Raw genomic sequence first — 72,089 nt, forward strand, 5'->3', positions numbered from 1 at the left:
ATCTACAAGATATCTGCCTAAACACAACAACAAATTTTCCAAGTAGTTTCCTTAATATATGTACGAAAAAAATTCCCAACTGTACTTAGTTGTGTTCTTACTAAATCCCACCCCATACAAAATCCTAAAATAAAAAAGGGAGTCTTTTAGTATTACCAACACTTGCGATCATAATCATCTTCATAGGGTGCGAGGCGTCATACAAGGAAGATTAGATCAAGATAAACATGGAAGCCTCAACTAAGAAACACCCATGACCTGCTGGTGTAGGTGCATTTTACAAAAATGCATTAGGAAAATTATTAAAGGTATTATATAACACTACTGCTGGGATGACTAATACACTCATGAAGAAAACTTGGGGGCTATTATTGGTTACAAGAACTATAGTTCAATAAAAATGGCCCAAAGTGTAGTTCACAACTAATTCAACCACGTTGTTCCATCTTATGCAACTCCTAACAAAGGGATCGCAGATGTTATAATATATATAATTCAAGATATCGAAGCATAAATGGTAAATGGTAATACATATAACAATGTATTATATCAAGCATAAGATGTAGCATGTTAGCTCTGAGGGTACGAAGGGTTAGTATTTATAGGGATCATGGATACAAACCCTCATGATCTAGTACATCGTTAAGGCTGCGTTAATATATTATACCTTGTCTTGGAAGACTTTGTTCAGTTGTTGGTTTTGCCTTTTAGCCTGACTGATGTCACATGTTAATATTAATATCCATATTCAGCCATTCTTTTACTTTACTAGAAAGAGTGATAGAGGAATAAAACTGATGCGGATTGTTTCCAGATGAGTTAGATTATGTCTTTTGATCTTTATTTTGGTTCGTTAATAAATGCTTAACTTACGGGTTTTTAGTATCCACACTAATAGTTTTACTACTTTTGTTTTAGTTTGAGTTTATTAGGTGAATCATCACAAGAAGTGTGAAAATCGTTATCAATGAACTAAAAAGTGAACTACTCCAAGTGTCTAAGTGTCCAGAGATAATAAAAAAGTGTAAGAAATGTAACAATAATAACAAGAATATCGAAAACACTAGAACGACCATAAATAATAAAACGGACATTCAAATCTATGATCTTGTACCATGTAGAGAACAATAAGACGATTCAAACACTAAAAGAATGAGGTCATTACGAGTTCAAATGAAGAAGTTATGGCAACACAACCGAGACAAGAAAAAAGTGTCTACAACTCTAAAGTCGGCATGGTTTCGACTATGGTGAACGTATCATTATTTGAGATATATAATTTGTGTATTTTGGTCTATAAATTTGACATGGTTCATAGGAAATCGACCATGCTGACTGTAGTAGCTCTCCGAAGAGAGATTTTAAGATATTTTGGTCCCAAAGTCGGTATGATCACAAACTCCCACAAATTTGGATATATCATTATGACAGTTTGTTGTAAATATCAAGTCTGAATTTTCTGTTTTGAAAATTATAAGTTGCATGAATCTCTAACTTTCATTGCTCGTATAAGTGTCGCCATAGTGATTTTTGAGCGCGTATAAAAGAGTTTTAATGAGAATACATATGATGGTGATAGTTTGGAGGTGAAAATGCGGGGGTACAACAACCACACCCAACAATTCGCTTGGCAATATGAGAGGACTTACTCCAATACACTTTAAAGAGACTCAACTATACAGTCAGACTCAATCTTTAGAAAAGTATATCAAAGAGTTTATATCTCTATCTCTCAATTCAATCTACAATCATCAAATAGAAATTTGCGAGCCCGATTGAATATCGGAGTAGTAATTTGAACGGTACCAAAGACCAATGTTCAAGGGTAAATCAATTTCAATAAACAAACAAAGGTTAGATTTCCTAATTGATCGATTCAACACACAACGTGTGATATTTCAATTATATAACAAAATATAATGCGGAAAAGAAATAACACAGACACCGGAATTTTGTTAACGAGGAAAACCGCAAATGCAGAAAAACCCTGGGACCTAGTCCAATTTGAACACCATACTGTATTAAGCCGCTACAGACACTATCCTACTACAAACTAACTTCGGTCTGGACTGTAGTTGAACCCTAATCAGTCTCACACTGATTCAAGGTACAGTTGCGCTCCTTACGTCTCTGATCCCAGCAGGATACTACACACTTGATTCCCTTAGCCGATCTCACCCACAACCAAGAGTTGCTACGACCCAGAGTCGAAGACTTGATAAACAAATATGTCTCATATAGAAAAGTCTATTGGAATAGATAAATCTGTCTCTCACAGAAATACCTATGAGTTTTGTTCCGTATTTTGATAAATCAAGGTGAACATGAACCAATTGATAAACCGGTCTTATATTCCCGAAGAACGGCCTAGTATTATCAATCATCTCACAATAATCTAAATCACATGGAAGCGAAACTAGATATTGTGGAATCACAAATGATGAGACGAAGGTGTTTGTGATTATTTTTTATCTTGCCTATCAGAGATTAAATCTCGAGCAAATCTAAGATAAGATAGTACTCAGACGATAGAATCGGGCAAGATCAGAACACACAACTAAAGAGAAGATAGTTGGGTCTGGCTTCATAATCCCAATAAAGTATTCAAGTCGTTAGCCTACAGGGTCTCGTGAGAAACCTAAGGTTAAAGGAGAATCGACTCTAGCTATGCAACTATTAACACACAGAAGTGTGGGGGATTAGGTTTCCCAGTTGCTAGAGTTCTCCTTTATATAGTTTTCAAATCAGGGTTTTCAATCTAAGTTACCTTGGTAACAAAGCATTCAATATTCACCGTTAGATGAAAAACCTGATTCAACCAAGTTAATATCTTTCAACCGTTAGATCGAACTTAGCTTGTTACACTCAAATGAAATTTACCCTCATTTAGGTTTATGTAACCGTACCTAAAAGTGTACACCATGTTGACTCAATAATAGTTAGCCGAAGTTAGCCATATGAAAACTCTCATATCAACCTTATTCATCTTAACCATAACTAGTTCAAATGAAACTAGTTAAAGAGTTGTTCAATTGTTATATTCTCATAAAGTATACAAGAACACAATTGAAGCAAAATCGGTTTGATTCACTCGAATCAATTCATGAACATTATAGCCACGGTTTGCAAAGATTGTATTCCTTATTATATAAATGTTTAAGTTCATGTACAACCGATTTTAGAACTTTAACCTTCAAGTATGGAAACGGGTATGCATACTTGAAATAAGAGACCAAGATTGGGTTTCGCTAGTACGCAAACGGGTACGCGTACATCCGATCCCAGCAGAAATATTCGGACATGAACCTTACGCCAATACGTACTTAGGTTCCCAGATTTCTCAAGCCAACAGGTACGCATACTATGGATCCCGGATATAGATTACATATGTGCAAGAGTAACAACATTTCATATCCAATAATGGTTAAGTGTTTTAAACTCTTATTTCAATCATTGAAACTTTCTTAGAGGATGACAATAGCCATTTTCACACACTTTAGCATCAAAGTAATTTTCAAGTTATTGAAATAATCATAACGAAACATTCCAAGTCTACACCAAATGATTATATCACACAAACCATGTAAGATGTTACTCGACAATTTTCACATGATTATCTTTTGACTTGTTTCAAGCATATAAGATGAACTTGGTCGAAGCGAAAGCTTGCCAACACATATTCCGAGAAATATGTAAGCGAGTTAAACTCAGCTCGAAATCTCAAATGTGTATAATAGAAAACTATATCGTAACACGACTTATGTCTCAATATAGGAGATAAAGTAGAAATAGACTTTCCAAGTGATAGATGAGTTTCAGTCTCCACATACCTTTTGTTGATGAAGTTCCACAAGCTCTCCTTAGTATCTCTTCGTCTTCAAATGATGAACACCGTGAAGCCTAAGGCTCAACTACACAATCTATGTCATAGTCTGAGACATCTATAAGTAGACTAGAAATCAAGACTTATAGTTTTGATCACTAACATTGACAAACATGCTTGAGATAGCAACGCATGCGAGTTCGACTGAGAAGTGCTCTAACAGGAGGTAATTCATTTTTAAATAGATATGAACTAACCCAAAGGATATATATATATATATATATATATATATATGATATTTGATGTGAATCATGTCTCATATAGGGTGAATAACTTTTTTGTTGGACCCAAAAGTTCATTAGTCTTGTTGTTTGATTCAGATGAGACACAAGTCTTTTAACTTAATTAGGAGTCATGAACTTCGCAATTCTACTCCCGTCTCTTGTTTTGAACTTAAGATGTTTTTATTTTCTTATTAATACGCTATCTATTTAGTTTGTATATATAGTTGTATAAAGTGAAAAATTAATAAACATGTTTGTCGTGACTTGTGGTAGAAACTGAAGAAACAACGAAATATGATAGTTATGACTCCTTTATTACCATGTTCTGGTAGTTTAAATGCTCTTAAAGATACCTCACTAGATCATAAAATTGTTTATATGAAACATTAAGGATCTCTGTTCGTTGTCAGGAAGAAAATAATCTTACATCATATTGTTGTGGTATTCTTTTCAAAACCGATTAGTCTATCTTTCTGTAAATACTTTTCTTGGTTGAAATTCTTTCCCTTTATATAATTGCAACATGTACAGAGGTAGTCTCTGTTTTTTACTTATCTAAAAATAAAAACATATGGATTAATGGTTTATACTCATGCATCAACACATCCAACACCATATTGGTATCCTTATTAATTTTCAAACTAGGACCTATTATAGTAGATGTTGAACTGGGCTAAAAGACAATTGAGAGATAGGTATGAACTTTTACAACGGGAATAAAACATAGCCTTTGGAGGTCACCTTATAGCCGACGGTCTTTTGCATGAATATATACAAAATCACGCTTGCTAATCGACGTGATTCAACAAATTTAACAATTTGCTTATATATCCTTATCAAGTTTTCCCAAGAAAAATAAAATGTATCAACCCCAAAAACACGGTTCTTTTTATCATTATGGAGTGACGCTTTATCTATTCTCATACCAATAAAAGTAACAAACCCATATTTTGGTTTTCCTTGGGGCTAAATAAAGTTAGAAAAACCGGTAAAAAATATGTTAGTTTTCCAGTTCACATCTCTTTCATCAGATGACGAAGAACAATCCCACCACCACCACCAACGAAACTCCTCATTCTACATATTTAAATATCAAACCCTAACAAAACCAACAACTTCAAATTTGTAAGAATTCCTAAATGATTCATCTTTATTTCCATTTCTAGCTACCAATACCTAAAATCTTCATCAACCTCTAAAAAATAAATCGAAAAACGCTTTGAAAGCCTAAAACATTTATTCAAGTTAACCTCTCATTTAATCCATCTTTACCTTTAGATGATGATTTCGACAACTTCATGAACCATTTGATGTCTTTAGTTGGGATGAGACTGGGATGGTCAGATGCAACATTTGTCTCTCAAAATGTTATCCGACCGTTCAAATCTTAAAAACCCCTTCTATTTTGTATTATACTATGGCCGGACATAAACACATTTGTGTAAGTATCCAGTTGTTTTGTATATAATTTAGCTGGGTATTCCTCTTTTATAAACATTTGGCATTTTATGGACACCCACATCCACCGATTGTTTAATGAAGAACATCAACCTAGAATTGATATATGTGTTGTGTCCATAGATTCTTGTTCGATGATCTTATATGATTCCGCCAAAATTCAAAATTTTTTAAAAAATCAAATATTTGCATGTACGTATATAACCCTCGATTCTCTAAAAAGGTCTATTTAGTAAGTAATATTTACATATTTTCTGTGTTTTTCGTAAGTGAAGAACATCAACCCAGAATCGGTCTACGAGAAAAAAAATATCCACCGATTCTTGGTTGATGTTCTTAATATTTTTTTTAATGTTTTTGTGATCAATTAACATTGGCTGATTTCTGGGTTAACAAGATCAAATATCAATTAATCGACAGAGTTAACACTAGTTAATCATGCGGAAATTAACCATTAAAGAAAATAGTTGGTTAAGAGTTTTGAGTTTAGTTCAAAATAATCATATTTTTTCTTCTAGTGATAGGCCCAAATAAATTCCATAGACCCCAAACAAGCCACAAAAATTTGACTATTTCCGCATTTTTGTTGGATTTTCCCCAACGTGATCAAATTAAATTGTACCCCCAAATATGTCCTGCTTTGTAATTCACCCACTCATAAATCACAACAATTCAGACCGATCAGCCTTTGCAACATAGTATATAAAGTGATATAAAAAATCCTGGTAAATCGCATACGCCCTCTCCTACCATTTATAATTAGTCCATATCAGAGCGCTTTCGTCCCCCAAATATTAATACATGGTAACATAACAATTGCTGGAGAATTATTTCATCACATTAAAACATCAACCCTCACCAAAAATCCAAAAATAGCCCTTAAGAAAGCTTATGATAGCTTAGATTGGGGCTTAATTAAAACAACATTCACAAAAATGGGATTTCCACCCATATTTGTAGATTACATTATGTTGTGCATCAAAACTGTTCCCTACTCAATTAACATTAATGGTACCCCTCACGGATACGTCACCTCTACAAGAGGCATTTGACAGGGAGATCCTCTATCTTCCTATATTTTCATGATATGTGTGAGAATCCTTTCGACCAACTGGGGAAATATGGAAGTCCAAAATCTTGTAAATGGGCTAAATATATCTCAAAAAACTCCACATATTTTGTATCTAGTGTATGCGGACGACCTCCTAATTACTAACAAGGGATCGCATGAAAGCAATGACCACCTCAAGAGACTTCTTCAATCCCACGGCTCTTCAGCGGGCCAGGAAATCAATACAACAAAATCAAAGATAATCCACCATCCAAGACTGCAACAACATCAGTTGGACGATTTTTTTTTTGACATGCCAACGTTGTCAATCCCACCAATATACCTAGGTGTATATTTCAAAAACGGGAGATATTCTAGTTACATTTTCGATCTACTGCTTCAACGATTGCCGAGAAAGGCTCAAGGATTGATGGCAAAATTCCTTACTCAAGCAGGAAGTTGGTACTCAATAAAACCTCCTTAATACCTACCTCAAACTACCTTATGCAAACACAATTATTTCCCACCCATGTTCACAAATAGATAGATCGAATCGCTAGGAATTTTTTATGGGGCCTCATCAGTTAAAAAACTCCACCCATTAAGATGGGCCAAACTAAACAAACCGATAACAATAGCGGGTCTCGACATAAGAAAAATTAGTAATCACAATAAAGTCTTGCTCATGAAACGAATCTGGAACATACACGACCAACCTAATTTCATTTGCACCCGATTATTTAATGAGAAATATCTGCAAAATCAATCAATCTTTCAGGAAAACATACCCATTCCTTCCTCCTCCATCCCACAACGGAAACAAATGGCCTCCCTCATACCTACCCTACAACAACTTATCTTTCATCGCATCAGAAACATTTTAGACACACATATCCAAGCAAATTGGATACCTCAATCTCAAAACCTTGACCCGGCCCAATACTACCCAATCCAATCAGTAGTTGATCTCATTGACCCTCTCAACAATAACTAGAATCATGAATAACTGAATCACCTCCCGCCTGCTGCTGTAAAACACATAATAAACATTCACATTCCCCCATACATGACTCCAGATAACATCATATGTCCACACTCGAAGTCAGGAAAATACACCAATGCTACCGTCTACAATTGTCGAATTCAACAAGACAACCATTACCACTCAAACCCCCGCCCACCCACCAAATTCTTGTGGAACTTACCATGTCCACCAAAAAATCAGCAATTCTTGTGGAAAGCTATCAGCGAAGGTCTTCCGACCTTTTCTATCTTACACCGCATCAACCTCACTAATTCCAACTAATGCCCCCGCTGCAACGCCAAACCAAAAATATCGGAGCACACGCTTATTCAATTCCTAATAGCGTCAGCCACCTGGAACAACATGTTATCTCGTCTATCGACAAACCAAACCAACCTCAACTCTCATATCACTATAAACAATCTAACAAACATTCCACAAATTTTGTTAGACGCTAGCCATACCACCTCTATATCAGCTTTCTGTTTTCTTTTTTTGAACCTCTGGATATCCATAAATGTATTAGTTTTTAAACAACACTATACACCCCTAACATCCTGGCACAGACATTGAAGAAACAACAGGAATTCGAATGGGAAAAAAGAGTTTTCCCCTCGGTTTTACCCGAGGACCCACCATCAAGGGCCACTTTAACAAATATCAAGGCAACAACAACAATATTAGCAGGCTGGACCAGACCGGAACCGAATTGGATAAAAAATGAACATGGATGGTGCTGTTAGGGATTCAAACGCTCAAAATGTGATGGCTCTCACTCAGCTGGTAGGAATATCTACCACGCTAATAGCCGAAAAGTGGAAAACTCTATTGGCATCAAGAACAACAACGGATGGACAATGATCAAAAGTTATCTTTGAGACGGATTCAAAAAATCTGTCGCGCTTCATAAAAACGGAGGTTGAAGCTCCGTGGTATATTGTAAAAATGGTTACCAAAATAAAACAAAGAATGCGACAAATTCCTCTTTGTGCTATCAACACAATTATAGAGAGGGGAATCAACCAACAGATTGCGTGGCAAACTTTGCTGCAGACGGAAACCAAATAGGAAATTTATCAACAACAATTTGTGACCAGACAGTTCCACACTTTCTCAACCAAATTCTATTAAATGACTATGTGAGTATAAAATATCCACAGATAATAGCTATCTAGGTCTGCTCTTTATGTTTCTCGTGGTGCGCCTACAAAAAAAAAGTTCTTTGGACTTTGGTAATATATTTTGCTCGAGTTCAAATACTTTGGCAACCCTGCCCTGCCGTGCCGTGCCGCGTGACGCTTTATCCAGTCACATCTTAAACGCAGAAAGATTAGAACCTTATTAAAATATTTTGGTTCGAATTCACATAATCCTCTCTCTCACCTCTCTCGCTCGATAATGGAGTCTCTTCTGGCAGCCTATTCTTCTTCTTCAGACGACGAAGAACAACCACCCCGCCACCAACGACGAAATTCCTCATCCTACACATCACAATCTCAAAACCTAACAAAACCCACATCTTCAAATCTCTCAGAACCCCCAAAAACTTCATCCTTATTCTCATCTCTACCAAAACCCAAATCCTCATCGATCTCTTCTCTTCCACCACCTAAAAACTCATCAAAAATCCCTCAAAAACCCAAAAAAGTTGTTCAAGTTAAACTCCCATCAAACCCATCTTTACCTTTAGATGATGATTCTGATGATGAAGAGAAAAAACCTAAAAAGAAACCACAAACTGAAACTACTTCTTCTTTGCAATCATTCTTTTCTAGTCTTCCTGCTCCTAAAAATTCTCTAGGGTTAGGTTCTGGTCAGTCTTTAGGTGGTGGTAGTGGTAGAAGATCGACGATTGATACAAGTGTAGGTCAATCTGAATCAGTTTCGAAGGTTGAGAAGAACGAAATTAGGGCTGAACAGAATGAGATCAGGGGGTTTGAACAGAATTATGGGGAGGTGAATTTGGTTAATGGGGCATCCAGTTTTGTATCTGGGGATGATTCTAGTTCGAATTGGTATCAGAACAATGAGGGTTATGAAAATTATCAGAGTTATGGGAATTACGAGGGAAATTATGTGGGGAACAATGTGAATTCTGAAAGTGGTTATGGGCATTATGATGAAGCAGCTACAATGGCGCCAATGCCAATGCCAGTTGCTCCAGGGCCAGAGATACCGGATGTTTTTAGAAATATGGGACGGGGTAAGAGAGGGAGGAATGAGATGCCTGAGATAATTGAGGTGAAGCAGGATGATTTAACGAAGAATAGACCGAGGGAGGATCAAACTAAAACCACTGGGATCGCTTTTGGACCAGCTTATCAGGTATGTATCATCACAACACTGATTTTTCACTTTAGTTGTTTTGTTAAGCTATATTGGGATTGAAATTTCAATGTTTCGACTATGTTGATTATCATTTTTTAGTCATTGTGTTATATGATGAATTGGAATTATGATACTCCTTGTATCGGGTTAGTTATATGATGGAATAATTGGTGGGGAAAGAATTAAGTGTTGTGCTGTAGAGGGATGTTCTCTGGTAAATCAATGTAGTGTTTCAGTTTCGTTTAATATTTTTATGCGTAATGGTGTAGTAGTGTGGAGCAAATTCTAGTTCAGGAAAATCACTACACATGCAATTAGAGTTTAAGGTGTTATGAGTTGATGTTTTTATAGTTAAGGTTAGAGATGTACTTTGAGTCCAGGGGGTGAAGATTCGGGATAAAAGCGACCTTATTACTTTTGAACGATGTATATACTTCGTATTTAGTTCGCATTAGTGATACTAATGAAAACCGTCGTTCAGTAATGGAGAATATAGAAGATACTTGAGAAGCTGAAGGTAGGATATCTGTCAAGAATGGTTACTTTAATGAGGCGCCTATCGAAATCTCATTTTAGAAGCTCCAGATAGTCAATATTTGTCAACCATCTGAAATTTAGTGTAGTTGGAAACATGGGCTTATTTTTCAGAATTTTGTGGAGGAGTGGTTACACTATTAAACCCTTCCATGCCCATGACAGACAATGTTTAGGCTCTCTACTTCCCAGTTTAACCTATATACAGCATGATCATTTGGGGGTTTAACAACTGGCCCCATGTGCCACACACACTAAGGATTTTTCTTTGCGCAGAATAAAAAGGTTTCTGTGTGTCATCATCTGCTTAGGTATAACCTTCTGCCAACTGTATTTCCCTATGACTGGGTATGAATTTAGATGAAACCAATGTCCTTAGCAAAGTAAATATTGTTGTTCTGACTTTTAGCCCTATTAAAGTATGTTCTATTCTTTCTAGCTGGCGCACTGTTAGGAAGTTGCTTTTCTTAGCAATAATATGACATAATCTTCTTCTTGTTTTCAACTTTTACTGATAAGACATAACCCCGATCCAAATACACAGTAATGTTTGGAGACTTTGTATTCTTATTTTTATTTTATTTTCTTTTTCTCGTAACTGTTACCCGTAGAAAGATCATAGGAGTATTATTTTATTTTCCAAATACTGACTGTGTCATATTATTACTCATATCATATATATTCGTTTTCCTATATTTTTGCTATATGAGTTAACTGAAGGGGGTTCTGTTTTGCAGACTGTTTCAAGTAAGGGGAATCCTTCTAAGCTGCACAAGAGGAAACATCAGATTGGGGCATTATACTTTGACATGAAACAGAATGAGATGGCCCTCTCAGAGCGACGTTCAAAGGGATTTCTTACAAAAGCAGAAACACAGGCCAAATATGGTTGGTGACTGGTGAGTTTAGAATTGTGATGATAATCCCCACTGTAATGCTTTTAAATTACTAGGAGGAAAAAAAAAAATTCAACCTTCACTTTTATTGCCTGTAACTGCTTTGTTAGGAAAAAAAAGTTCTTGCTTGTAATAGCTTACAGTTTATAAGAGATTGATGTTTTTCTAACCCATCCTCTCAGTCTTCCTTATTATGAACATAGGGGACTTCACCATATAATGGAATGGAGCTCTTATATTTGAATTCTTAGTTTCTCGAGATGACGAGGGAAAGATTTTTTGTGTAAAAAATGCAGACAACACAGCAGTCACACTATATATCTTGATCTAATTACCATTGTTCATGTACTTGGTGTTGATTCGAGAACTGAAAATTTAAGAGCTGTCTCTCTGTTTTGAATACAAATAGTTTAGTTATTGCAATGATGTGTTCAGAAATATGTAAGATGTATGTACAGAGGATAGTGAATGTTAACTGAAGATCCCTTCATCATAGTGATGTCTTAGCACCGAAGCATAAACATCTTAGATAAAGGAAGAAAAGTATCTACACTAAAAACTCCCAATAATCTATCCTTACGTCTAAGTCAGTGAAAAGAATCACAACCAATTACCATATTCCAAACAATATGCAAATGCATAATCTTTCCGTGCTTTGGTCTCCTTATTGCGTGTGAAATAGGATCTTTAGGAGTAAGTGTGGATCTTCTTCTGCTCCATTCCGGTAGAGCTTTATTTTGTTTAGTTTTATAGTCTTCTCCTGGACCGAACTCCTGTCTGCATTCATAATATCTCTTCTGCTATTACTTAAATCTGGGATTTCACAAGCTTTTCATCTTGTTCGAATTTGCATTCTTTCAAGTGGTCGGTCCCTAGGCAATTGCCTGCAGAGGGTAGTCTTTTCAAATCTCTCACTTGCTAAACTCTACGACCCATCTAAAATCAAAACGACATCTTCTAGCTGCATTGATCGGATCTCAGACCCTCTGCTGCAACAAGCTTCGACAAAAATTCTCTCAGTTTGATCCCACGATCACCTGGCTGCACAATATTAATGCTACCCCAACTTGAGCAGTTATAAAATTTTGTATTTGAACTTGAACTTCCTACACTTTGATTTTCCACTGTATTGGAACACCATTTCCCGGGTACTAATTTATTTGATGGGCGATTCAGTATATATTTGTCGAGTTTCTGGAGCACAGGATTTGCTTCCGTGAAGCTCCCTGCGAAGGCCAGCCCACTTTCTGAAATCGTCTTAAAATGTGATACATTGAGTTCATCTGGTTCTTGCTGTTCAGGGTTCATCATAGTATACCTCAAATTAATGTTTACAGTAGTGTTTTGAAACTCATCAGAGTTGCAGAGTACTGTGTGAAAGTAGGATTCAATAGGGGAAGCTGAATTAGCGAAATACATAAGTAGTGTTCTGGGCAGATTATCCCATCCATGCACACAATACTCCATGAAATCTCTTGTAAGAATCATCCATGGAGAGCCTGTTCATGCATACAGAAAAAAGAAGACCCATTTATGTCAAATTCAGAAATTTCTTTCTACCAACTCCCTGTAAAGTAAAACTAGGAGATGCTTTACCCTCGAAGATCTTGAAAGCGTCTGGGGTTGCTCGAGTATCTGAACTTTCTGCAATTTGAGTGTTCTCTTGAAAAATGAGGTTCGCATCTGTTACAATTTGATTAACTTGCCGTCGCCTGCATTAAGAACAATTTTATGAGTATTAGAAGTTTTGGCAACTTCAGTAAATGAAACATAGCATTTGGAAAGATCATGCGCATTAGTCCTTACTGCTTCCAGTTTGTGTTATTGCTGTAATGTATGAAGTTCAGATCTTTGGGAATGAAAGTGAAAGCATGGAGAAGATCTGGCAACAAAATTTAGAACTTAATAAACTTTTAGACAAGAGGATCATAATCTTGATAGACAAAAATGAGGAATTAATTGTCATGTTATTAGCTTACCGTCTTGAGTCATAATAGGATAATCCGAAGCACTTAATGCGATAAACCAGTCCCAATCATTATTAGACATCAAAAATATTGCAGCTGCATGAAGAACTGAAGCTACAGCCGAGGATCCCATTTTATTGACCGCGTAACTTCTACCGATAACATCGACATTTTGGAAAGCTCTGAAAGTTCTTTCAGATTGAACCAAAAAGGCCAAATATTCCCTCTCGTAATTCGACGAACCCGCATCGAGGTATAAAAGATATCTGTTTCGTGGATGATATACAGATTTAAGCAATCTAAGAATCCTTTCCTTATCTCCATTGGAGCCAGAAATCAAATATGCAAAAACGGGCGGTAAACCGTCACCTTTCAACGGAATTTTATTCACATAACCAAAATCCTCGGCTGCACCGGCAAACCCATGACAGATAAACGAATTCCAGAATGCTCCAAGCACGACCAAACTTCCTGTAATAATCAGAATTCCTAATGGAAATATTGTAATCCATGCTGATGAAACTCTTGTTGTCATCACCATTCTTCGGAGAGGATTAGAGTTTCTAAACATTGACTAAACAAAGAAAAATTCAAACTTCTTCAGTATATATGTAAACAACTGTAATACCAACTGAATTAACAAAAGAGAGAGGAACGGGAGGTGAGGCGATGAGAAGAAGGTAGTTGGTTAATTAGGTTGTTTGTTAAGCTAACAAAAAAGAGATAAAGTGATGCTAATTTGGAAGCTTATTGGAATACTTAGAAAATAAGAAATTACTGAATTATTGTTAACATTATTAGTTTATTTGAATTTGCAGGCCATTAGAAAAAGACCCCATGAAAACACAAGTGCAGGTAAGACACGTCTCATGCAAGGACAATGGAATCCACATGATGAGAGGGTTTTCTTGTTTGAATCCCGTTATTGGTCAAACTTGTTGACCATCGTAGACTCACATTAGTCAAGCTTCTACTTTTCAATTTTTTAGTTACTTTTTCCACGTAAGGGAAGGATTCGATAACATGGTTGGAACGATATTATCATAATATAATATGGTGCGCCATTTTTTCTTATAAATCTAAACAACGATGAATTTGAAGCTAATTTTTTGATGACATATTACTCTTACAAAGCTCTCTATTACTACCAAAAATGAGAGTATTTCGAAGTACGAAACTTCCCCGTCTACAGATTTTAATTTCAACGGTTGATATACAAAATGGTAGATGGTGGTCTTATGCATCTCCGAATGCACTCATTTTTGGTTGGAGCGTAGAGTGTTATAAGAAGAACATGTCAACAAAAAATTAGCTTTAAATTCATTGCCGGTTAAGTTTTATGATAAAAATGACGTCAAATTGTCAAGATAATGTCATTCTAACCATGTCAATGGATCCTGCCCCTGAAATTTTTCTGAAGAAGTTTCTAGAAAAGTCGATTTCAGTAAAATGTCTGGGATAGTTCTTGGAGATTTTAATCAATTACTTTTTCCATTTTTGAAAAGAAAAGAGGGTTAGCTTTTGTAGAAGTGAGGTTGTTCCTTTAAAAAGAATTATGCATACTCAATTATTTGGGATACGATTTTACTTGGACTAATCATAGGAATGGAAGTGTAGATATTCATGAAAGACTGGACAAAACAATGGCCATAGTAAAATGGTTCAATCAATTTCTTGATCCAGAACTTAAGGTTTTGGCTCCAACAGGATTAGATCATTGCCCTTTGCTTCTACCCTTAGGTAATAAGAATAGCACATTAGAGTCTTAAGTTTTAAATCTTATGATAGTTGGCTAAAGGAGTAATGTTGTTTAGATTTAACAAAAAATCGTTGGAGCTCTTATAGTTCTAATTTTGCCGGTTCTTCAATAAGTAATTTGAACTCCTTATGCCAAGTATTATGGTGCAGGGCATTTCTTTCCTATCCCTCAAATAAAGGGAAGGGATATCACAAGGAAGACAACCTCACTGTGGTGTCCTTTTTCTCCTTTCCTACACGATACGGAAACTCAGCAGCCGTATGAATAGTGCTATACGGCTACTGAGTTTCCGTATTTTTTTCCCAATTTTTTTTTTCAATAAAGGAATATATTTGTATAGGTAAAAAAAATATTTTAGAGTAATAAAAAGATATATAATAGGTAAAAAGGAGATATAATAGGTAAAAAAAGAGTTTTAGTAAAAACAAAAAAGAGTGAAAAAAGGAAAGTTTTAAGGTAAAACTTTAAAAACCACGGAAACTGAGTTTCCGTGTGATTTCCCTTCCCTACAAGGTGGATCAGATCTGATCCACTTTGCCTTGTAGGGAAGGGATATTCCTACTCATGTAGGGATATGGGAGATCATAGTGGATGGATTTTTAGGGTTTTCCCTACATACGAGGGATAAGGTAGGGAAAAGGGGGACCATAGTGCTTGGCCTTATGAATGCCAATAAAGAATAATCAAGATATTCACAAACTTAATGAACCCCATAATAACTCCAGAAGTCAAGAAAGAGCTACTGAAAAGTTGTTTCAGCCAGAAAACTTTTATGATACTGAGGATGCGATCGCTAAACAACTTTCTAGGGACAATGCATGGAATTTAGGAAAAAGAAACACAAAATATTTTCATATGAAAAGAAGGAAAAGAAATAATGTTGATTGTCTCCTTAACTTGGAGTGAGAAGTCAAATTTCAAAAAACTGAAATTGCCTTCATCCTACATGATTACTTTGTAGATATGTTTTCGATTACATCTACTGCAGACAGTTCTAGTATATTTTTTCATTATTCTAAACGGATGTCTGCTTAGGACAATTACAGGTTAATGTTCTTTCCTACCGCTGAAAAAATATGGGAAGTAGTAAAGACACAGAAACTAGAAAAATCGTCGGGCCTGATGCATTCCCAGTTTCTTTCTTTAAGCATAATTGGACCATTGATTATGATTTTATGATTGTAGGTGTAGATAATCCACAAGGCTAGGTGGCAAGATCCTAAGCTATGATACACCAAAGAGAAAAGAGCGGCGAAGCACAGGATAAAACCAAGCGGCGCAAAGAGCATGGTATCACGTGGGTCGGACGTGATGGCCCAATAGGTGTCGGATGTGATGTGACCCTTACCCTCTGACAGGTCGGGTGAACAATCAGAAAGCACTCGGTCAGACGAAGGAAGATGGTCAAAAAAAGGAGCGAGAAGAAAGAAGGGCGACATCGTGCTAACCAGGCGATACAGACTCGACCTCTGGTGAAGAACTATCGGTCAAACCAAGAAGTCGGGCGATCAGTGAAGGTCCGATAGAGAACAACTAAAATGATGTAATATGACCAACATTGTAATTCTTTTGTATGTCGACTTTGGCCTATAAATATAAGGGCATGTCGAGAGAGAGAGGTAGGTTGTAAGGAGAGAAAAGAACAAGGCATTATACTTGAGTTGTGAGAGCTTCACCATTTGGGAAGGAGAGAACAACTTGTAACCAAAGAAGAGAAATAAGAACATTCATCCTTTCACCCCGTGGACGTAGGTAATCATACCGAACCACGTATATCCTTGTGTCTACATTTGCTTGTGTATCTTCACTTTGTGTTAAATCATCTTATACTTCGTTGGATGTAGTGTGCGGTTTTATGCCACTACATTCTGGCACCGACTAAGGGGAACGTCTATGTTCTCCGGATACCTTGACTGCATGTACCGGCAGAGACGATCCAAAAGCTCCTAAAAACACTTTGCGTGTTAGTTGATGCTAGGGGATGAACTCTGCTCGACAAAAGTCTGTTTATAATCGTTTGGTTTAAGTTCTGCTGGTATAGTTAAGTTTTTGTTGAGAAAATTGAGTTGTTAGCAAACATTTTCAGCTAGGTTGAATCTGAACAGCAGACTAGTCTTGTCTCTAGCCGAGTCTGTTTTCAGGTCTCAATTTTCTTTTTCGTAGCATCTTTCGTACTTCTCTTCATATTTTGATCTTAGTTATTGTCTTGTGAGTCCGACAGCGGAAAACTCATAAACTCCCAAGTAACATATTTGATGTATGGAGGAAGTTGTTTGAGGTTCATGTTGGCTTGGGAAAGTGCCGAAACAAAAACACGACGAATCATACATCGCTGGTGAAAGAATCCAAGGAATCAAGGGAAGACATCCCTTTGCAGTTCCAAGGAAGTGCATAAGTCTTAGTCCAGTTTTTGCCATGGCATGCTGACCTCATAAAAGTACGAATTGGGACCTTTTACCCACAAAGAACTAGGTGTTAATGATTTGGAGTCTAGGGAATGTAGGAAAAATTGTAGTTAGTGCAGAGTCGTGGTACTGAAAGCGACGTCGTGCCCTTGAAAGCGACGTAGCATGATACCCGTCTAAAAGAGACACTTAGAGTCTGAACAAGGCAAACTGGCGAGGTCATCATGACAGAGCAGAGGGAATCGTACTTTTAAAACTCAGTTTTAGTGTCAGTCACCTTTTTCTTCTAAAAACCGTACGTACTATAGAAACTTTTCAAAAATAGGTCAAAGTAAGGTGTTGTCTGTTTTCGCTGACGTAGGTAGGGACGACTCTCGGACTAACATCACACTGTGTCTGATGGCTAGAACGTCAGGGATGGGAAGAACTCTGAGGAACCATACGATCTCCGATAACAGCATGCAAGGAGGAGTAACTGGGACGAGGCGAGGGAGTAACGGGAATCCACCACCAGAGGAATCACGAGCTGCTGCAAGGGGTATGCCGACTGTGGACGAGAAGATCGATCTGGGACGAGACGGTGACCCATCGCCTCTGGAGCGAATCGCCTCGCCACCAAAGAGGGATGATCAAATATATGGACTTATTGCGTCAGACACGGAAGATGATGAGGCAGCATTGATCCTGCATGCTCGGAGACGAAACATCAGACGACAAGCTGAGTATCAAGAAGCCATCGAGCGAGAGCAAGAACGACTAAGGCGAGTACAACTAGGCCGAGAAACAACTATCGGAATTGGTCCGGCGACATCGACCCAGATACCCCCCGCAGTACCACCTCCACCACCTATGACGACGGCACCACCTCCTTCCCATCTAGGCCATCCAAATGGTCATTCCAGCCATGAGAGCACAGATCCAACACTGCTCGCGATTCTAGAAAGCCAAAGAAGGCAAGAGGCGGCTTTAAGAGATCTTCAGCAGAGGAATATGGCTCTAGAGTTCGAGAACTATCAATAACGGAACTTAAGGCCGAGGTCGAGAGGATCCTCAAGTCAAGGAACATCGAGTCACCAAGGCCGAACCGGGCAAGCACCACCTGCAGTGGGACCTAGCAATTCCGGTCGATCGGGACCACCCCCGACACCACCTGTCAGGGGATACGGACCACCCGAGGATTCATCAACATACGACGAAAGGCGAGAGAGGAACAACCAGCAGAGAAACACAAGGTCCGATAATGCGACTGAAGCCAAGCTGAGAGAGTTGGAGGAGAAGATAAGGAAGCTTTCAGGAACCGGCGAAGAAGAAAAACTCGCCGAGTTTATAAGCGAGGCCGAGAGGACCCCTTTCACCCAAGAGCTAGAACTAAGGGTTTTCCCACCTAAGTGCACGCTCCCCACCTTCCCATCGAGGTTCGACGACACGGGAGACGCAGTTGAGCATTTGAAGATGTACACAATGTCCCTAATACAATGGAAAAACCACGAGGTGGTAATGTGCAAATTCTTCCCTGCAAGCTTGGAAGGAGAGGCAAGGAAATAGTTCTACAACCTCGCACCAGGAACAGTCAACAATTATGAGACTCTAGTCGAAGTCTTCCTTGAGACATACATGCACAACAGCAAACCTCGGCCCAGGGTCAACAGGCTATTCACCTTGGCCCGACGGTTCAGAGAACCTCTCAGATCATTGACCGATAGATGGAGAAATTTGTGTACAGAGATTGGGAAAGTACCCGTCGACCAACAAATATTCGGGTTTGAAAACGCACTTGGGAGATCGGATCCCATCTGGGTAGCCATGTTCACTGAGAAACCACAAACGTTGAAAGAAATGAGGAAAATGCAAGAGCATTTCATCGCCCTAGAAGAAATCCAGGAAGAGTCAAGAGATAGAGGAGTCCAAGAAGCTAGTGCAGCGCCCGAGTCAACGTCGGACGATACTCAAAGACGGCCCGAGAAGAGACCGAGTCCGTCCGTGCGAGGAAATGGGAAGAAGGAATGGATATCTAAAGGAAGAGGCCAAGGCACGAGGCGAGAACGTACACCCCTTTGAATGCTCCACTGGAAGAAATCTTCAAAGAATTCGAAAAAAGAAGCGACATCATATACCCAACTTCAAGAGGGATACAGTTTGAAGAGACCAAGGATCACCCGGAATATTCCCATTATCATCAGTATCGAGGTCACTATACAAACAACTGTCGAGAAGTGAAAGACATCGTGCAACACCTTATTAGAGATGGTTATCTGAGACAGTTTGTCCGATATCCAGCCCAGACGATCGCAGCGCCTAATGCACCAGTCCATCAGGTTCAGATCGACAGATCCACGCAGTTTGTCAACACGATTTCGCATTCCGCCACTCAAGCGTACAATCTGAATCCCGGAATAGTGTCTAGAATCCAAAAGAGAGATCATAGTGGGAAGGAAATTTTTAGTGTAGCAAAAGATTTGCCTATGGAACCATGGATGGTGCGACCTATCTTTTTCTCGGCCCAGGATGTCCCGAAGAACGGCCAAGCTCACAGTGATCCTTTGGTTATTACCCTGCTAATCGAGGAATGGGGGGTAAGAAGGATACTAGTAGATAGTGGGAGCTCCGTCGAAGTACTCTTCTACGATACGTTCAAAAGGATGGAGTTGTCGGATGATATACTCGTCCTGTCAACATATCGTATATACGGTTTTAATGGGATGGTAGCCATCCCGAAGGGCGAAGTAACTCTAAGGGTATCGGATGGAGGTGGATACCTGGATACTTTAACTACATTCTGTGTGGTTGATGTCGCCTCGCCCTATGAAGCTATTATCGGAAGACCATGGATCGCGGGAATCAAAGGAGTGGCATCGGCCTATCATCAAAGATTACGGTTCCCAACGTACAAGGGGATAGTAGAAGTCGTAGGAGATCCACAAGCAGCCCGACAGTGCATGCAGGCAGACGCCCAGATAAATGAGGAGCGGCGAGCACGACAAAGGGGAGAGAAGAAAAAGGATAAAGAAGCCAAAGTCGCAGAAGAACTGGAAAAAGGTTATTTCGCAAGCGGTCATGGCTTACGAAGCACAAGGAAGCGAGCCTTCATAGCAATTAAATGAGACGACGCCGGTGAAGGAATCAAGACCAAACTTCTCGGCCGTGGAACCTACTCGAGAGATTAATTTGGGAACTGAAGAGGAACCAAGGGTGGTAAGGATCGGGTCCTTACTATCGGATGAACAGGTAAACCAGCTCGTGGCGGTGCTAAAGGAAAACATGGACGCATTCGCATGGAACATGCACGATATGGAGGGTATAGATCCAGAGGTATGCTGTCACCATCTAAGGATCGACCCAAGCTTCAAGCCAGTCCGACAAAAGATGAGGCGAATCGCACCAGAATTACAGGCGACCGTCGAGAAGGAGCTAAAGAAGTTACAAGAATCGGGAATAATTAAGAAATTGCACTACCCGCAGTGGATATCTAACATGGTCGTGGTACCAAAGAGAAACGGAGGAGTCAGAATCTGTATCGACTTCAGCGACCTGAACAAAGCTTGTCCGAAGGACAGTTTCCCTCTCCCAAGTATCGATCAACTGGTGGAATCTATAGTGGGGTACGAGACACTGACGTTGATGGACGGATACGTGGGGTATAACCAGATCTCGTTGTCTCCCGGGGATCAAGAACACACCTCCTTCTTCACACCAAGGGGCCCTATACTGCTACGCCAAGATGCCGTTTGGGCTGAAGAATGCAGGCGCCACATATCAGAGGTTGGTGGGCGATATGCTTGAGGACCAGATCCACAACACCATTGAGGTCTATGTCGACGATATGCTAGTAAAAATTCACCTAGCCAAGAATCACATCCGAGACCTGCGGGAAATTTTTCGAATGATGAGAGAATATAAAATGAAAGTTAACCCGACCAAATGCGATTTTTGGGTCACATCGGGCAAATTTTTGGGATATATCATCACTCTAAAGGGGATAGAAGCAGATCCCAAGAAAGTCAGAGCCATCCTCGAGATGCCGTCACCAGCCATAATAAAAGACGTACAAAAGCTGAGCGGAAGTATAGCAGCATTGGGGCGATTCATATCTCGATCGTCCGACAAATGCAAGGATTTCTTTAGCACTCTTAAAAAGGGAGAGAAATTCAAATGGACGGACACCTGTGAGGAGGCGTTTCAGAATATTAAGCTACATCTTGCAAGTCTTCCAGTATTACAAAGACCCGAGCCGTCGGAGGTCCTCACATTATACCTCGGAGCAACTTCATATGTTATCAGTGCAGTCTTAGTTCGAAATGAAAGGAACGAGGAAAAGCCCGTTTACTTCATTAGCAAGACATTGATTCCGGCCGAGAAAAATTATACAAGGATAGAACAAATGATTCTAGCGCTATCTTTCGCCACCTTGAAGCTAAGGACATATTTTCAAGACCATCGGATCCGCGTGCTCACAAAATCACCTATTGAGGCGGTACTAGACAATGCAGACCGATCTGGAAGGATCTCCAAATGGGGGGCGCAAATAAAATAGTTCAACGTTTTCTACGAAATGAGGACAACAGTGAAGGCACAAGTAGTGGCAGATTTTCCACTAAGAGACGAAGATGAGGTCGAGGATATACCCGGAGTGGAAGAAGATCGAGAAGACTCGGCCGACTTACTCGATGAAAGTAGCCCATCACGTTGGGAAGTATTCGTCGATGGAGCGTCAAACAAAGATGGATCGGGACTTGGGATAGTCTTTACCACACCAAAGGTACGAAAAATGGTCCATTCGTTTAGATTGGAATTTAAGGTGACAAACAACGTCACCGAGTACGAAGCTGCGATTCACGCCCTGAGATTAATCGTCGAGATGGGCCTACAAGATGTAAGGCTAACTAGCGACTCACAATTGGTAATCCGACAAATCACGGGAAAATATGCAATTCACGATCCAATTCTGCAGAAATACTGGGAGCTCGCCCAATTCTATATCAACCAGATCCCCAGCATCAAATTCCGCCACATATGCAGAAAAGACAATCGACACTCGGACGCACTGGCATACATCGCCTCCCAGCTCGCAGACCCAAGTGTGGAGGGAATTCGTGTCATGAGACTCCTCGCCCCATCCATACCAGAGACACCCGAGATATCTTTCGACGTGGATATCAATACGGCCGATAGATATCCAGACGGAGATTGGAGAAAGCCGATTCATTCGTACTTGGAGACAAGCGAGTTACCCAAGGGGAAACCCGAGATCAACAAGATCAAAAGCAAATCGACCGCTTATGAGTTAGGAGATGGAATCTTGTACAGAAAATCGTACTTGGGGCCCCTCTTAAGATGTTTGAGCAAGGAAGAAGGCCAGACAATACTGAACGAACTACACTATGGGGCAGCCGGAAATCACAGCTCTGGACGAAGTTCGTCAGCGAGAGCGAAAACGATGGGATACTTCTGGCCATACATGAATGATGATGCAAAACAAATGGCACGAGCTTGCGAAGAATGTCAGCGGTTTGGTAAGAAGATACATGCGCCATCTGTAACTCTAAACTCGGTGGTGAGCCCTTGGCCCTTTTCCAAGTGGGGGATCGATATCGTGGGGCCATTACATGTGGGATCGGGGCAGAGAAAATACTTAATAGTAGCAACAGATTACCTCACTAAATGGGTGGAGGCGGCACCACTAAGACATATCAGTGACAAAGACGTCTTCAGGTTTATTTGGGAGCACATCATATGTCGTTTCGGAGTACCGGCGGACATCGTCTCGGATAACGGAAAACAACTTCAGGGACAAAACATCGACCTACTATTTAACACCTACAACATCAGAAAAAGCAAGGCTACCCCCATATACCCTCAAAGTAATGGGCTGGCCGAGATCACAAACAAAACTATCGCCGATAATATGAAGAAAAAATTAGATAGAGAGTACGGTAATTGGTGCGAAGAACTCTACAATGTTTTATGGTCCTATCGAACCACTCGAAGGGAAGCAACATGGATATCACCTTTCATGCTGACCTATGAAACCGAAGCGATACTACCAACTGAAGCAATGATACCCACCACAAGAACTAAATCCTGGAGCCGAAACATATCGGCAGATCTAATATTGGCCAAGCTCGATGACTTGGAGGAAACAAAGGAGATGGCGTTGCAAAAAATGGAGAATTACCAAAGGAGATTACAACGAGAATACAACAAACGAGTTCGACCAAGAAAGTTTCAACCGGGGCAGTTAGTGTTGAAATATCTAGCCGATTGGGAACGTGACAAAAGGGGAGGTAAACTAGCGGCAAGGTGGGGAGGACCACACACAATCGTGTCTAAAGAGGGCGAGGGAGCTTATCGATTACTCAAACCAGACGGCACACCCGAGCTAAAACCGTGGAACGCACAACATATGAAACTCTATTACCCATGAGGGGTTCGAGGGAAATAGGAAAACATACTTGTCATTCATTTCTTTAAAACCGCGAGAGGTAAGAAATATGACATGAGCGACCAATGGTCATTCGTACTCGGGGAAAAGCCAGTGAGGAAGTGCCAAGGTGACTTACACTCGAATGGTCATTCGTACTCGGGGAAACGCCAGTGAGGAAGTGCCGAGGTGACTTACACTCGAATGGTCATTTGTACTCGGGGCAAAGCCAGTGTGGAAGTGCCGAGGTGACATACAGTCGACTGGCTATTCGATACTCGGGGAAGTGGCAGTGTGCAAGTGCCGAGGTAGCCTAAGGGTACTGGTGGTTTGAAGCCAGATACCAAAGGTTGTTAAGATACGATTTCTTCTCAGCCAGGTAACCTACTTATATCTGAAAGGTTACCCCCATCGCAGGTGGCCGTGACCACTTACCCGAGTTGGTTGGTCGATAACCACTCGGGATTATCGGGCCTAGACTTAGGGCGACTATAACCCTTCCAATGAATCTAAAAGATAATGATGAGATACCTCGGCTGGGACATGGCATCGGGCCCGATGACCCTCCTTGTTGAGTGTGTTCGACAGAAAAGGAACTAATAACCAATACATGTGACATTAAATGCAGATGCGTAACATAAACAACAAGATAAGGCTGAAATTATCAAGAGAATTGTCAACACAGTAGAAAAGGCGGAAATTGTCAAGGAAAATAGAAAAGAAAAAACAAGCTTGGCGACGCAGCACCCCATTTAAAAGAAGTTGTTCAAAGAAGCATGGGACAAGTGTTCAAACGAATTAAAACCCGCAACAAAGGGAAAATTAGTGGCGTAACACTACAAAAGGCGTGATCAACTCCTGGGTGGAACATCACCGGCCCCTCCCTTCCTCTGAGCAACCTCACGACGCTTTTGCGCGATGTACTCGTTCACACCGGCCTTAATCGCCTCAGCTAGCTCGCTCTGATGAGCGTTTCTCTCGTCCACAATCTGCTGAGAAAGCTTCTCAGACCTCGACTCGGCAGCTTGGAGCTTAACCTTCGTCCCACCTTTAGCCTTCTTCCACTGCTCCACCTCTTTCCCGAGGTTGTGCACATCTCGCTCCAGATCCTTAACACGTCCCTGTTCGGCTGTAACAGAGACTCACAAGCATGTTAGACAAGGAGTATAGCAGAATGCATAATAAGAACAACAAATTAACTCGATCTAAGTCCACCCCAGCATACACCCCAGAGACTTGATAGGGTTGACAACACAGATTCTAACGACTCCACGGACTTGGAAAACTCATCCTCGGCCTTAGAAAGCTTCAAAGTTAACTCATTGTAGTATTGTTCATTGAATTCATTCGAAGGGCAATATTTCTTGTGATCGCTCCACTCGGCCCTCTGACGATTATAGGACAATTGTAGCATCGATAACTGGGCTTGGGTCCACTCTAGGTCACTGGACATCTTATCGAAGTCCTTGGTCCTTTCAAGAAGATCTCGGTTGGACTTTTCGGCCACAACTTTTTCCCTCAAAATTCGTCGCCGATCTTCATGAAGATCTCGATTTTGAAGTCTAAGGGAACCATTTTGACTCTCCAGATTATCGGCTAGTAACGTTTTATCACCATCAAGTCTCTGAAACATCCCCAAGCGAGCCCGCAAGTTATCTATCTCCTCGGGGACATACTCAAACAGACGATATCTTTCCAATTCTTCTTGAAGTTGTTGGATCTCGGCCTCCTGCCGGTCTATCTTCCCATCATTGTTGCAAATTCGTTGTCGAAGATTCTCCATAAGATCTTTCTCGATATCCCATTTTCTCTTCATAAGCCTATACTCCGAAGAAGCATCTAGATCTATACTAGATATTTCGGCTAGAAGAACAATAATTGACTCAGGATATTGGTACGAAGAACTCAATCAACACAACTATGTAAAAAATATACCTTGAGCATCGGCGAGTTTGATCTCCAGGTCACGAGATCGTTCCTTCTCCTGCTGAAAAGCAGCCTCCAACTTCCTAATCTCTTGTCGGAGGAGTGCAGCCTCCAACCTCGACCGATTCAACGCCTACAAATTTCACCCCAAGACGAGATTAGCAAAGCCCGAAAACATCAAAACGAAGAGTTCAGACAAACCACTTACCAGATTATCAAAGACCGACACAATGTCAGGATACAGGGGCACGGCAGCAATCATCTGCTCATCAGTATAGTAGCCGAACTCCTCCGAGTATAAGGCGCCAAGAGAATCACACAGAGGGACCTATATGGTAAAATATGTCTGAATACTCGAGGAAGAACCAACATGCATTGGGGCCCTCTTTTGGAACGATGTTTCGGTCGGCCCCTGAGCCCCAGGCTGCACGGTAGGAGTCACAATAGTAGTCTCCAAGGGAATCTCCCCTTCTTTCTGCCCACCACCATCCTCATGAAACAACTGCTCATCCCCGAATATATCGTCCTCATCATCTTGATCGAGGATGTCGATCACGATGTCAGAACTTTTCAGCATCACTGCCTTCGCCGCCACTTTCCCCCGAGGAGGATTATGCCTTGGAACCAAACCTTCATCACCCACAGTATCAGACCCTCCAACATCTTCATCCTCGCGCCTAGGGACTTTCTGCACAAGTTTCAGCGCCAGAACACATGAAGGCAAAAAACAGGGGCAAGTACATGTACTTAGATTAAAAGCTATATGTTTGTTACCTTCCCCTGGTCTTCCTCGACCCTTGTGCCAGCGCTCCTCTTCTTGGAAATAGAAGACGATTTGGTAGGCTCGCCCTGAGGCTTAACCTACGAAAAAAAAGTAATCAATACCCTGAGCCGACACAGCAGGAATCGAAGAAAATGGAAAGAAAACAACATACCCTGTCATCATTAATCACCCAGAATAAGTAAGGCTCCGCAGGAAACTGAGGAGGAGGGAAGCTACCATGCAAAATCTGTCCGCAAACAAGTAGTGGAACCCGATCCCAGTATGGGTCATTAGTATAGCGCACACGCTTGTTGGAACCTCTCCCTAGAGGATCAACATCCAACATCAATCGTTCAGCACCATCGGGCATAGACTTCAAGCGATGAGGGCTGGCAGCAAAACCAGCAAGGTCACCATTGGTAGATGTCCCACTCCGATAGTTCACAAGGAAATTGGAGACAATATATTTGGGAGAACAGACAGATAACGATCATAGATTCTATTAACTGATCATGTACTTCATTATAATATAGATCACAAAAACAAACAAATATACATGATGACAAAACAAATAATATTTAAATATGATACATCATAAATATACATGTATATATATCTTATAAAACAAAAAGTACATCAGCGTACATAGTATTTTATAACATCTTGGTCAAACCACAAAGAAAATGGGATACAAAAAGTACACAGAGATCCAAGGACGACATTTGAATTCTATATATATTTAATAAAATAATATATTTAGTACACATGCCATCAATCAATCATTTATTTTTTTATTTTTATTTTTATTTTTTTTAATTTTAAAACAAGTTAACATTATACCAGACTAGACAAACATGTGAGAATACATCGCCACATAGACATCACAGGCGATAGATAGCTAAACATAGACATCAAAGATCTGACAGAAGTAGTATTAGACCCATAAAATCAAAGGCAAAACAAGACAGTAGATCATAATATTATAATATTATATAATACTTCACAATAGATCATAGATTTACAGAATACGCAATTACTTTTTTTTTTTTTTCATTTTTGATCTAAATCTAAAAACAGCAGGTTATATTATCGGTCAAAAATATATGAAAAAGAAAATAGATCTGTTTAGACATACCTTTAAGGACGTATCTGATTAAAACCAAAGAAGGAAAAATTGAAGTGCAGCACCGATTCCAGGGATCGTACTTTGAAAAATGGTAACCCAAAAAGAGAATTGAAAATCGCCCAAAAATAGAATTAGAAATCGGTAGGCTAAAGCATCATGTCGATAATGTGTTTGAGGAGAATTAGAGGTGAAACATGGAGAGATAAGAGGAAGAAGAAGAAGAATCTTATTATGGGATTAAAATAGAACCATTACATAGTTTCCTTTATATACAACCCTAGGAAGCTAAATGGACCACACATCCATGGGACGTAGGTCCTGTAACAATGACAACATGTTATTTGAAAGAGGAGGCATGAATTGAAGGAATACTCTCAGAATTAGTTCGTTATATACAATTGACTACCGCAACTTCGTATAGTTGAGAAAAAGTAAACTACTTCTGGTTACTCAGTTCCTTCAGTATCTATGTGGCTATAACCAATCTGGTTTACGCATTTGAACACCAATACTAAGTCCACTATCTTGAATCTCTCAACTCCTTTAGATCGTAACCCGAAATAGCAAATTACTAGATCTGTTTCAATAACCTGTTGGGATTAAGTCCTTCGAATTAATTCCACAATACACTAGTTATTCAGAGTAGAACTAAAGAAAAACAGAAAGTAAATGCAAACTAAATGAAACAAGATAGAAAGACACAAGATTTAACGTGGTTCTATAATTTGCCTAAGTCCACAAACGGCTACGATCAACTCTTATTATAGAACCACTGAAGATAGAATTACACACTTAAAAATTGATAAATTAATCACAAACTTATGACCAGCAAGGTGTTGTTACATTCTCTCAAATAACTCTCTGTGAACAAACAGTTTTACCCTAAATTCTCTCTTAAAAATAATTGTGAAAACTCGCTCTTGATTGTGTATTTCCCTTATGGATTCTACACCTATTTATATAGGTTACAAACTTGGCTTCCAATTATATGAGCTGTACTAGAAAATTAACCACAAACATAGCCGAAAAACAGAACTCCTAACTTAGCCAAAATCAAGAAACTCCATAACTTAACCAAACAGGGAAACCCTTAGAAGATTCTAGACTATCCTTGAACCTTTCTAAAACATCGATATCGACAATATCTAACAATTCTCTACATTTCTGATGTTTCCACTAAACGTAGATGATCTTCAAAACAAGTTAATCATAGCCTCAAACCTCTAGGGCTCAACAACGAGCAGTATTGATCAAGCTGACGAAACACCTCTCAAACCTGATCTTCAGAACGACCTTCGTCAACATATCTGCTGGATTATCTTCAGTATCAACCTTCAATATAAGAACTACTCCACTATGAACAACTTAAGGAACTTTATGATAGTGGACATCAATATGCTTGGTGCATGCATGAAAAACTTGGTTCTTTGCTAGATGAATAGTACTTTGATTATCACAGTTCACAATAACACTTCTTTGTATATTCCCCAAGTCTTCAACTAAACCACGAAGCCATAATGCTTCTTTAATAGCTTTCGTCACATCATATTATTCTTCCTATCCATAGTAGATAAAGCTACAATTGATTGTAACATAGACCTCCAACTGATAGGTTCCCCACTAAATGTAAAACAATATTCCAAAGTAGAACGATACTTATCTTTATCACATGCATAATCTGAACCAAAAAATCTATAGACCTTCAAACTCTGCTCTTTTTCATACACTAAACCAACATCCAAGGTCCCTTTAAGATATCTCAAAATTCCCTTCACCGCGTACCAATGTACTCTCCTAGAGTTATCCATACAAAGACTAACTAAACCAATTACTTGGGCAATATCTATATGAGTATAAACCGTAGCATACATCAAAGACCCTACCACATTAGCATATGGAATCTTCGACATAAAATCCTTCTCCTTAGTTGTAGATTAGGACACAACTGACTTGATAACTAACTGTGTGAGGTAATGGAACACTAATAACTTTGGAGTTATGCATTCCAAAGCGATGTAGAATCTTCTCAAGATATGATTTCTGAGTAAGACATATCTTGTAATCTCCATACCCAAAATCTTTTTAGTCGGGCCCAAATCCTTCATATCAAACTCCAAACTCAATTGTTTCTTCAAAATATCAATTTCTGACTTGCTCTAAGCAGCTACGAGTGTAACACCCCGAATTTTAATTAGGAAAATCAGTGGAGGATCAATAGAATTGAGGTAGAATGCTAGACCCTTTCTCTTTTGGTGTTTTTCTTCATGTGTTTTCTTGTATGATTTTGTATTGTTAGGTTTTAGAAACTATTATCCAACTTACAAGAAATATTCAACGGTGAATTTACGGTAGATTATTCTCAAATTTTAACCAGTAAAATCCAATCATGTTATTGGACCGACCGACCGGAGGGCCCAAAAAGCCCGTAGGGAGGGAGTCCCTTTTATGGCCAATTTTTTGTCAAATGAGATCTAACACAAATTTGCAATTAAATAAAAATATTGGAATTAGTTTGGTGGTAGTCTTTGGGACTTAAAGACCAACGTACCCTTATACTTAAAAATCATTTCCATATCCTTCCTAATTCTCATGTACATTCGTTCCTCACCACTCGTATTACATTTTTTTCACGACTTCACCCACCACGACCAATACAACAATTCAACAACTTCCACACAACAACACCATAACCTCCACTACCACCCCCACCACGAGCAACACAATCGATAAGCACCACCATAGCGTCATATCTAGCACCATAACCCCCTCCACCATCAACACAAACACCACCTTAAACACAACCATCAGGACCACCTTCATTTTCTTTTCGCTAGCAACGCCATCACAACCATCATGACCACCATAACCAGCACCACCACCACTCCCCCCAAATTTCATGAAAATTAAAATTTATACAAATTCGAGATTAAACACAATGACAAAGAAATTCTCAAATTAAAAATCTAATTTAAAAAGTCGAGTAGTTAAACACCGATGAAATTATATTCGCTAATAAGTGAAAACCTAATTTCAGATCATAATATCACGATGAATTCCTAATCCGACAAAAACCCATAATACGTTTTCGGTTTACTTCGTCTAACAATTTAACATGATATCCTGAGTGAGGTGGGAATATGGATTTAATGGAATCCATCTGTTAGTGGTAGCGGCGGTGTTAAAACAGATTTCTTTCTGAAGCAGTGTTAAAGGGATGGTTCTGTTATTTTAGCTATTTTAATGGAAGAAGGGGATAACTGTGACACGTGTGTGTGAGGCTTGAAGTAATGACATTTGGCTTTTTAAATTTTCAGAACAAAAGATATATTTGGTTGCGCACATTAGGCCTGTCAATGGAAGAATATCCGTCGGATATTTAGAAATCCGATATCTGACATGTTAAGCACTACCGAATATTCGATATCCGATAATATCCTATAGGATATCAAAATCAGATATCGATTCCGATAGGCTAAGCCGTCGGATATCCGATAAATATCCGATAGTATCCGGTTATAACAAAAAAGCTTAAAAACCCTTGTAAAACATTTTCAGAATGACACTTATGGGATATTTATCCGACAATATCCGATACTAGACTCGAAATTAGGATAAATTACAAATAAGTTCCTATACTATCAGATATCGGATATTAACATTTCAGATGGGTCTAATCCGTTTCCGATATGTTAAGGAAGAAATATCCAATAAAATATCCGATCTGATATCCGATAAAACGGATAAAATCCTATAGGATCTCGAATACTCGGAAACGGATACCGGATATCAAACAAATATTGACAGGCCTAGCTCACATGTACCATGTGGAAAGCAATAGAGTAGAGTAGAGGTGTACATATACCCGGTTTTCTGTTATGCTCAGCATATACTCGCAACATTCTACTTATATTTGTTACATCTCTAAATGGGATCTTATTGAAGGCGAATGTCATTTCGATCTCATTTGAATATTAGAGCTCCAGGTAACATTTGTATTTTACTGGGCGTTTCATTTTCTTTTCTAAAATGTTTTTTCTCCAAAAAATTTTGCAGGAAAAGAAAAAAAGTTGGTTGCATCTGTGTTCGGTGACCACAAATTTTCTTTCACAGTCCCATTAAAATGGTCTTTGGGTTTTTTTTTTCGGTCGGCCCTCCCCATCGTGGTAGCGGTGTTCTAGTATATCATAAGAACCAACCTAATCATCAATCCAATATTCATATTTATGCGAATAAATTTCTGAAACCTAACAATACAAAATCATACAAGAAAACACATGAAGGAAAACACCAAAAGAGAAAGGGTCTAGCATTCTACCTCAATTCTATTGATCTTCCACTGATTTTCCTAATTAAAATTTCTCCTTAAGAACCCTAGCTCCAATTCATCTTCTTCCTCCCCATAGCTTTCTCTGTCATGTGCCACAGTTCATTATGCATCACTTTAATTCTAAGTAGTTACTGGTGGGTGTAATTATCCATTGTATGGGTGTACTCATCCTAGAGTCAGTCCTCGAGTCCTGTATTTAGATGTGATGCTTTACTAGCCATTGATACAGTTGGTGAGGATTGGTCTATTAAAGACCAATCATTCTTTTCTCATGAGTGTAATGAAAAACCCAGATTTACTTCAATTGAAGTTTAGGCTCTGTTTATCAGAGAGAAGGTAGCTTGCTACCATTTTTATCCCAAATTCATCTTGTAGTTGTACTAGATACACTACAATTGGTATCAGACTCCATCCTGTAACCTGTAACCATGGCCACTAAAGAAAAGCTTCAGGAAATTTCATCCGTTGTCGCTCAACACGGAGATTCAATCACTAAGATTAAATATGAGATTCAGTCGTTGGGTACCAAGATGAACCTTCTTATCAGTTTACTTGACCCTAATCATAACACAAATTCACCTCCAGATCCATCTTCTTCTGAGATCCCTGAACCTAATTGAGATACTTCCATGACAGGATTTCAGCGGATGATGCATAATTTCTCTCACAGTGAATCTCGTAAGTTTTCTCGTACACCCAAAGTGGATTTTCCACGATTTAATGGTACTAATCCCCGTGGTTGGGCTCTCAAATGCGAAAGATATTACAATTTGCATAAATTTCCTGATGATGAGCGTGTTGATATGGCTGCAATTCATTTCGATTCTTCAGTAGATCCTTGGTTTTTAAACTATCAGCAGGGTAAAGATTTCATTCTATGGGATATCTTTGTTCATGATTTATGTGCTAGATTCGAAGATATAGCTCAGGATAATTATGTTTTGTAGTTTCAATAAATTGTCCCAAACTACCACTTTAGAAGATTATTATGATCTTTGGGAACATTATAAAAGTTTTATGGTAGCTAATAATCCTTATCTACCTGAGAGTTTCTATACACTGAGTTTCATTAGTGGATTAAAGGAAGAGATTCGCACAGTAGTGCAAATGTTCAAACCTGACAACACTGCTACAACTTTTTATTTGGCAAGAATGCAGCAGGCTTTTGTACATCACCATCCTAAACCCACTAAATCCTTCTCTAGACCATTTACACCCTCACCACTTTCTGTATCCTATCCCCCATCTACCATCAAACCTTTTTTCACTTCTTCTTCCACCTTTTCTAAGACCCAAAACTCATCATCATCTCCCATTATAACTCACCCCACTACTCCCACAAAAACTTCACCAGATAATTCTCTTCCTCCTGTCAAGAGACTCACTCATGCACAAATGCAGGTTAGGAAAGATAAGGGGCTTTGTTATAATTGTGACGAGTTTTACAAACAAGTACACAGATGTAAAAATCAACTACTATTCATGTTGATTGCTGAAGAAGAACTAGAAGAACCTGGATCCTTATCCACTGAAGAACTCTTTGATGCTTTTCCTTCAAATTATGATCCTGCAATTGATATTTCTTTGCATGCTTTGACAGGAACTATTGCTCATGACACTATTCGAATCTCTGGCCATCTCAACAAACATCCTGTGGTTGTCCTTGTTGATACAGGCAACACCCATAGTTTCATTGATGCTGCATTGACATCTAAATTGGGCCTTCATGTCTCTCCAACTGGTCAAATGCTTAGTCAAGAAGAAGGATGAAACTTGGCGTTTCTGTGTCGATTATCGTAAACTCAATGACATTACTGTCAAAGATAAATTTCCAATTCCTCTCATTGAAGAATTGTTAGATGAGTTGAATGGCTCCATGGTGTTTTCCAAGATAGATTTTTGTTCAGGTTATTACCAGATCAGAGTTTATGCACCGGATATCCCCAAAACTGCCTTTCGCACTCATCATGGCCACTAAGAATTCAGAGTCATGCCATTTGGGATTACTAATGCCCCTTCCAAATTCCAGGCTCTCATGAATGAAGTGTTTCAACCATATCTGCGTAAGTTTGTGTTTGTATTCTTTGATGATATCTTAGTCTACAGTCCATCCATGGAAGCCCATATGGAGCACTTACAACTTACATTAACCTTATTGAGGAAGCATTCTCTGTTCACCAAGTTCTCCAAGTGCGCATTTGCTCAACCACAACTCGAGTACCTTGGCCACATTATCACTGCAAATGGTGTTGCTGCAGACCCTGACAAAGTTGCAGCAATGGTTACTTGTCCACAACCACAAACACTAAAGCATCTCAGAGGATTCGTGGGGATTACAGGTTACTACCGCAAATTCCTTAAAAACTATGGCAATATTTGAAAGCCCCTAACTGATATGCTCAAGAAAGATTCTTTTGCATGGTCTGATGTTTCTACTGATGCTTTCTCTGCACTCAAAACTGCTATGACTTCAGCTCCAGTATTGGCCCTGCCTGATTTCTCTCAACCATTTACTTTAGAAACTGATGCATGTTCAAAAGGCATAGGTGTTGTGCTTATGCAGAATAGTAAACCCATTGTCTTCCTCAGCAAACCATTGGGTCCCAAATCATTGGCCTTGTCTACCTATGAGAAAGAATTTTTAGCCATTGTCATGGCTGTTCAAAAATGGAAGCACTATCTATGCAGTCAGCAATTCATCATCCATACAGATCATTAGAGTTTGAAGTATCTTATGGACCAGAAATTTTCTACTGCCTTACAACAAAAATGGTTAGTCGAATTGCTGGGTCTTGACTATGTCATTAAGTACAAAAAGGGTTAGACAATCCAGCTGCAGATGCCTTATCCATATTGCCTATTGCTTCTTTCTCATCATTAGAAGTATCTCAACCTCAGTAGGTGCACGACATCCATTCTAGCTATGAGTCTGACACAACAGCACAACAACTTATTACTCAACTTACTGTGACTCCAAATCAGGGCAGCTATTCTTATACACAAGGCATCTTAAGGTTCAAAGGGAGACTCTATATTGGCTCAGGTACTATGCTAAGATCCTCCATATTACATTTCTTACATGCCTCAGTTGTTGGAGGCCATTCTTGCATCAATGGTACTTATCACAGGGCTAGAACTTCCTTCTTTTGGCCTAATATGAAGACTGGCATTATTCAAATTGTCACTACTTGTGATGTGTGCCAATGCAACAAGGGAGAAAACTCACTTCCTGGTGGGTTACTGCAACCACTTCCAATACCTGACACTGCTTGGAAACACATCTCCGTAGACTTCATAGAAGGACTTCCAATGTCTTCTAAAAATAATGTCATTCTAGTAGTTGTGGATAGATTAACCAAGTATAGTCACTTCATTCCCCTTGAATATCCATTCATTGCCATCACAGTTGCTAAGGAGTTTCTTTCTAATGTATTCAAACTTCATGGCCTACCAAATTCAATTGTGAGTGACAGGGACAAGATCTTCATTAGCCAATTCTGGCAGGCACTATTCAAATATTTAGGCACCATCTTGAAGCTCAGTTCTGCGTACCACCCTCAAACTGATGGGCAAACTGAAAGAACAAATGCCTGTGTTGAAAAATATTTGAGGTGCATGATAAGTTCTCACCCTAAACAGTGGGTACAATGGTTAGCTTTAGCTGAGTGGTGGTTTAATACAAATTACCACTCCAGCCTAAAAATGTCTCCCTTTCAAGCTTTGTATGGATATGCTCCACCTCACCTAGTTTTTCCAATTCATTCTTCTACTTTTGTTTCAACTGTGGAGAACTACTTGCAGGAAAGAGACCTTATGTTGCAATTGTTGAAAGAAGAACTCTCCAAGGCCCAAAGCAGAATGAAATTTTTTGCAGATAAAAAGAGGTCTGACAGAAACTTTGAGGTGGGTGACTTAGTTTTTCTGAAGCTGCAGCCTTACAGGCAAACATCAGTTGTTGTGAGAAAGAACCACAAGCTCTCTGCCAAATATTTTGGTCCCTTTGAAGTATTACAAAAAATAGGAGTTGTTGCTTATAAACTCAAGCTTCCTGTGGGGTCTAGAATTCACCCAGTATTTCATGTCTCTCAATTGAAGAAGAAAATTGGATTACAGGCTGTCCTCTCCCCTCAACTTCCATTGGTAGACCATGCAGGCCAGTTTGTGATTGAACCAGTTACTGTTTTGGACACTAAAACTACTGTCAAAGGCACATCTGAAATTCCACAAGTCTTGGTGCAGCGGTGCAACTCAGATCCAGCTGACTCAACATGGGAAGATGCTGCTCACATCCAAGCTCAGTTCCCATATTTTATCCTTGAGGACAAGGATCTCTAAATGGGAGGGGTAGTGTCATGTGCCACAGTTCATTATGCATCACTTTAATTTTAAGTAGTTACTGGTGGGTGTAATTATCCATTGTATGGGTGTACTCATCCTAGAGTCAGTCCTCGAGTCATGTATTTGGATGTGATGCTTTACTAGCCGTTGATACAGTTGGTGAGGATTGGTCTATTGAATACCAATCATTCTTTTCTCCTGAGTGTAATGAAAAACCCATATTTACTTCAATTGAAGTTTAGGCTCTGTTTATCAAAGAGAAGGTAGCTTGCTACCATTTTTATCCCAATTCATCTTGTAGTTGTACTAGATACACTACATTCTCCTCCAAAAACATCTAGCCTTTTGATTTTCTAATCTCTCAATTCTCTCTCCCAAAAAAACTAATATAAAACTTATGCTAATAATAATGATAATTTTCTTTATTTATATTAATTGTCTTTCTCATTTTTTTTAATCATTTATTTACTTAATAAAATATACTAAGTGACTCTATTTCCATGCCAACTTCTAGTCTTTTCTAGTCCAAACAATCCAGCTAGGCTAAGACAATGAAACAACCTAAACCACATGGTTAGCTAACTCGGGCAAACCTGAACCAAAATAGTAGATAAAAATGCAGGGTATTACATTCTACCACTCTTAAAAGAAATTTCATCCCGAAATTTAGACTATACCTATAATCTCAAGATTCCACGTAAAATAATAATAATAATAATAATAAAAAAATAACTCAACCCATCACACAACTAGCATTTCACATGAATTTCACAAAGTCATAATACAACTACTATGATGAAGCAAACAATAAAACACTCAAATCAGACAAGCATGCATAGTAACATACGAAACAATTTATTTACAGTCTCATTCAAGATATAAATCCTAGAGATCTGATACCAACTTGTAACACCCCGAGTTCCGGACCAGGGTCAAACCCATATGGAGATCCGAACTCGAAGCATTACGGGTCGGGAAGAGACTTATGCATGTAACTATTCTAATTTATTTATTACAACAAATGTAATTTAGCCTTTCTAACATGAGTTTAAACATATGAATTCACTAATCATCTTTCACAACATTTTCAACAAACATATTATTTCAAATTACATTTCAAGCAATACAAGAATGCAATACAATCAATAATAAGATAACTTCTTAGTTCCACTTCCAACTTCAATAAATCTGCAAGGAATGTCAATTGGGGTGAGATGACAGCTCAGTATAATGCATTCCCAATCTCAAAACATGCATAACAATATCAACGAATCAAATATCGAAAAACACGATAATACGACATAATTTCGATTAATCAATGATATATATTTTCAACCAACAAGATTATCAGACAAGCATTATTTTCATTCAATCATCCAATTCACTTGTCCAATCATGAGTTCACAATATCAATATTTTTGTCGATAACTTGTCAAATTACACATGATTCACGAATTAATATTGTCACCAGCAAACCATGAGTTTACAATACCAAAATAATTGTCAACAAGTCATTCATCAATGATTCAACACATTTATTCATGTATTAATATAGTCACATAGAAACCATGAGTTCACGGTACGAAAACCTTGGTTCGTACACCCACCTATCGTTTATCGGCGCGAACAACCTTCATCGATGGTCAGGAACAAAAGTTCCTATGAGGATCATACCCATTTGCTCTCGGGGATCATTACCCGTTTCATTCACAGTACGAAAACCTTGGTTCGTACATCCACCTATCATTTACCGGCACGAACAGCCGTCATCGATGGTCGGGAAACACAAGTTCCCATGGGGATCATTATCCGCCGTTAGCATGAAACCATATTTCATGTAACGGTAAAACATGGACTCATTTCCTTTTGAAAATCGTTTTTACAAACAACACAAGCAACCATGGCTTAACAACATACTACAAACATTATGGATTTATCTCAAGCATTTAATCAAACACATTAACTGCAGAAATTTTACATCATGTGTTTCAGGTGATAACTTAGTCCGATCTACCTCAAAATTTTAGTGAACATTCCTGACACCGTCATGTATTACATATTCAAATTTCACATTAAACTATCGGCTCAATCAAAAGGTATTGATTTTACAAACACATCACAAAATCTAGGCAGATAACATCATTTTACATAACTATTCACCATAAATTCATATTGGTCTCAAATTAATCAAATTCAAAGCACAGTGAAAGATAAGATATATATCTACAACTTTTGTTAAGACTCTAATCATTTTAACATAATTAAGATGGCCAAAGAACATCAAAACCACAGCAAAATGAAACTGTTCAAAATTTCAGAAACTATTATCCAACTTACAAGAAATATTCAACGATGAATTTACGGTAGATTATTATCAAATTTTAACCAGTAAAACCCAATCATGTTATATATCATAAGAACCAACCTGATCATCAATCCAATATACATATTTATGCGAATAAATTTCTGAAACCTAACAATCAAAATCATACAAGAAAATACATGAAGGAAAACACCAAAAGAGAAAGGATCTAGCATTCTACCTCAATTCTATTGATCCTTCACTGACTTTCCTAATTAAAATTTCTCCTTAAGAACCCTAGCTCCAATTCATCTTCTTCCTCTCCATAGCTTTCTCCTCCAAAAATCTCTAACCTTTTGGTTTTCTAATCTCTCAATTCCCTCTCCCAAAAATCTAATATAAAACTTATACTAATAATAATAATAATTTTCTTTATTTATATTAATTAATGGATTTTAAATTATTATTATTGGATAAAGAGTATTATTACACTAACTAGTTGGAAGCCTAACAAGCTAAGATCCAACAGCGTACTACCACATTAGTTAAACAGGTTGCCGTGCTAGCCTACCAGCGAGCCTCATGAGGAACCACGCCAAGGGAGCCGAAGCGGATAGGGGGGCTGTGATTATGACGCAAGGGGGAAATCTAACTCCACATTCCATGTCAAACTCTGTAATATTGCGCCATCGGGACTCGAACCTGTGACCTCCTGGAGTGCATGAAACCTCTGTACAACGGGGTTGACCAGCTGAGCTAGGTGGCCCGTTTTTTATTAATTGTCTTTCATTTTTTTATTCATTCATTTACTTAATAAAATATACTAGGTGACTCTATTTTCATCCCAACTTCTAGTCTTTTCTAGTCCAAACAACCCAGCTAGGCTAAGGCAATGAAACAACCTAAACCACATGGTTAGCTAACTCGGGAAAACCCGAACCAAAATAGTAGATAAAAATACAGGGTATTACAACGAGCATATCATCGAGATCGAGTAAGAGATAAACAAAATTTCCATCAGGATACTTCTTAAAGTACACACACTGATCGTACTCACAATGAGTGTACTTCTGCTGCAATATAAATGTATCAAACTTACTTTACCATTGTCTTGGTGATTGTTTCAAACCATACAATGATTTATGAAGCCCACACACATAATCTTCCTTACGAGAAACTTCATGTTAGAGCATAAATCAGTTGAAATCACCAAGCGTTAGTATGTCATATTTTAGTATCACAACTCATCTAGAGGCGCTTGATTAAATACTAGAGTCAAATTCGTTAAGTTAGTCTAGAAATTCTAGGAATTTTGAGACATACAAGTATTACTCCGAAGACCTGAAGAATGTGAAGAAGTAACGAACTACAACGGAGACATCATCCTTCCACTTGAGGTTAGTAATATTAACTTGAACTGTTTCATTTCTAACGTATCTTTCAAGTCGTGCTATATTGAAAACATAATTGTGAAGCTGTATATACTGTACATATTTTATAATACTCTAGTGACTTGACATGATCATAGTATTAGGGAATTAGAATACGAACTATAACGCTTATCGTTTGAACTTCGTAGATATGACATCGACATAATCTTGTATATATTCTTATGATTATGTGAATGGGTTATGGTGATATTTCATCCTAGGAAATAATGTTTCACATTTGTTTAAAGGAAATACATTCATGAACTTGTTTCGTGAATCGAAATGGAAATCATTAGGCTTATTGGTCCGACTTTTCATTGCAAATCTTTGGATGACCAATATGTGTGAGATAGTAGAACCGATCTTAACTTATGTTATGTATCTTGGTATAACTAATCACAATGCTACTGGTTTTTATAATTGGTGTAACCGATCCTAAGTAATCACCATGTGATGGTGTGATCGATCCTTGTAATTGGTGTGACCGATTCTAGTAATTGGTGTGACCGATCCTTGTAATTGGTGTAACCGGTACTGGTAACTGGTGTGACCGATCCTTGTAATTGGTGTAACTGGTACTGGTAACTGGTGTAACCGGTCCTGGTAATTGGTGTGACCGATCACAAGTAATACCATGTGTAGATGGAACCGATCCTTGTAACTAGTGTAACCGATCCTATTGACTGGTGTGACCAATCACAAGTGTTTCCATATTTAGGTATAACAGATCCTAGTGATTGGTAGAACCGATTGAACCCATGTATGTGGTTTGGTATTTGATCAATCACATAGTAGTCTTGGAAAACAGGTAAACCAATTCTAAACTTATTTGGAAGTGTGGTATAACCGATTCCAAGAATGCAAATCCATGTAAATATGAAATAAAAATTTGCAGTGAAAAGATGTCAATATACTTTGAACATGAACAATAACTCTTATCATTTATTGTTCAAAGATATTCCTTAGAACTCAAGGTGATCCTATGCCGAAATAAATTAAGAATCTTTTAATTAAGGTTTTTGGTTTTATATGCTTTAATTACCAGCAATTAATGCATATCTCTAGAGAATAAAAATTAGTAATGTGTATTTACTAATTGGAGATTTTCTAATGAGAGATTTCGAAAATATTGGACAAGCATTCATTGGAATTATGAAAACTGAATTTTGTCATTCATTGCATATCTTGAGAATATCTTCGGTTTTGGAAACTCCTTGGTGTCCAAACATCCTTGGTCTATAAATACCTAAGTTTGCATTTCTACCAAACTATCTAAGAGTCAGGCAAACTTCATTTCTTGTTGTTTCTAGTGGAACCATCTATTAGGAGAGGAAAGTATCTTAATTAGGTGAAATCTCTTACGACCGCTCGTTTAAAGACTTCTGTGGGATCAAGAAGCTCTACGAGCACCGTTGGTGGGAAACTAGATAATTGCAGTGTTATTTTTTTCGATTGATTTGATTGACTAACGGTTGTTGAAACTTTGATTGCACCTAGTTTGTTTATTCTTGAGAATATTCTCTTCTGATATAAGATTCATTCAAACTGGATCGAAGTATCGACGGGATCTTTAGAACTGTTGTTAAATCTAAAGACATCTTGTGATAATCCATTGTTAACAGACTCCGTTTTGTGCGTGATTGATTACAAGAGATTCAAGTGGTGTTGTGCAGGTTATTGAAGATTAAAGAATATTTGAAGACTAAGAAGATTTCTTATTGGTTTTTGTATCTTGCGAATTATGTGCACAAACCTTGATCGGCTGGGATCCAATTAGAATCAGATTTACTCGACTGATTAATTGCGTGAGATCGGCATTCTCAATATTTCTCTTTGAGATTTATTTTGATTGAGTGTGAATCTATACTTGACTATTTCGGTAGTTAAATTTAGATTGATCTAACCAGACAAAGAAGTTTATTAGATTAAACGGAAGAGCCTTTGTCAACGACTCATCTATATCTTGTTGCAAAGATTGATTAGAGTGGTTACCAAACAGATTCTTCCTTTGTTGTTTGGAATACGATCCAAAGGACTTGCTATTCACGTACGTGACTCTAGAAGTCGAAGGCGCAAGGATACTGAGGGAACTAAGTGGCCAGAAGTAGTCTGCTTGGTCTCAACTATACGAAGTTGGTTTAGATTTTGTTTAGCGACTTAATTCTGAGAGTATCAAAAACTGGACTAGGTCCCGGGGTTTTTCTTCATTTGTGGTTTTCTCGTTAAAAAAATCTTGTGTTGTGTTATTTACTTTACTTCCGCATTATAATTGTTTTATAATAAAGTAAACACTTGTGCGTTAATCCTAATCACTTGATGTTGATCCTATTTTAAATCGGCTTCGGACCGTAACTATTATCAAGTTGTCGTATTGTCTCGACTTTGTCCATAGACGATCATACTTGGTATCAGAACTATAGGTTGAAATAAAAATATTGTGCTGTATTTGGGTACCCTCGTGTTTTCACTTCATAACCAATTGGCAGGTAAATGTTTTCATCCAAATATTCATGCAAGAAAGCAGTCTTGACATTTAATGTATAGGGTTATTAGTTCATACCTCCATATGTGACTTAAACTTTATCAGTTTTTAATGGTGATCGATTCACTAAATAACAACTTCATGCCACCAAATCTTGTCCAAACTTTTGTTTGAAAATATGTATCATGCTCTCTCAAGTAACATTCGATTCATTCACTCCGCTACTCCATTTTAATGTGGTGTACCTTTGACTGTGAAGTGCCTGACGATACTTTATTCCTCACAAAATTTCTTCGGTGGGTCTTCAATGTATTCACCACCATTACCGTAACATATCTTATTAACCACACGACTAAGTTATTTCTCTACCATGATCTTCCACTTCTTAAAAATTTCGGTGACTTCATTCTTATGCTTCATGTTGTAAATCCAAACTCTCCGCGAGAATTTATTGATAAAAGTCATACACCATCTTACACCTCTCTTAGTAACTGTATGAGATGGACCAAACATGCGAATGGATGTAATCTTACATACCTTGTATATGATGTACAGTGATACCAAAACTGCTCTTACATTGCTTTCCAAAAATGCAATACTCATAGAAATCAATCTTGAAAGTTTTCTCATCTCCAAGCAAGCCTTTACTACTCAACACGGATGTAATACCAGGTATTTTTGGTTTTTGAATTTCGGGATGAAATTCTTTTTAAAGGGTTAGTAGTGTAAAGCCCCGTAATTTTCTTAGTATGATTTTCACACCTAAAACTCATCCATATAATGTTATTCGTTTTTAGTTTAAACTTAATTTATAAAGAACAAATACTTATTTTTGAGTATATATATGATTGTCAAAAAAATAATATTAATTCTCAATTGTGTAGTGATTTTGCAGTGTAAGGTGTACATATTTGTATACTAGGGGTTTCTCGTAATAGTAAAAACTAAACTACTTGGCATGATTTCTTGTATCATTTATGTCTTTTAACATCTTTAATTATGTCTTTGTCATAACCTCAGTCCTTGTTCACAGTTGTCGTTTGCTATATGCATGTGCCTGTCACCTTTGGTTTATACGTTTAAGATTAAAGTCCACTATTTCATGTTACTTTTGCTTAATCCTATCAATATTTTGTTGATTCAATCCTCTAAATATTAATCATTAGTCCACGGTTAATATAATAAAAACTTTTATAAATTATTTTACAACTGTATCCATACCTATACCCATTTTCTTTCACATTTACTTGTCCGGATTTTACTTTTAGAAGGTTAAATAATATAAGTATTCTTTTTGTCTTCTAGCTTTTATCTGCAACACCTCAACTGCTCAACTATTTTGAACTCACTGGTTTCTTTTAAAACCAAGAGTAATCAGACGTTCCATTTAAGAAAATTAATAATAGTTTATTAAGGGATTTGTCTCCCATGTGATATCTGATGTTTACTGCATCATATCGACCTGTACTAAGCTCATACCTTTTCCCTTTTTTATTATCTTCTTGTGGTCTGTTGTATACCAAATTGAAGTGTATTCACTCCACTTACATGTTAATTAAGCGTATGTTTTCCTTCTATTTAAATGTCGAATATTACTGATTCTTCACATCGAGTCAAACTTCTTTTAATGCTACATGTTAACAAAATTAAATGATTTTAATTCATTTCCGATTGAGTCAGTGATTTGAGGCAGAGTTGTTTCTTGATTTCGATTGATGGAATCTGTCAAATTGATAATTAAGTGCAGGGTAAACGTTCTAAGAATATAAATGATTTTTGTTTTTTTGTATATAATTGCATTACATTCGTGCAATATTATATAAATGTATTGATTATGTTTTCTCGAATTATAGACGTTTTCTGGTGTTCGTGTGTGGAATGAATGCCTTGATTAGAAATGAATTATAGATATACACATCTCTGCTGCTAAAATGTCAAGCCTTTATGGCATCCCACCACTGTTCGGAGAACGGTAGTACTTTGTTCACCGGAATAACTCTGACACTGATTAAGAATCTACAATTTAGGTTGATTTATGTAAATATAAAAGTGTAAATAATTTTATGGGCTTTGACTTGCATCGGGTTTTATTATTTTTATCTGCTGCACGGTTTAATTTTCAATGCACTATATTATTTTTTGAAATTCCTACTGAGTTGTGGTTGCTCACCCAAAATTCTTTTTCCTCTCCCCCATAGAGTTCGAGGATCAGTTAATGCAGTAAGCATACTTGAAAGCTTACGGCATAGTACTCAGATGTTCGTATTCTCGCAAGACATTACTATATGATATCATGGGATATTGGGTATTTTTATGAATTATCACTTTATTATATTTGGATTTTCAATTATTTTATTATGAGACATTGCTTCAATTTGGTAAATTTTGAACAATTACTTACTCTAAACTTTTCGAATGTCTTTTAATGATTATTGTTGGAACCTCTTTTAATGGAACATTAATTTGGAAATAGTTGGGTTACACCGCCTTTATTAATAATTCCGTACTATTATTTTACTTTTATTTTATCATTATTCTTCTTAAAAAAATATAATAGCACGTTCCATAGTGATGTGTCAAAAAACTGGTCTTGCCAGTCGAGTTGGACCCGACCCATCCGGTCAAATCCGGCTCAATAGAAGATTGAATTTTTGGGGCATTACAGTTGGTATCAGAGCACAATTCCGATTTAAATTGGAAAACGCGTATGGACTTACCAGTCTTAGAAATTTTTTGGGAAAAAAATCGTACGATGATTTCACTTTTAATGTATTCAGTAACCGATTATTTTTTAAGAGTTTTTAATGCTCGCTTTCTTGTCGGTTTTGTCTCTGTATAACATGATTTTTACTTCGTTCATGTAGGGTGTATTTTGGAATGGGATAAAGAAATAAGATACCTAACATAAAATAGTATAAAAATTATTTGCATTTGTGGATTTTAAACAAAAATATTTAACAAGCTAAGATTTGATTTTTTTTTTCTTTTTGGTTTTGAATTTCGTGGCGAAATTCTTTTTAAGATATTGATAGTGTAACACACTATACTTTTTTGTTTTGAATTTCGGGACGAATTTCCTTTTAGGAAGTTAATAGTGTAACATTTGGTATTTTTGGTTTTTGAATTTAGGGACGAAATTCTTTTTAAGGGTTAAGTAGTGTAAAACCATAATTTTCTTAATATGATTTTCGTGCCTAAAACTCATTCATATTATTTTATTCGTATTTTAGTTTAAACTTAATTTATAAATAAATAAAAATTTAGTTTTGAGTATATTTATGATTTCCAAAACAAATAAAATAATCATTATAATTTTTAATAGTATAGTGATTATGCAGTGTGAGGTATACATATTTTTGCTAGAATTGGTGCCTCTATCAATGTCATTAAATAAATGTATAGTAGGGATTAGTAGGGATTTCTCTTAATAGTAAAAAACAAACTATTTAGCATGATTTCTTGTATCATCTGTGTCTTTTAACATCTCTGATTTTCTATGAATGATATTTTAGAAATTATGTCTTTGTCATTATCTCAGTCATAGTTCACAGTTGTCGTTTGATTTATGGATGTAACCGTCACCACCATATATTTGGTTCATACGTACGTTTAGGACTAAATCAACTGTTTCATGTAACTTTTGCTTAATCTTGTCAGTATTTTGTCGATTTGAAAACCTCTAAAATATTAATCATTTGTCCACAGGTTTACGAGAGGATAACTCTTACAAATTCTTTTATGTTTGTATCCATACCTACGCCCATTTTGTTTCACAGTTACTAGTCCAGATGTCACTTTCAGAAGGTTAAATAAAAGTATTATTTTTGTCTTCTAGCTTTTGTCCGCAACAATTCAACTACTCAACTATTTTGACATCACTGATTTCTTTTAAAACCAAGAGTAATCAGATATTCCATCTAAGAAAATTAATAATAGTTTATTAAGGATTTGTCTCCCATGTGACATCTGATGTTTACTGCATCATCTCAACCAGTATTAAGCTCCTACCTTTTCCCTTTTTTATTATCTTCTTATGGTGTATTTTTTACCAAATTGAAGTGTACTCACTCCACTTATCAGTTAATCAACTGTATGCTTTTTTTCCTTTAAAATTAGAATATTACTGATGCTTCACGTCGAGTCAAAATTTCTTGTTGTTCTACATATTAACAAATTTAAACGATTTTAATTCATTTCCTATTGAGTCAGTGATTTGAGGAAGAGTTGTTTCTTGATTTCGATTGGTGGAGTATGTCAAGTTGATAACTAGGAGCAAAGTAAATGTAATGGGCATATGGACGATTTCTGGTTTTTGTATATTATTGCATTTTGTCTATTCCTTTAAATGCATTGATTATGTTTTCTCGAATTATGGACATGCTCTGGTGTTCGTACGTGGAAAGAATGTACTTATTAGAAATGAATAATAGATATACACATCTCCTTGCTGCTGAAATGCCATGCCTTTATGGCATGCCACCATATGTGGCTACCCTGGGAAGACTGTTCGGGGAACAATATTGGTTTGTTTACCGGAAAAAATTTGACATTAAATTATGAATCTACAATTTAGGTTGATTTATGTGAATATAAAAGTGTAAGTAATTTTAGCGGGTTTTGACTTGCATTGAGTTTTATCATTTTTATCTGACGTACGAGTTATATTATTGTTTTTTGAAATTTAACTGAGTTGTGGTTGCTCACCCAAATTCGTTCTCTTCTCCCAACAGAGTTCGAGGAACAGCTAGCGCAGCAAGCGGAATTGAAAGCTTACGACATAGTACTCAGATGTTAGTATTCTTACTGGACACTATATGTTATCATGGGGATATTGGGTATTTTTTTTTATAGATTATCACTTTTATTATGTTTGGGTATTTTCATCATTTTATTATGAAATTGGTTCAATTTGGTAACTTTTAAACAATTACTTACTTAAAATTTTTGTAATACATGTTAATGATTATTATTGGAACCTCTTTTAATGGACTTTAATTTGTAAATAGTTGGGTTACGTCGTCTTTATTAATTTTGTACTTTTATTTTATCATTATTCTTTTTAAAAAAATAAATATAGCAGGTTTCATAGTTATGTCTCAAAAATTCGGTTTTGCTAGTTGGGTTGGACCCGACCCATCAAGTCAAATTCGGCTCAATAGAAGACTGAATTTTTGGGGCGCTACAACGTACGTACCTTTCTCATTCGTATGCCCCAGACGCATATGCCACAAACGTTTTGACTCCTCCTATTTCTCATCAATTGATTGAGAAACCACAGCTCCACACAAACTATTTCTCCCTATATGAAATATAAATTACCATGTCTTTCACCGGCCATCTTGGAACTATCATCGTAGTATACCTTTAAGAATTCATATTCTGCAACATACTTTTATCTAAGAGGTTCAAGTATTCCTAACGAAATCAAACTCTTTCTCAAGTCTGGTACATGTCTAACCTATGAAAGTGTTGTAATAACACTAAGCATACGAACTTGTACCGTACCCTACTGTAACTATTTTACAAGCATTAGAATACTCATCATAACAGTACCACCATTCACCTCCCTATAACTGGCGAAACAATCCTTAGTATGATGCGTATGATATGAAACACCGGAATCAAGCATCCAACCATCATTGATATAACACTTTGATGTAATGGTTAACACTTCCTGATCAAAACCACACATCGAGTCATCTAAAACTTCACTTCCTTACGCGACTAAAGCAACAACATTTTTCAAATATGATTTCTCACGTTTCTCATCCTTTGCCTTAAGCTTAAGACAATCAGCCCTCATATGACTAGATTTACGATAATGATAATAATTAATAATGACACTAAATATCGTTCATTTTATAATTCGTGTGATTCTTTGATTACGAATTCATATTACTATTATTTCCTTTATCAAAAATCACGCATTCGGCTTAGGCTTCGTCACTGAACTTTAGTTTTCGCAAAGTTTTACCTTGTAAAGTAGAGACCACGTCATCGAAAACCAATTTAGTATCTTCTTCAGTTTTCCCACTCAACAAATAGTCAACAAAAGCAACACATAACGAAGGTAAAAAACATAACAATATTATGGAATTGTCCGTATCAGCGATGGTGACACTGATGTTAGACAAATCAGATCATATTTCAATATATAAATTCACCATTATGATCAATCATAGACTTACCTAAAGACATCTGAAAAGCATGAAGTTTACGCGTTAAGGAAAGTTCTGAAGTCAAATCCTTTTACATATAGAGCTTCTCTAACTTATCCTATAACACCTTTGCTAAGATTTCACTTGAAAATTTATGAGTGATATCCCTCGACAAACAGAAACGAATAATTGAACACGCCTCCATATCAAGTTCGGCCGGCCCACTTCTTATTCGTCCGACCCTTTGGTAACATTGTTGTCTTCACATTGATCTCTTTGATTTGTTACATATTAACAATAATATCTTTTCCATCTCTTTGATTATTCTTCCCACTGAACTTGTTAATATCAAATCCATGCACCTTCGAAATACTTCCACTTGATGTACAACCAGACATCTATACTTCTAACTATGATCCTCTCCACCTTCACCTTACCACTTGTTGGGATTAAGTCCTTAAAATTAATTCCACAAGACACTAATTCTTTGGATCAATATATAACAAGAAAGAAAAAAGACACAAGATTTAACGAGGTTCAGAAATATGCTTACGTTCACAAATGACTATGATCAACTCTTATTAGAGCACTGCTCGGTTGAACCCACCAAGCGTTGGTATGTCAAGTTTCGTTGTCATATATTTGGTTCCAAAACTCGAGTCACTTAATAAGTAAACTAGAGTCAACTTCGTTAGGTTAGGTTAGAAACGATAGAAATATTGTGCTCCAGTTAATCACGAAGATCTGAAGATGGATTGAAGACAACAAAGACATTATCCTTCAGCTCGAGGTTTGTAACTACAGACTTGACTTGTTCCATTTCTATCTTGTTTCCTTCAAGTCTTTTATATTTAAAACATAACATGCGAAGCGGTATATATATTGTAAATAATACTCTAGTGGATAAACATGATCATAATAGTATGGTCATAATATTAAGGAATTATATTACGAAGTATAACGCTTATCTTTTGAACTTCGTAGATATGACATCGATATAATCTTGTATACAGTTTTATGATTATGTGTATGGGTGTATGGTGAAGATTTCATCCTAGGAAACAATGTTTTACATTTGTTTAAAGGACGTACATTCATAAATTTGCTTCATGAATCGAAAGGGAAATCAATAGGTTTATTGGTCCGGCTATTCATTGCATATTCTTTGGATGACCAATATGTAGTTGGTAGAACCGATCTTAACTCAGGTTATGTATCTTGGTATAACCGATCTTGGTATACCTTTACTTATGATTTGGTATGACCGGTCCTGGTAATTGGTGTAACCGATCCTAAGTAATCACCATGAGATGGTGTGACCGATCCTTGTAATTGGTGTGACCGATCATAAGTGGTTTTTGTGACCGATCCTTGTAATTAGTGTGACCGATCCTAGTGACTGGTGTGACCGATCACAAGGAGGTACCATTTGAAAAAGCGGGGGAACAACAACCACACCCAATATTTCAATTAGAAATTTGTATGGACAAACTCCAATATACTTTCTAGAGAATCAACTAGACAGTCAGATTCAATCTAGACAAAAAGTATATCAAAGAGTTTATATCTCAATCTCTCGATTTGATATATACTCAAGCAAATATAAATCTGCGAGTCTTTATCAAATACTAGAGAGATAACTTGGATGGTACCACAGACCAATATCCAAGTGTCAATCAATTTAAATCAACAACCAAAAGGTCGGATATTCTAATTGATTGAACTACGCACAACCTGTGATATTTCAATTATATAGCAAAATATAATGGGGAAAAGAAATAACACAGACACCAGAATTTTGTTAACGAGGAAACCGCAAATGTAGAAAAACCCCGGGACCTAGTCCAGATTGAACACACACTGTATTAAGCCGCTACAAACACTAGCCTAATCCAAATTAACTTCGGTCTGGACTGTAGTTGAACCCCAATCAATCTCACACTGATCCAAGGTACAATTATGCTCCTACGCCTCTGATCCCAGCAGGATGCTACGTACTTGATTCCCTTAGCTGATCTCACCCACAACTAAGAGTTTCTACGACCAAAAGTCGAAGACTTTAATAAACAAATCTGTATCACACAGAAAAGTCTACGGTAATAGATAAATCCGTCTCCCACGAATATACCTACGAGTGTTTGTTCCGTCTTTTGATAAATCAAGGTGAACATGAACCAATCAATAAACCGGTCATATATTCCCGAAGAACAACCTAGTATTATTGATCACCTCACAATAATCTTAATCGACGCAGCGAAAAAAGATATTGTGGAATCACAAAAGATGAGACGAAGTGTTTGTGATTACTTTTCTATCTTGCCTATCGGAGATATAAAATCTCAAGACAATTATTTCAATTTTTCTCGTACGATAGAAATAGCAAGATCAGATCACACAACTACAAGAAAAGTAGTATCGGTCTGGCTTCACAATCCCAATGAAGTCTTTAAGTCGTTAACCTGGTTTAGAAGAAGAAACCAAAGGTTAAAGGAGAATCGACTCTATCTATGCAACTAGTATCACATGTAAGGTGTGGGGATTAGGTTTCCCAGTTGCTAGAGTTCTCCCTTATATAGTTTTCAAATCAGGGTTTGCAATCAATGTTAGCTTGGTAACAAAGCATTCAATATTCACCGTTAGATGAAAACCTGATTAGATTCAAGCTAATATTTCTCAACCGTTGGATCGAAAACTTAGCTTGTTACACACAAATGAAATGTCCAATTTTGGGTTTACGAATTGTTCCCTAACATTAACTTTTGTTAGTTCAACAATAGTTAACCAAATGGTTATCCATATGATTACTTTCATATCAACCATATTCTTCTTCACCATAACTAGTTCAAATGGCTCAAATGAACTAGTTAGAGAGTTGTTCAATTGCTTAGATCTTATTGTTGATGGTGGTTTTTAGATTAGGGTTAAAATCGTAAAACCTTGCATCAGATGTGACGTCAGTCTGCAAGGAAACAATGTTGCGAGTACTAACCTCTCCACCGATATATTTATTGAGCCGCTCAATACACTTTTATCCATAACACTCTGTAAATTTTGGCACCTCGCCAATACGAGACTCACTGAGTAATTTCATGTGTTATGTTCCCCAGCAGAACCCTTAATCGGTATGGAATGAAGGATTTATATTCACTCGCAGCGGAGTAACATGAACCTCCAAGTACCAAAGTTAAGGCCATCGCACGAAATGCTCAGACAGAAAGCACACTGCATTGTAGATAAAGATTTTTGTATGACAACAAACAAAATCCAGCCAATTATTGTGATAACTCGCAAAGAACTCATAAAACCAACTAATTTGCAAATTAGGGTTCGCGCCCCGCGCAGTATACTGGACCCCGTTGGTCGAAACCATGCTTAAACAAGATAGGCAACCGAATCCGCCACAGCACGCTAAAAGTGCGGCCGCGCCCTAGCACCGCCCTCTTTCCGTCATCCAATCAGGTCGCTTCAAATCCGCCACCGCGCGTTAGAAGTATGGCCACGCCCTAGCATGCTGGACCCACTTCCCGTCAACCAATCGGGTTGCTCCAAAAATTGCCACAGCCTCAAAAAGGTCGCCATACTAAGTTGGCTTCCCAAAACACGCCAGCTTCCCAAAACACGCCAGCTTCCCAAAAACGCGTTAGCTTCCCAAAAAACGCCAGCATGCCGCACGCGCTTGCCGCACATGCCAGACGCGCATGCCATACACGCTTGCCATACGCGCTTACCATACGCGCTTACCATACGCGCATGCCATACACGCTTGCCAGACGCGCTTACCAGACGCGCATGCCAGACGCGCTTACCAGATGCGCATGCCAGACGCTCTTATAAGACACGCATGCCAGCCACGCTACCACGCCTCTGGCCCCCAACGGAAGGTAGCCATAATCAATGGCTACCCTTCCTCCTGAGGTGCGGATCTCAGCCGTACAAGTTCACCACCAAGCCTGTGGAAACTTTTGGCCGCAATGCCAAATTCCACGGTTTGTGTCAAACCCTAATTTGGCCATGCCAGCACCAAGGCCACGCCACTGGACGCCAAACAGAAGGTATCCGCGATCAACGGCTACCCTTCCTCCTGAGATGCGAAACCTCGGCCGTCGAAGGTCGTCACTGAATCGTCAAGCCTCTCTATCTTAACTTGCCGCACATAGCAATATGCTACACGTTTTTCAGTGAAAACACTCGAGACATCAAAATATGTCACAAACTGGGGGATGCTCATCAGGGTATTGGTCTGGCGGTTTACAACGTGCGGCGTGCAATACGCCCGTTACAAGAAGGTGTCATAAGAGTGATGCGGTTAGTAATGGCAAGAAATAAGTGGTGAAACGCATCTTCATTATGGAAACATCAATTCCAGCCGTTACCCATTACCACTTTTCCACCACTCAACCGCTTCCACTTCTTACAAGGTCAGGGTACGTTTTATTACGACTTGTATAAATAGGTTTCACCTATTTCCACCAAACAACAAGTTTTTGGTTAGGAGAACAATACACATCTAGAAATCACCTGGTAGCTTTCCATTCATCTCCCCAGTTCAACTTTCGGATACAAGTCGCAAAACACCCACACTTCCAGAATCAACTATTCTGGCCTCAACACTTTCTTCGCTTCCCTCCCTAAGACCAACCCTTCTCCTTGAATTTGTGACCGAAGCAAGCCTGAAACGACCATTTCTTGGTTTAGGCCAGGATTGTACAGATTGATCTCTCGAATCAAAAGTACTCCCGTGCAGTACATTTTTTTGGGTTTAGATTTGTTTCTCACCCGCACTCACACAAAATTACCGAAATCAGCAGAAACGGTTTTCACCCACAAAAAATTAGCGACCACAGTGGGAGATTAATCTCTCGGTTACAAATTCAACTCTAGTTTTCATCATCCTACCAGCTAATGCCATACTTTGAAGCGTCCAAGAAGAGCGGGGTTTCAGGAGAATTGCTTCTGGGGGATAGGGATTCTCCGCTTTACTATGGATTACCGTGAAGGTGTTCCAAAGACAACAAAAGAGCAACTGGAGACTTCTCACAAAAACTAGGGCATCACGTGAAGACTCGGATTCACTCCCTGAAAACTCAATTTTGGCGAAAGACCCTAAAACGAGTAAGTTTGCCAGATGATGTGTACATGACCTATCGTTTGGATTTTCACATTTTCCATGGAAGCCGATGACCCAATCATCCCAAGGTTTCTTATATTTTCCTTCTCGTGCAACATTCACGATTTCACAATTTTCCCGGATGATTTGCTACTTACACTCGCAATTCAGACTTTAACCTATCAAAAGACCATTATTCCAAAATAATCCCAAACTCTCACAAGTAACAATTCTCTATCAATCCAAAAATCCAAAAAGAAATCAAACCATAACTAGGCGTTTCGTTTGCCCTTCAAAAAAAAAAAACTAAGAAAAGGAGTTCAGAAAGTAAAAGTATTCAAGGAAAATTGCTTAACAATGGCTCGTTCTTCTTGGAGAAAATATCCATCATGCTCTGAAGAGCCGCCTGCTTCAGATTTAACTCCTGGGACAACTTCTCGACTTCTGCCGCCTGTTGATTAATCAAATCCGCGGAAGGACCATCAACCGCTTCAGCCTGCAGCTTTTGAATCTCGGAGAATTCCTCACAGAACCAGGAAGCATTAAACTCAAAGTCTACGCACAAGTCCCGGTGAAACTCCCAGTTTGAGATCACATCTCGAGAAACGGTATGGCCAGTCACTTTGCACATATCGCGAATTGAATATAATATTTCCTCCACCCGCTTAACCAACGCGAAACGGCTAGTAATCTTCTTGGTCGTTGCGATATGTCCATACTTCTCCCATATTTTGGTATACAACTCCGCATGCTTAGCTGGTACACTGAAGCCTCCAATCAACACGTGGTCTTTATGGGGAGCCAAATATGGAGGAGCGAAAATGGCTCCCGCAACCGAATCTGTGACCGGCAGAGGATTCCCGACTACGATTGCGCCAACTGTCGCCGGAGTATTTTCCACTATCTGGTTCGCGGCATTGTCAACATCCATTTCCAAATCGCCAACAGGAACGACTTCCATGGTTAGACCTTCATCATGGCGAGTCTCCACCTCAAGGCCATCTTCAGAAACAATTCCTCCCTGCAACATTACGATTTAGTTTTGTTTCAAAAGAAAAAGGAGGAGAAGAATGCGGAAACCTACCAACTCATTTGCGGACCCGCCGAAGAAAGACTCATTGTTACTTTCAGAAGCGCTTTCATCATCACCACTGGATCCCGAGCTTTCCTCTTCTTCGGATTCTTCTTCGTCTTCAGGAAACTTATTCGCCGATTTTTGTGCAAGTCTGGCAAAGGCGTTTGTGCTGTCAAGACCCTGAATGGTCAAAGGAGAAAAGATGTTCAGCAACAAAACATAAGACTTATGTAAACCAGTCAAGATTAATAAGGAATCATACATACCCGTATGTTAGAAGAATTAAAAGTCACGGGAACTTCCGTATCCGACCGGAAACCACCCGCGCGGTTTTTAGACCTTCGCTCCTTTTTCTGGGAACTTCTCACATCCAGGCTGGGAGATTTTCGCTTAGCAGTAGAAGGATCCATCAACAGTGGATGTTCCGCTAAAGTCACAGAGGAAGGCTTGCCACGAGTATTTTCCACAACATCGCTCACAAATCCATGGATGGCAAGAAACTCATCCTGCCAGAACTTGTTATACCTAGGGGTTGTCACCGAACTTCGTTCTGGGAGCAGGAAAGGAAGACTTTTACCTGGCGCGAGAAAACTGGCATTGAGAACAGCCGACAACAACTCTTCCGGAGCAACTGGCTGACGAATGAATGAGACACCTTGGTCGAAACCCATATGCCGAGCCGCCCTATCAATATTATAAGGTACCGCCTTGCAACATCCCCGGTAGAAAGATGGCACGTGTCCAGGGAAATAACTCCGCATAAATACAACCTCTCCAACACGCATATTCTCTTTAGCAGAAAGCAAAGTCAAGTTTGGAGCAGCGGCGAAAGTGTTCGGCTGAACTATGGACGCATAGACTGGAGACCAGGGACGAAAACTAACGTCATAGGCAGTGTCAAGAAAATCGATAATCTTTGCTCCGGATTTTGGGCGCTTATTTGACCACCGCAGTATTCTGGAGCAGCCACAAGACTCAGGAAGTGGAGCCAACGGTTTGGGAGCATATTTTGCGAAATGCTCCCACAACTATGCCTGGAGAAAAAGGACGTGAACATACGAGTCCACCTTCATATAACCATTTGAAGCGTACATATCCGCGACCAGATGATCCAAATGGGCATACAAAGAACCAAGAAACAAGCCACCAATAGGAAGAACGACGCCTTTCGCTAGTTTGATGGAAAATTTAATAAGCCCTCGCCTTATCTCCTTCTTACCAGAGCCGTCATCAAAAATATCTCTGGACAACCACAGAGCTAAAAACGCAACAACATGGAGAGTGTCATCTAATGCTAGGTCCGACTCGGGCTCATCAGGGAACCACTCAGACACCCACCAGCTGTAGAAGCACTTCATCTCGTAATCCTTCCGAAAGAATCCTTTTGACTTATGGACAAGAGTGGCACACATTTATTCTTCATCGTCGGACAACGTGATATCAAGATTCCCTGTTATGGGAAGATTCAGCAAGACAACTACACTCTCTAAAGAGATGGCCATTTCACCCCACCTGCATATGGCGGTATGAGTATCTGGTGACCATCTGGAGACGAATGTGATCAAGCCCGGGATGTCTTTCCTGACTAGAAGTGTTGCAAAAGCCGTGAACGCTCCAATGATTTGCGGCTGGGTCAAATTGGCCCACACACAGTCTTGACTTATCATGAATTGCATCCACTTATCAAAAGAACACAACAGACTCTGACAGATTTTGAAGTCGATGGGAGAAGCAGGATACTCTTTCCTCTGAAGGAAAAACCGTATTACGCGCCCCGGCCGAGCCGACTGGACTTCTCCTTCATTTTCTGAACCGGTCAAAAGGATCGCCACATACTTGAGATGAGCTCTCCTAAGTGTAGAAGGCTTTGTAAAAAATTCATAATTCGTATTTGGCTTGGAGTTGTTAGCATTTCTTGATGCGGCGGCAGAACTGCTTTCAGGTGACATCTTAACAAAAGTCCTTTTGCTACTTTTACTTTCGAAGTAACTACAACGGAACAAAAACAGAAAGGTTACTACCTTGAAGGAAACCACACGTGAGGATCTTGTAAAGAAATTAGGGTACAATGATTAAGAGATGACATCAAATTCTCTATGGGAAATTTTCTTTGGCCACACGTCGCGGCACTCGCGGGAAAATGGAATGGGTACTGGTGTTCACTCAAACAAACACTTGTCATGGAAAAACATGCTATTGGCCGAAACCGTGTATTGCCGCGGTAATAGTGCTCACGTCCAAACACAAACTAGGTTTTACGAAGAAAGGATCCTACAACGACCATCCATACGTGCTTGCTTTACACAATAATCGGCTCCACTGCTATTGATGTTGTGGCTAACGTTACTACAATACTACCGGCGGATAGGAATCATTCATATTAGAGGATTTCTATAGGTTTGTGGAGGACAGGCCTATGGCTAGGGTTTACACAAAAACAGACGATCAAATAAAGGAGAAGAAACGTTAAGAAACATACCTAAAATACGCTCGCCTACTTTCGCTGATCTTCTCTCCGCTGGTCCAAGTCTTTGCCGCTAGCACCAAGGTAAGGAAACAAAACCAATAATACGAAAGTAAGGAAGATGGGTAACGCCTTTTATAGGCATGATGTTTTGGAGTTCAACTAGAGAAGGGTTTCCCTTTTGGGACACGCACAAAAGAAGGCAGTTGGGCCCGCGGTGTTAACATTTTGCGCCATCGGCTACTCAAGCTAGCCACGTCCATTTGCTGCCCAAGCTAGCCGCTTCCATTCGCTACTCAAGCCAAGTCGCGCCAAACCAATCCTTGCCAATCCAAGCCGCCAAGTCAAGCCTCGTCCAAACCGCGCCAAGTCGAATCGCACCCAAACCAAGCCAAGCCGCGTCCAAGTCAAGCTAGCACCGGTGCCAACGCCAAGACGAATATATGCAAAATCCGCCAGCACAAGGGTCATAGATTTCTTATGCCTTCCACTAAAGGTTAGTTGAATTTCCTTGGCGATCTCTTCACGTATTTCTCTCTCGATTTTACTCTCGCCTTTCACCATCTCATGCTTACCCCGCAACAATGTCACTGTTACGTGCTAAGCAGGGGACTTAATGTTGATGGTAGTTTTTAGCTTAGGGTTAAAATCGTAAAACCTTGCATCAGATGTGACGTCACTCTGCAAGGAAACACTGCTGCGAGTACTAACCTCTCCACTGACACATTTATTGAGCCGCTCAATACACTTTTATCCATAAAAATCTGTAAATTTCGGCACCTCGCCAATACGAGACTCACTGAGTACTTTCCTGTGCTATGTTCCCCAGTAGAACCCTTAATCGGTATGGCATGACGGATTCATGTTCACTCGCAACAGAGTAACATGAACCTCCAAGTACCAAAGTTAAGGCCATTGCACGAAATGCTCAGACAGAAAGCACACTGCATTCTGTAGATAAAGATTTTTGTATGACAACATACAAAATCCAGCCAATCATTGTGATAACTCGCAAAGAACTCATAAACCCAACTAATTTTCAAATTAGGGTTTCGCTCCCCGCGCAGTATACTGGACCCCGTTGGTCGAAACCATGCTTAAACAAGCTAGGCAACTGAATCCGCCACAGCGCGCTAAATTTGTGGTCGCGCCCTAGCATGCCGGACCTCTTTCCATCGACCAATCAGGTCGCTTCAAATCCGCCACCGCGCTTTAGAAGTATGGCCACGCCCTAGCATGCTGGCCCCACTTCCCGTCAACCAATCAGGTTGCTCACAAACTTTCCACAACCTCAAAAAGGTCGCCATACTAAGTTGGCTTCCCAAAACACGCCAGCTTCCCAAAAACACACTAGCTTCCCAAAAAACGCCAGCATGCCGCACGTGCATGCTGCACATGCCAGACGCGCTTTCCAGACGCGCTTTCCAGACGCGCATGCCAGACGTGCTTACCAGACGCGCATGCCAGCCACGCTACCACACCTCTGTCCACCAACGGAAGGTAGCCATAATCAATGGCTACCCTTCCTCTTGAGGTGCGGATCTCAGTCGTACAAGTTCGCCACCAAGCCTGTGGCAACTTTTGGCCGCAATGCTAAATTCCACGGTTTGTATCAAACCCTAATTTGGTCACGCCAAAGGCATGCGCAAGCCATGCCATCACCACGGCCATGCCACTGGCCGCCAAACGGAAGGTAGCCGCGATCAACGGCTACCGTTCGTCACTGAACTGGCAGGCCTCTCTATCTTAACTTGCCGCACATAACAACATGCTACACGTTTTCCAATGAAAACACTCGAGACATCAAAACATGTCACAAACTGGGGGATGCTCATCAGGGTATTGGTCTGGTGGTTTACAGCGTGCGGCGTGCAATACGCCCGTTACAAGAAGGTGTCATAAGAGTGAGGAGGTTATTAATGGCAAGAAATAAGTGGTGAAACGCATCTTCATTATGGAAACATCAATTCCAGGCGTTACCCGTTACCACTTTTCCACCACTCAACCGCTTCCACTTCTTACGAGGCCAGGGTACGTTTTATTACGACTTGTATAAATAGGTTTCACCTATTTCCACCAAACAACAAGTTTTTGGTCAGGAGAACAATACACATCCAGAAATCACCTGGTAGCTTTCCGTTAAGCTCCCCAGTTCAACTTTCGGATACAAGTCGCAAAACACCACACTTCCAGAATCAACTATTCTGGCCTCAACACTTTCTTCGCTTCCCTCCCTAAGACCAACCCTTCTCCTTCACTTTGTGACCGAAGCAAGCCTGGAATGGCCATTCTTGGTTTAGGCCAGGATTGTACAGATTGATCTCTCGAATCAAAAGTACTCCCGTGCAGTACATTGTTTTGGGTTTAGATTTGTTTCTCACCCGCACTCACACTAAATTACCGAAATCAGCAGAAACGGTTTTCACCCACAAACACTTATGTAACTACACAAGACACAATCGAAGAAAAAACGGTTTGATTCACTCGAATCGATTCATGAACTTTATATCCACGGTTTGCAAAATTATTCCTTAGTTTAAATAAACATGAGTTTAAGAAAAACCGATTTTAGATATAACCTGCTCAAGTTCGCGGACTTGGCTCATGCCACTTCCATTTCTCTTGATCAACAAAGTTCGCAAACTTTGGTTCAAGGAATAAGGACTTAGACATATATGTGTTTCCACAACAATGCTTATATCCTACCAATGGTTATGTAATCTAAACTATCATTTCAATCATTGAAACATTCTCAAAGGACGTTATATAGCCGTTATTCACAGACCATTTTTCGTCAGAGAAATTTCCAAAGTGATTGAAACATAACATGACTTTCGTCACTAGGTAAAGATGAATTTGGCTAAAGCGAAAGCTTACCAACACATATTTTGATAAAAAGATAGGCGAGTTACACTCGGCTCGAAATAGCAAATGTGTATAATGAAAGTCTATATATCAAAACGACTTTTGTCTCAAGAATAGGAGATAGAGTATATAGACTTTTGAGTGACAGATAAGTTCAAGTCTCCACATACCTTTTAGTCGATGAAGATACACCAGTTCCTTGAGTAGTGCTTCATCTTGTATGATGATTGCCATGGAGTTCTTGAGCTCAACTACACTTTCTATCCTAGTCCGAGACCTTTAGTTATGTACGCTAGAAATCAAGACTTATAGTTTTGATCACTAACATTGACAAACATGCTTGAGATAGCAACGCATGCGAGTTCGACCGAGCAATGCTCTAACAATCTCCCCCTTTGTCAATTTTAGTGGCAAAACTATTAATACATATGGAATACAATAAATAAATAAATTAACTTTTGTAGCTCCTATTCCACATGCCTAATCTTCAACATTACTTAAAATCTTCGTCACTTCCAAGTACTCCAATGATCCCAAAGGTTGGAAGCTTAGCATCATCGTTGTTGAAAATCCGTAGCTATAACAATAAGAAAACAATAGTTCTCAATCATTGTTATACAATGTCATAGTATCATTACACATCGTCAAAGTTCAATTGTATCACAACTTCAACAAAAATACTATGGTGATATGTATCACTCCCTCTTAGTCAATACTCTATCTCACATGGAAACCACTCCCCCTTACATAATGATCCGAAAACTATATGTATTTGTAGTGTGAACTACATATTAATTCTTCCCCTTTTTGTCAATAAAATTGGAAAAGGTACAAGAACGAGATCCTAATGAAATTTCCGAAAGAGACATTTATTGACCAAAAGAAAGCAAAAATATCAACTTGTTCTTTAGATGCAATCATAAAGCCGAAGCTAAATGTATTCATCAAGGAGTTTATAAAGATACAAGATAACCCTTATAATATTCCACAGCCGCACTCCCCACAAATATATGGCAGTTAAGCGCAAGTTCAAAAGAACTCTCCCCCATTAAATGTCATTCCCGAAAGAACAACAAGAGCGACCTTAATTTCGAAAGAAAAGAAGGATTTTTTTGGACATAACAAATCACATACAAGTATGAATTTGAATCCAAAAAGTTCAATTAAATTAACCACAAGAGAACCCATGATTAATTTAATCGACAAATGCTCAAATATAAGTGAACTTATAGAGACTTAAAAAATACAATTAGATTAATCACAAGAGAACCCATAATTAATCTAATTGAAATACACAACCAAATTAATCACAAAAGTAATCAATTTAATTGGTCATGCTCGACATAAGAAAACTTACGGAGCAACAACTAAATAACCAAACAAGATGATTAACTTAGTTGAAAATGCTCGACATAAAGTACCTTACGGAACAACATAGATAATAAAAAATAATCAAATTGGTTGTTTAATGCTCAACATAAGACACTTTACGGAGCCTCACAGTAATACATAAAATATGGATCAGGGAAGATCAATTACTGCGGAATACACAGGGATTCATTCTATTTTCCATCACCATTCGCATAATGACATACAATAAACATAATCCTTGCAAACAAAAGATTTTAACCTATCTTCCATCAATAGTTGACAATATAGGATTAACTTTTGTATTTATCAAAAGTCCATTCATTCTTTTATCAATACATGCATATCGACTTACGAATGACTTTACTTTTGACAAGATATGGGACGGTCAAGTTCACGGACGTAAACACACAAATCCCATAACAACATTGCAATATATAAAACCATAAAGATTAATACTGCAAAAATCATCTTCCAGACAAGTTTGAATTTAAACCAATAAATCTAAAAACATGAAGATGAAAACATTGGACATAGCTATGTGTAATCACAATAATTTCTATTCCAAACTCTAGTAATCCTTCTCAAAAGCAAGAATAAATTCTCATAAGAAGTTTCCTAGGCACCAAGAAAAACTCGTAATGCACAAATAAGATGATTTGTCCTTAGAGGGTAGAATCAATCTTTTTCGCTCGGATTTACACCAAGAATAGCTACCAAAGGCGTATAAAAATATTTTCTTAACAAAGAAGAACATACAAAGTCATTAACGACCATGCACTACAATTCACATAAGATGATTGTGAACATTCAAGAGTGCCATAGTAATGCATACTACTGCCCATTCTTGAACTTCCTTCTTTGTGATTCACCAACAACATTCTTGTAAAAGCTACAATGAGCTTAGAAGAGTAGTACTCCAAGAATACAAGTTCCCAAGTCCAAGAGAAGTGGAACAAGTGCAACGAAACGGAGCAAAACACTCAAAAACAAGAGACAGGAAAAAGAAAACTTAACTCATCCAAATTCAGAAATTCTCATCTCCATTTTGAAGAGAAATCAAAGAGGAAGATAATACAAAAATAATGAGGTCATTCCGATTTAGGAAGAAAAAATTACGGCCAAAACAAGTTTACCGAATATCGACGTCTAAGGCAAGTATGCATACGGGTTTGCAAACGAATTTTCATGACTTGGAGCAGTTTGCAAACTGGGTATGCGAATTTAACCCCTGGATTTTTATTTTAAATGATGGTATGCATACTTGGTATGTGTACCATGAAGTCCAAACATCCCGAACTATTATTTTCAAACCTAAACATTTAAGAACCTTAAACACAAATCAAGTTAGGTAGAAAAGAACGATAAGAAAGGTATGCGAATCATTATAAGTTCTCTAAGCAAATAAAAGCACAAATCTTGCTCAAGTTTATAGACATAACTTTTTAGATGAATCCAGTTGAATTCTACAGCCTTACCAAACATAATCTGTGTGCCCCAATTTTCGTGCTTCCCTCACCGTATACATAACAGGGCATTCCTTGGTGAGGATACACTTACAACACACTCAAGTTGTGTTGAGGTGAACAATGTATTGCTCACCACAAGTAACTTTTGGATTATCATGAAAGAGATCGCTTTTAGAACCTTTCACATCCAAATCCATCTTCCCAAAGAACTCTTTAAGTTCCAGCATCATGGATACTGCTTTTTCCATATTCATGGAACTTTCTGGGAGATTATTCATTTTCACACTCAAAACATCATTGAATTTCTTTGGTATCAACTTTTGAGTGCGTTTAGGAGCGACCAAAACCTTCTTCACATTACTCTCTTCAAGATTTTCCGGAAGAGAATTGGATTGACCATTCTTTTGCAAGTTAGTATTTCTCCAATTGGGAGCATCAGATCTTGTCTTCGTCTTTACGAAGTTATCCTTTTGATAACCATTACGATTGTGAAAAGGATTCGTATGACATTTATAGGCAAATCTAGGCTTATCACAGCACTGATTCCTTTGCCTAAGGGTTGGACAGTTAGAACCTGTAACGTTAAGAGGATTAGTCTTAACGTATGATCTTGTTTACACAACTTATTGTGATTCCCAAACAAGAACATCATGAAGTTTCCCATTCCTTATACGGAAACGACATCTCCTTTCCAGGTGACCTTTATTTCCGCAATAGTGGCAAACATAAGGAATGTTCTTACCTCGATCTGTATGTGCTGACTTTGGAGGTTGATATACTTTGCTCTTTCGAACCTTAACCGCCGGTGAAGGTATTTCACTTTTTCCATCAGTGGAAACCTTTTGTTGAGAAGAATCACTAGTCTTGAAATTTTTTACCTCTTTGCTAATACTTGGAGCATCTATTCCCTTATAGACCAATCCTCGTGTATCACGATGATCTTTACTTGCTCCTAGCATAGTGGTTAATTTGCTTGAACTAGTATTGAACTTTTTCAAGTCATCTTCCAAAATTTTGATTTTATCAAGAGCAGCAGCTAAATCAGCCTCAAGGCGTTTTTCTCGAGCGAGACAAGCACTTTCTCTGTCATCAAAACTAATTTGTTGAGAGTTAAACCTTGCTTCAGATTCTGCAAGTTTCTATTCCAACAAAAAGTACTTTTGATAAAGATTATCATATTCAAGTGACTTCATACATAGGTTTTCCTCAGAATCCTTGAGGATCGATTCGTTAGAACGATTCGAAAAATAAACACCTGCGTAACATATTCTCAATTTCTTGTTTTCTCGACAGAGAGGAGTCAGAAGAAGAGTGACATGAGAAGTTGTCATCTTCTTCTTTTCTAACGAATTCAAAACCTTCACATATTCAGAGACTTCCTCATCAACATCTCTATCAATATCTGAATCACCTTCATCAGAAAGTTCATCCAACTGTTCTTCTAGGCGTGTTTCCCAGACTTCAACAAGTTTTACATTAAGAGAATGTTTAGATACTGACCTAGATGTGACAGTCCTCTCCGGTGAATCCAAGCTTTGAAAATCATCTGGTAATTTATGAACATGTACGTTATTAGAGATAGACTCGTCCATAATCAGATAGCTACCAACACAGACTTATGAGGTCTTAAACGTGTTTGCCTGCTCTGATACCAATTGAAAAAGCTGGGGAACAACAACCACACCCAATATTTCGCTTAGCAATCTGTATGGACAAACTCCAATATACTTTCTAGAGAATCAACTAGATAGTCAGGTTCAATCTAGAAAAAAAGTATATCAAAGAGTTTATATCTCAATCTCTCGATTTGATATATACTCAAGCAAATAGAAATCTGTGAGTCTGTATCAAATACTAGAGAGATAACATGGATGGTATCAAAGCCCAATATCCAAGTGTCAATCAATTTAAATCAACAACCAAAAGGTCGGATATTCTAACTCATTGAACTACGCACAACCTGTGATATTTCAATTATATAACAAAATATAATGTGGAAAAGAAATAACACAGACACCAGAATTTTGTTAACGAGGAAACCGCAAATGCAGAAAAACCCCGGGACCAAGTCCAGATTGAACATACACTGTATTAAGCCGCTACAGACACTAGTCTACTCCAAATTAACTTCGGTCTGGACTGTAGTTGAACCCCAATGAATCTCACAATGATCCAAGGTACATTTATGCTCCTACGCCTCTGATCCCAGCAGGATGCTACGTACTTGATTTCCTTAGCTGATCTCACCCACAACTAAGAGTTGCTACGACTCAAAGTCGAAGACTTTAATAAACAAATCTGTATTACACAGAAAAGTCTACGGTAATAGATAAATCCGTCTCCCACGAATATACCTACGAGTTTTGTTCCGTCTTTTGATCAATCAAGGTGAACATGAACAAATCAATAAACCGGTCTTATATTCCCGAAGAACAACCTAGTATTATTGATCACCTCACAATAATCTTAATCGACGCAGCGAAAAAAGATATTGTGGAATCACAAAAGATGAGACGAAGTATTTGTGATTACTTTTCTATCTTGCCTATCGGAGATATAAATCTCGAGCCAATTATTACAATTGTACTCGTACGATAGAAACAACAAGATCAGATCACACAACTACAAGAAAAGTAGTATCGGTCTGGCTTCACAATCCCAATGAAGTCTTTTAGTCGTTAACCTGGTTTAGAAGAAGAAACCAAAAGTTAAAAGAGAATCGGCTCTAGCTATGCAACTAGTATCACACGTAAGGTGTAGGGATTAGGTTTCCCTGTTGCTAGAGTTCTCCCTTATATAGTTTTCAAATAAGGGTTTGCAATCAATGTTAGATTGGTAACAAAGCATTCAATATTCACCGTTAGATGAAAACCTGATTAGATTCAAGCTAATATTTCTCAACCGTTGGATCGAAAACTTAGCTTGTTACACACAAATGAAATGTCCAATTTTGGGTTTACGAACCGTTCCCAAACATTAACATTTGTTGGTTCGACAATAGTTAACCAAATGGTTAGCTATATGATTACTTTCATATCAACCATATTCTTCTTCACCATAACTAGTTCAAATGACTCAAATGAACTAGTTAGAGAGTTGTTCAATTGCTTAGATCTTATGTAACTACACAAGACACAATCAAAGCAAAAACGGTTTGATTCACTCGAATCAGTTCATGAACTTTATAGCCACGGTTTGCAAAAGAATTCCTTAGTTTAAATAAACATGAGTTCAAGAACAACCAGTTTTAGATATAACCTTCTCAAGTTCGCGGACTTAAGCTTATGGAAGGAGTTCACAAACTCCAGCAGAAATTCTCGGGTCGAGAACGTCTGCCAGTTCGCGGACTGAGTTCGCGGATTTAGTTCGTGGACTTGGCTCACACCACTTCCGTTTCTCTTGTTTAACAAAGTTCACAAACTTTGGTTCAAGGAATAAGGACTTATACATATATGTGTTTCCACAATAATGCTTATATCCTACAAATTGTTATGTAATCTAAACTCTCATTTCAATCATTGAAACATTCTCAGAGGACGGATATAACCGTTATTCACAGACCATTTTTCGTCAGAGCAATTTTCAAAGTGATTGAAACACAACATGACTTTCGTTACTAGGTAAAGATGAATTCTGCTAAAGCGAAATCTTACCAACACATATTTCGAGAAATAGATAGGCGAGATAAACTCGGTTCGAAATAGCAAATGTGCATAATGAAAGTCTAAATATCAAAACGACTTTTGTCTCAAGAGTAGGAGATAGAATAGATATACTTTTGAGTGATAGATAAGTTCAAGTCTCCACATACCTTTTAGTTGATGAAGATCCACGAGTTCCTTGAGTAGTCCTTCGTCTTGTATGATGATTGCCATAGAGTTCTTGAGCTCAACTACACTTTCTATCCTAGTCCGAGACCTTTATCTATGTAGGATAGGAATCAAGACTTATAGTTCTGATCACTAACATTGACAAACATGCTTGAGATAGAAACGCATGCGAGTTCGACCGAGCAATGCTCTAACACCATGTTTAGGTAGAACCGATCCTAGTTATTGGTATAAACGATCTGAACCCATGTATGTGACTTGGTAGGACCGGTCACAACTAACCATTGTGACTTGGTATGAACAATCACATTGTAGACTTGAAAGTATGGTAGAACCAATTTAAAGTTGTTTGGAAGTATAGTAGAACCGATTCCAAGAAGCAAATCCATGTAAATACGAAATAAGGATTTGCAGTGAAAAGATGTCAACACACTTTGAACACGAGCAGTAACTCTTATCCTTTATTGTTCAAAGATATACCTTGGTACTCAAGGTGATCCTGTGCCGAAATAAATTAAGAATCTTTTAATTAAGGTTTTTTGGTTTTATATGCTTTAACTACCAGCAATTAATGCATAGCTCTAGAGGATAAAAATTAGTAATGTGCATTTACTAATTGGAGATTTTTTATGAGAGATTTCATAACTATTGGAAAAGCATTTATTGGAATTAGGAAAACCGAATTCGGGCATTCATTGCATATCTTGAGAATATTTTCGGTTTTGGAAATTCCTTGGTGTCCAAACATCCTTTGAAATGACGAGGGCCCAAATATACCTCAATCTAAAAAATTTCCACCTATAAGTCCTTTTCCGAAAGTGATTGTCTATGGACTGAGTCGAGACAATACAACTAATCGGTTCACACTTCGTGTGGTCGTCTATGGATACGAGATCGAGACCATACAACAACAAAGTATGTTTACTTGATAATAGGTTCAGACTTAACCAAATTCTAGAGATTGTCTATCAAGTAAAATAGGAATTAACGTTTGTGTAATTTACTTTAAATTATAATAAAGACAATTATAATTGCGGAAAATAAAATTAAATGACACGACAAGATTTTGTTAACGAGGAAACCGCAAATGCAGAAAAACCCCTGGACCTAGTCCAGAATTGAATACTCTCAGAATTAAGCCGCTCTACAAAATCAAACCAGCTTCGTATAGTTGACACCAAGCAACTAAACCTATATTTCACCTAGTTCCCTCAGTATCCCTGCGCCTCCAACTTGTTAATAAGTCACGCACTTGGAAAAATTCCTTTGGTTCGTATTCCAAACAGTAAAGGAATAACAAATCTGTTCGGTAACAACTCTTTTCAAACAACGTGATATGAGTTTGACAAAGGCTCTTCCGTTTAACCAATAAACTCCTTTGTCGGGTCCTTAGATCAATCTCTCAACAACTACCGAAGTAATTGTTAGACTATGCAATCAATACTATTAAATCACAAAGAATTGTATTGATGCCGATCTACTCAACTAATCAATCCAATCTATCACAAAGATAAACCGATTATATTTGGATCCCTTTCCAGCCGAAACAAGTATTGTGCACACCAAAGATTATGAACCCAAAAAATCTTCTTTAATCTTCAATCAACACCTGCACACAATCAACTTGAATCTCTTGTGATAAATCACACACCGAACGGAGTTTGTTAACGTTGGATTATCACAAGACGTCTTTAGATCTACAAACAGTCTAAAGATCCCCGTCGAAACTTCGATCTAGTTTGAGTGAATCTTATATCAGAAGAGAAGATTCTCAATCGTAAGCAAACTAGGTGCAATCAAAGTTCAACAACCGTTAGTCAATTAAATCAATCGAAAACTAATAATAAACTGCAATTATCTAGTTTCCCACCAACTATACTAATAAAGCTTCTCAATCCCAAAGAAGTCTTTAAACTGAGCGGCCGTAAGAGATTTCTCCTAATTAGAGTACTCTCCTCTCCGATAGGCGGCTCCACCAGTAACAACACAACTGAGTTAGTTTTGCTGGCTCTGAGGATTAGTTTGCTAGAAATGCAAACTTCAATATTTATAGACAAGGAAGTTTGGACACCAAGGAACTTCCAAAACCGAATATTTTCAAAGATATGCAATAAACACAAAATCGGTTTTCATAACTGTTGGAAATGCACTGTCCAAATATTGACCGAAATCCCAATAGAAAAATTTATAATCAGTAAGTGCACATTACTAATTATTATTTTATAAAGATATGCATTTAATTGCTGGAGATTAAATAGCATATAAAAACTAATAAACCTTAATTAAAAAAAATTTCAATTTATTTCGATCCTGGGATTCTCCTTTAGCTATTAAGGAATATCTTTGAACAATTAATGATAAGAGTTACTGCACATGTTCAAAGTATGTCGACATCTTTACTTTGCAAGTCCTTTTTCATACTTACAATCTTGGAAACGATTTTCCACACTTCCAAACAAGTTTAGAATTGGTTCGTCTGAATTCCAAGAACTATGTGATTGATTATCCTATCAAACCACCAATCATGGGTTTCACGGTTTTACCAAAACAAGTTCGGTTCTACCTCAATGTGAGTACTGTGCATAGTCACGCTAGTTACCAAAATTCGGTTGACTAGGTACTAGGATCGGTTCCCCACAACTTATGGTAACTACCTGTATTCGGTTGCACATGTCCATAGGATCAGTTCCCCCAAGACTACAAACTTGTTGCACATGTTCATAGGATCGGTCCTCCCATCTACTAAAAACGTGTTTCACCTCTTACAAGGATCAATTCCCTCTTGTAAATTTGTTGCACCTCTTACTAGGATCGGTTCCCCAATGACTAGATAAAAGTTGTTATTTACAAGGCATCGATCATACCATCTTGAGTGATTACTTAAGATCGGTTTCACTAATAAAAGTCATACCAATACATAAGTCAGGCCTTGTGAATAGTTTTACCAACATACATAAACAAGTTTATGAGCGGTTATACTAAACACACATATTAGTAATTTAAAATATATTTGCAATGAATAACAATACCAATAAGCCTAGCGATTTCCCTTTCGATTCACAAAACGAGTTTATGAACTTACTTCCTTTAAACGAATGTAAAACATTGTTTCCTAGGATGAAATCTTCACTCATACCCATACATAATCACAATAACATTCATATGATCATGTCGATGTCTTATATACAAAGTTTAATGGTTAAGCAATAAACCTCGTACTGTATTCCCTAATACTATGTCTAACTAGAGTATCATACACAGCTTCGCAGTTATGTTTTCAATATGCACGACTTGAAAGATAGTTAGGGAATGAAACAATTCAAGTCAAATATTGCTAACCTCAAGAGGAAGGATGATTTTTTCGTTGTAGCTTCATACTTCTTCACATTCTTCAAGTCTTCATGTAATACTTGTAAGTCTCATATTATAACATTTTCAAGCTAACCTATACAAAGTTGACTCTATTATATAATCAAGCGACTCTTTAAATGAAATTTGATTCACTAAAATATGACAACCAATCTTGACATACCAACGCTTGGTGGGTTCAACCGAGCTATGCTCTAACATCCTTGGTCTATAAATATCTAAGTTTGTATTTCTAGCAAACTATCCTAAGAGCCAGGCAAACTTCATTTTCTTGTTGTTTCTGGTGGAGCCGTCTATTCGGAGAGGAAAGTACCATAGTTATGTGAAATCTCTTACGACCGCTCGTTTAAAGACTTCTGTGGGATCAAGAAGCTCTACGAATATCGTTGGTGGGAAACTAGATAATTATAGTATTATCAGTTTTCAATTATTGATTTGATTGACTAACGGTTGTTGAATCTTTGATTGCAGCTAGTTTGTTTATTCCATGTTCCTTCTCTTCTGATATAAGGACACTCAAACTAGATCAAAGATTTAACGTTTCTACATATCTAACTTTTTCCAGATCCGTTAGATAGATTCATTGAATTGTTATTGTTAACAGACTCCATTATGTGCGAAAAATCAATAAAGAATCAATTTTATTTTTGCAGGTTGTTACTTTGAAGATTAAATCGAAGATTGAAGAATTTGAAGATTTGAAGACTTTATTCTTGTGTTTTGATCTTGGTGTGACTTTCCGTGACTTGATTTACCGGGATTAAAAAGTCGTTTATTTTCGATAAACATAAGCCTTTTGAGATCAACAAGTTGTTTGTGATTTTATCATAAACCTTGTAATCAAGATTTATTATTTTAGTAATCATTGTCTTGGTTGATCTCGTAACCTGGGAGCTTCGGATCTGGAAACGGATCTTAAAAATAGAAGATATATAACTGTGCTTTTATCATATATTTTGGTATTGTGATTATAAAGTGAGTTTAATTACCAAACAGTTTCCATCCTTTACTGTTTGGAATACGATCCAAAGGAACCTTGTATTCCCAGTTGAAAGATTGGTAGAAGAAGTTATTGTGAACCATTAAGAAGATATATTAGATTTAGTCCTAAACCAGATGCCTATTCTGCTAGGATATCTAGTATCAAACGTCTATTGAGAACTTCGGTTCTGCTAGATGTTATCAAAACAAGAATACTGCCGAAGAAGAGTAACTAGGATTTTAGATTACTTTTTATCGTCTACACGAAGTTGCATGTTTACTTTTTGTAACATCTTAATTCATTGAGTATTCAAAATTGGACTAGGTCCCCGGGGTTTTCCACAAGATTGTAGTTTTCCTTGTTAACAAAATTCTGGTGTGTGATTTACTTTATTTCCGCATTATAATTGTGTTTATATTATAATTAAAGTAAATACACTTGTACGTTAATTAGGCATTTGATATTTATTATATTGTATTTCGGTCTTGTACCGTAATTATTATCAAGTGAACATATTTCTGTTGTATTGTCTCGATCTTGTATCTATAGATGATCACACAAGGTATATTGTGATTTTCCACTTAGCTTTGATTTCTCACACTGTTTTTCCAGTATGGACTAACCATGTTCCAAGTGGACACCGTGTTGAAATATTCTTTTAGTGATTGTTGCTTAAGGAGGTTTATACACGGTGGGTCCTGAATATGTTGTGATCAAAATAAAATATTGTGGTGTATTTGGGTACCCTCTTCTTTTCAACT

The 72,089-nt window shown here is 38.1% G+C and overlaps 3 protein-coding genes across 3 annotated transcripts; 1 reads left to right on the top strand and 2 right to left on the bottom strand.

Moving 5' to 3' along the window:
* The first annotated feature begins 8,993 nt into the window (after positions 1 to 8,993).
* On the top strand, positions 8,994 to 11,571 carry LOC113298881. The gene is made up of 2 exons (XM_026547746.1): positions 8,994 to 9,965; positions 11,240 to 11,571. Exons 1-2 carry the CDS (start codon positions 9,039 to 9,041, stop codon positions 11,396 to 11,398), a joined length of 1,086 nt encoding a protein of 361 aa, XP_026403531.1. The 5' UTR covers positions 8,994 to 9,038; the 3' UTR covers positions 11,399 to 11,571.
* A 255-nt stretch (positions 11,572 to 11,826) lies between these two features.
* On the bottom strand, positions 11,827 to 14,059 carry LOC113298880 (beta-glucuronosyltransferase GlcAT14A-like). The gene is made up of 4 exons (XM_026547745.1): positions 13,378 to 14,059; positions 13,205 to 13,280; positions 12,995 to 13,110; positions 11,827 to 12,897 (listed from the first exon to the last, which is right to left on the bottom strand). Exons 1-4 carry the CDS (start codon positions 13,934 to 13,936, stop codon positions 12,356 to 12,358), a joined length of 1,293 nt encoding a protein of 430 aa, XP_026403530.1. The 5' UTR covers positions 13,937 to 14,059; the 3' UTR covers positions 11,827 to 12,355.
* A 10,627-nt stretch (positions 14,060 to 24,686) lies between these two features.
* Positions 24,687 to 26,333, bottom strand: LOC113295826. Its single transcript, XM_026544158.1, has 3 exons — positions 26,082 to 26,333; positions 25,883 to 26,006; positions 24,687 to 25,076 (listed from the first exon to the last, which is right to left on the bottom strand). The coding sequence occupies exons 1-3, from the start codon at positions 26,133 to 26,135 to the stop codon at positions 24,799 to 24,801; spliced, it is 456 nt and encodes a 151-aa protein (XP_026399943.1). The 5' UTR covers positions 26,136 to 26,333; the 3' UTR covers positions 24,687 to 24,798.
* Between the last annotated feature and the right edge of the window lie 45,756 nt (positions 26,334 to 72,089).

Source organism: Papaver somniferum, chromosome 7, assembly GCF_003573695.1.
Source record: "Papaver somniferum cultivar HN1 chromosome 7, ASM357369v1, whole genome shotgun sequence".
Classification (NCBI taxonomy): Eukaryota; Viridiplantae; Streptophyta; class Magnoliopsida; order Ranunculales; family Papaveraceae; genus Papaver; species Papaver somniferum.

Bases quoted from the DNA above. Each gene is read 5' to 3' on its own strand.
- LOC113295826 (XM_026544158.1), bottom strand. From the start codon at position 26,135: ATGATTGCTGCCGTGCCCCTGTATCCTGACATTGTGTCGGTCTTTGAT. The intron at 26,007-26,081 runs GTAAGTGGTTTG...TGAAATTTGTAG, and splicing joins TGTCGGTCTTTGATAATCTG to GCGTTGAATCGGTCGAGGTT. The intron at 25,077-25,882 runs GTATATTTTTTA...TCTCTGTTACAG, and splicing joins CAAACTCGCCGATGCTCAAG to CCGAACAGGGACGTGTTAAG.
- LOC113298880 (XM_026547745.1), bottom strand. From the start codon at position 13,936: ATGTTTAGAAACTCTAATCCTCTCCGAAGAATGGTGATGACAACAAGA. The intron at 13,281-13,377 runs GTAAGCTAATAA...TTTTGTTGCCAG, and splicing joins TCCTATTATGACTCAAGACG to ATCTTCTCCATGCTTTCACT. The intron at 12,898-12,994 runs GTAAAGCATCTC...ATGCATGAACAG, and splicing joins CGCTTTCAAGATCTTCGAGG to GCTCTCCATGGATGATTCTT.
- LOC113298881 (XM_026547746.1), top strand. From the start codon at position 9,039: ATGGAGTCTCTTCTGGCAGCCTATTCTTCTTCTTCAGACGACGAAGAA. The intron at 9,966-11,239 runs GTATGTATCATC...TCTGTTTTGCAG, and splicing joins CTTTTGGACCAGCTTATCAG to ACTGTTTCAAGTAAGGGGAA.